The sequence below is a fragment of the Xenopus tropicalis genome, chromosome 4 (genome assembly GCF_000004195.4).
Source record: "Xenopus tropicalis strain Nigerian chromosome 4, UCB_Xtro_10.0, whole genome shotgun sequence".
Classification (NCBI taxonomy): domain Eukaryota; kingdom Metazoa; phylum Chordata; class Amphibia; order Anura; family Pipidae; genus Xenopus; species Xenopus tropicalis.
The window spans coordinates 38,300,987-38,373,075 of NC_030680.2; the positions used below are offsets into that span (position 1 = coordinate 38,300,987).

The window sequence follows — 72,089 nt, forward strand, 5'->3', positions numbered from 1 at the left end:
AGCTGCTACTGCTGCTGGATAGCTTTTTTTTGGTTATGAATGATAGGCCATTTATAGACTTGCTATAGGAAAGAATCAGCGTTAGGTTTCGCTTCAGAGCACAAGAAGAAGAGGATTGTACTTTAGTTAGGCATGAAAAAGAAAAATAGTTTAACTCACATCATCCTATACATCAGACAACACATCTTTCACTCCATCCATATAGACAAATCTGCACACATTACCCAAATACATCGGTATCCCCCCACCTCACCCCACAAAAACAAACAGCACTGCATTCTAATAAGATATTGTTACTTATAATGTAGCTACTCAGAACCTTTTTATATAGGCAGGGTCACTATTTAAGGGACATTCAGGTACGCTGTAGGTGGGATGGCCATATTGGCCAGCAACATTTTTTTATCTTATACAAACATATCAGTCAGACAGCAACACTAAAATGTGCAACAGAGAATTTAAGGGTGCTATTATGTGTTATTCTTTGACTTGATTGATAACCGTGCCATGGGGCCTGCCAGGGGATCATCAACGCAGCATTAATGCTGCCAGGAGATGCACCAGGCCGTATTTGACGCTACTTAAGATACTCAGGGTCATTATAATAAATGGGCAAAAGGAGTAATTGAACAGGGCCACCATGACTAAGTTTTGACTAAAGCATCCCCAAGAAATGGCGACCCCTCATATTAATCAGTTGAAAGAGGCCAACATAACCAATGTTTGTACTTTCTATTAAAACAAATGTTCCTAAAGGATATAATAAGAAGCTGTCAATTGTTATTACAGGCTGGCAAGCCTGGACTTTATGACTATTTTAGAAAGAACAGAAATTCATGCCTTATTGTATTCAAGTTCCTTTGCTTGAAGGTGTACATCCATTTTGTTTGTGGGCAATAATCTTTCAGTTTGACCTCATCCACCCCCCTCACATATGTAGACCCACTGCTGTTTCTAAGGAGACAACACAGGATAAAATAGACACCTAAGCATGCAGTCCTCCAGGTTGATTCATGCAGTTACAGGGTGTTCAAGGTTTAAGTGTAAAGCTAAATAATGACCTTTGTCCTGTAGATAAACTATGTGTTGCTGCAATCAGCTGAAAGGGAATAAGTCTGAAATATGCAAATGTAAGTGATGGGATATCAGTAAATAAGACAGAATTACATATAATGTAGCTTCCTAAAATTAGTTTCAGCATTAAATATAGGTTATTTCCTAGAACAGTCCTAGAACAGTGCAACCTAGCTGGAAAGCCCACATCCCAGACGCAGCTGTTTTAGGTATTTTTACAGTCCCCTTTCAGTGTTTACCAGTGGTTGTTGGATCAAATTAAAATTTTTTATGTGTTTTTTAAGGATGTGCACTTCTCTCCACCACAGAAAGCAAATAACAAAAAGACAGAAATACAAATTCTAAAAGGGACCATTTAGTCAAGTTATGGATTTTTCAATTGGCCCTATTATAAACACACAGGGACGCTGCTGCCATGAGGCGAGTTGAGAAACTCCCCAAAAAGTTGCTCCAGGTAACTTAAAGAGCCGAAATTACAATTTTGAAACAGAATTTAGCTCTTCTAGTGCAGACTACACTAGTGATGCAGCCCCCGACGCAAGAAAGCTAAGTGCGGGGGGGGCTCAGACAGCCGGGACCCCTGCGGCGACTCTGGAAATACATGCTCTTAAGTAGGGTTAGTGCCAGGCCTCACCTGGCAATATGTGGATTCTGGCAAATGCCAGAGGGCTGAAAAATGCCATAGACATTTACTATTATTATTGGGTTGTTTGGGCCTTAGTGTACTTGAAATGCCAGGGCCTATTTTGAATCCCAGTCCAGACCTGCTTAGGGCATTACTGCCACAAAATTGTAAGGTGGGTGCTGCCCACCAATGCCCTGGGCCCATAATGTGTAAGAGGTCCTAAGCAAGTTTCTGCTGATTTTAAGCATTAAATATACAATTTTGCTGCTGTTGCCATCACCCTGGGTAATGGCTCCATTCTCTCTGTGTCTCACTGCCAGTTCTGAGATAAAACTGCTGTTCATACAGTTCTGTATATTTACTATGGTCAAATACAAAAAGAAGGTAAGGAAAAAAGACTATTGTAACTTTCCACTGTCAGTGGCTTCTGTGCATTTGCTAACCCTGCACTAAGAGAGAATGTTACCAATAGCCTCCAATGGAAGGCTGGCTTATAGCAGATACAAACCCAGCATTATTTGTACCTATCCTGAAATATCAGCACTTTCTTAATCTGCTGCCAGTAGGGCTGCCACCCTAATGGTATTTAACTGTCCTAGTCTGTAAAAACACCTGCCAAGGCTGGTATTTTACTTTCAATGCCAATAAGTTTGTAATACTCTGTCCCATTCATTTAAGCCTTGGTATGACCAAATTGAAAAGGTGACAACCTTAGTTGCTATCAAAGTCCAGCCTCACAGTTACTAGTCAGAAACCTGACCACAGCTAAAATTATAATACGGCCCTACCTCAGGTCAGGTATCTGCTAAATGTGTGCAAAGCAGGTTTTGGTGAAAAATCATTGAATCCCTGGCCTGACTGTTTATGTTGTTCCAGCAACATTTAATTGGGTAACTGGGTAAAAGTAAGGCTTTAAACTGGAATTTGTCTCCCCACTAGGGGGCAGGTGGTTAAATCTGGGGGGGGGGGGGGGGTAAACCAGGGAGCTGAGTCCAGGTTGGGAATAATGGGAGTTGGTGTTTTGGAACAACTGCTGGCTGATTACAATCCGCAATGGTTAAAAAAAATATGACATGGTGCTGACAGACCACCCCAGGCATTTTACATTAAAGCTTATGAGGGACTGTTTCAGGGGCTTTGACACCATGTTTTGAGGCTTCTAAAGAAAGCAGTACTTTAAGTGCCTAAAAAAGCCCCATGTGTTAGTAATGCGCTGGCCAGCCTGAAACCTACAGCAGTATAAAAGTTTTGGGCCTGCACACATCCTTTGCAAGTTACTCGCAAGTTTGGAACCCAACCATCTGTCCAAGCCATTGGCAACCTTACTATGCCCCACTTCCTCATCTGGCAGTCTGTATTTATAGCCTAGTGCCTGCCTGTCCCACCCCCCTTGGAAAATCAGAGTTGGGTGGGTGGGGGTCTATAAATACTGTTGGCTTACGTGGTCGGGTTCGAAGCAGACGGGTAAAAGCTAAGAACTCCAGCTAAAAATCTGGCAGCTATTGATCTGGCAGGTTGATTTCCCTAATGGATTAAAGACCACATCTGCTTGTTGATGCGGTTCCTATCCTGACAGACTGAATTAGCAGTAATTATGATGCAATCATTGGCCAACGCCCTAAAGAATTGATCAGTCCAATTATTACCCAACCCAAGGTAGGCATAATGGTGAAAGAGCCAGTCATTTGGCAACCTTGCCAAACCATGGGAACTTGTATGTTCACCTTTAAGGTTGGGTATAGTTTGACTTTTTGTTGACTCACACATAACAAATCCTATACAAATGAACACTACAAATCCTATACAAATACATACAAATGGAGGGGCCTACTTCAGCTCAAGAAGTCATGCACATGCATGTAACTGAACAGCAAGGTTAAGTGTCTCCTGTTAGTAACTGATCAACAACAAATCAGGCTGCTCTGAGATATAGGGGCATATTTATAATAGTGTGTAAAAGTGACCTTACACAGTAAGATCCACTAGTTTGGTGAGGTCTCTAGGCGAGTGATTCTTCTCCTGATATTCCCACCTACTGGTGGGCGATATCGAGCTAATTCGATTGTTTGGCCCTATAAGGTGTATTGCCACCTTAAACCAACATCACTGGTAATGTTGCCCATAGCAACCACTCAGACCTTTGCTTTTGTTTTCTAACCAATTGCTTTTTGGTTGCTATGGGCAACATCACCAGTGGTCTTGGCTTACACACTATAATAAATATGCCCAATATTGTAGTTCAGCAACAGCTATGGTATAAGGGCTCTGGTACACGGGGAGATTAGTTGCCCGCGGCAAAACTCCCTGCTCGCGGGCGACTAATCTCCCCGAGTTGCCTTCCCCCTGCCATCCCACCGGCGAACATGTAAGTCGCCGGCGGGATGGCAGACGCGGCGGCGCGATTTTGCGCAAATCGCCGAAAAACACTCGCAAGTCTTTTTCTGCGATTTCCCGAAATCGCCCCGCCGCGTCTGCCATCCCGCCGGCGACTTACATGTTCGCCGGTGGGATGGCAGGGGGAAGGCAACTCGGGGAGATTAGTCGCCCGCGAGCAGGGAGTTTTGCCGCGGGCGACTAATCTCCCCGTGTACCAGAGCCCTAAAGATGCCTGGTCAATTACATTTTGGTCTTTGGATTTCTTTATTTCTCACTAAAGTGCAGTGCAGTAACTCTTATTCCCCCCCCCCCCCATTTCTCCTTCCATGCACAGTCATTGTTTACAAAAAACAGAGAATCAAAAGGCTCTCCACAGGAGTGGTAGGGCTAGCAACTATGCAGAACCCAGTGCGGTGCCTCAGAGCAGGGGAAGAGAACTCTATATAGCTGAACCAGTAGACTGTTGCAATTACAAGCTGTTCCCACATACCTCTATCTGTACAGGAAGGTGTTGTAACTAGTTTAGCAACAAGTACCTTAAAGTAAAACTATACCCACAGAATGAATACTTAACCAACAGATAGTATATATTATGTTAAGTGACCTATTAAAGAATCTATAATTCTTAAAATGGCAATTTTCTATTTAGGAATACCCTAAATAAGTATATTTTTATGAAAATGGTTTATTTAGATGAAGCAGGGTTTTACATATGAGCTTGTTTATTCAATATATTTTTATGGAGACCTACACTGTTTGGGGGTATAGTTTTCCTGTAAAGGACAAGCCAACCCAAAATATAATATTTTGCCTAATAAAAGAAAACATTATTCTAAGCAACTTTGCAATATACATTTGTTACACATTTGCAATGGTTTTTTACTTTGTATATATAATTGCTATTAGAAGTAGTGTTTGCCAGTCTATTCTCTGCCCTGGTGGCTCTGGAATTTAAAACAATGTAAAACAAGGCAGCAGACTGACAGACCCGCCTTGCTAGGGGAGACAAACTAGGACAAATTGCCCCATCTGCCATTTCCCTAAGAAGACATTATGCCTTATGTCTGTTGGCAGCTGTATGCACTGGTGCCTTTGGTGCCATGGTTGACTTTTTATTCATTAAGGCCATTAAGGCCACCATACAGAAGGGCATGCCTCCTTTGCTTTAGAACTGAATTTCAACCTTTTTTACATTTATGATTACACAGTCTTTGTGTGCTGTTTATAATTTTTTTCTTAAAAGTATTTGCCCAATACTATTACATTACTTATCTGATCCCCCATGTTCCTCTATGAGGGGGCTGCCATATGTGCAGCAGGAGGCCGTTAGCATTAGAAGCTATAACCGACAGGCTGAGAAGGGACAGTCAGGTTGGCAAAACAGTCAGGTTTAGGAAATTTAAGTAATAATTACTTACAAAAGCAGCCCTATCAGTTGGGTTGACCTGACTGATAAAAATGATCAACATGACCTATAGATAATGTTTTATGCACATTTATATTTTAAAGAGTAGTTATTTAGTGTCAGTATCACTTTAAAAAAGTGAATATTTTTGTGAGACTACAATAGAGGTCATTTACTTGGAATGTTGGATGCCATTGCCATGTTTTTTATTCACAATGCAGCATATTTTTCCATAACTTCATTTTCATAGTGTCTATGAAGGGGAGATGCATCAAAATTGTGGCTGATGTGACAAAATTTGCAATTTGTTGCAAATCAGATGCAATTGTGCTGAAAATTTTGTAGCCCGATGTGGAAATCCTGGAGCTCCTGCCACCTTTGGAGGTAGCTATAGGAAAGGAGATAGCTTCAGGATTTCCCTGCATCATCTGGTGCGTTTGGCGCACACCTATAAGGTAGTGGCTTTAGACTAAAAGACATGGTTGTGCGACTGTAACTGTATTTGCAGTAAGTAAATGACCTCTGTCAGATTTACATTTACTTCCTAACGCAAGTTATTGAAATACAGGAAACTTGGTTGTTACTACAGAGCCCTTGTTGGAGTATGGGGCCACAACAGGGGGGAGCTGACATCTGTGCAGTATTCAATTACCTCATGATTTCTAACACTGGGTATATATTGCACTGATATTCCAGACCTTCCTAAATGAATTAAAGGCAATTACACCTCCCAATGCATACAGCTATTTGTATAGAATAAATAACAATCATTTAGATCACTAATAATTTCTCCTCTAGCTGATGCCCTTTGGCTGCTCGGCTCTGCGCCACCTCACTGCTTCCCTGACCCCTAGCACAGTAAGCGAGGCCCCTGTAATCAGCATGAACCAGCCAACCCCTCGTCCAACTGGCTCCCCTCCGTCTTCTTAGCAGTTATTAGCCAATCAGCAGGTGCGTGGGTGTGGCCACATATCGCCAGTCTCTGGGGGTGTTTTAGTGGTAGGACGTCACTACACGTTGGCTGGAATCTAGAGAGGCGGTGCACATTTTACTTTATAAATACCTTAAAGTTGGGTTTTCTTGCTGCTCTACGTGTAGCTTCGCTAATGAGGCCGCGGGGCAAGAGCTATAATAGATACAGCAGGAGTTTCAGTCGCACCAGAGTGGCTATCCACACTGTCATATACTAGTATTTCCTAGAGGGAGGGGGGTATTTGTAGTGTTGCGTTTTATAATTTGTTATATTTTTACATATATAGATATACCAGCTATATACAAAATCTAGACTTTGGATATAGAAATAATTTGCTGCTGCATCCTTAGAAATATTTAACTAGTTGCCTCCAGACGCTGAAGACTGCAACAGAAAACATGGCAGATGGTAAGTGAGCAGATTCTGCTGTGTCATTTGGGGGCATTTATTGGGTTGCATGGATTTCATACCCTGGGGCATAGCCTTGCCACTCAGGATGCCATCATGCACGGATTTTTATACCCTGGGGCATAGCCTTGCCACTCAGGATGCCATCATGCATGGATTTCGTACCCTGGGGCATAGCCTTGCCACTCAAGGTGCCATCATACATGGATCTCATACCCTGGGGCATAGCCTTGCCACTCAGGATGCCATCATACATGGATCTCATACCCTGGGGGGCATAGCCTTGCCACTCAAGGTGCCATCATACATGGATCTCATACCCTGGGGGGCATAGCCTTGCCACTCAAGATGCCATCATACATGGATCTCATACCCTGGGGGGCATAGACTTGCCACTCAGGATGCCATCATACATGGATCTCATACCCTGGGGGGCATAGCCTTGCCACTCAAGGTGCCATCAGTGAAAGCCTAATCTTGAATTCTGACAGCCCAAGCCACGTGGGCAAGACACATACATGATGGGAGCAGTGCCAGAGTTGCATCATCTCCAGTGTCAGTTCTGTTCTATGGTATGAGGCTCTGGTGGGGGTCAGGCTGAGCTTTCTGTAGTGCTCCTGAGAGCTGAGATTATGCACTGTGTGACATAAAGAGCTGCGAAGTGATGGGGGTGGTCTGTACTGTATCTCTATTCACTGCCCTTTTAAATAGGAAATCTGTAATTATCTACCAATCCTACAAGAAACAAGAGACCTTTGAACTTAAATTACCTGTTACTCCACTTATCAACATTTCCCTGTAGCTGTACAGATAGAGGTTTATGGGAGTTGTAGTTCACAGAACAGCCAAAATTGCAGAGGTTTAGTGTTTAATGATCCCAAATTATATCTCCTTGCCTGAGGCACCACATTGCATTCTGCAGAGCTGCTAGCCCCCCCCCCCCCATGGAAAACGTTCTGCTTTGCCTTTTTTTGAAGCCAGTCACTTTACAGGGTACAGAGGGAGCAAAGTCACACACAGCTGGTGCACTGCTTTCCTGCTTGCATTACACGTATACATTAGCTAGTGGCAAATGCGTTTTTTTGCATGAACTACAGAAAATGTAGAATTCCAAACTGATGACAAAGATTTAATTGACTTAATGGATCTATATAGCTGTTGCTGAACTACAATCCTATTTATCAGTTATTGATAAAGAGATACTGGACTGTGCAGTCCAGATACAACTGGAGAGCAATGAGCTCTAGCTGTTGATATTCAGTTTATAATCATTAATTTCCAGTCTGTGCAGAGAAAGGATAGGTGCTCAAATGGAACTGTCAAATGGAAGGTTTTAAAATTGAAATATAGTTCTTTGGATTCTGCAAGTTTTACGCTCTGGTCAGGCAGGTTTGGGCAAACACTAAATGGCGGGCCTAGGGGTCCAGGACAAACCTATTAAGGCCTCCTACTTTTCAATTTTTATGGCCCTGTGTTCTGACCCTTACTGTCTTACAGTGATGTCACTGTAGAGGACAGAGCTCGAACTGGCAAAGACATAATTTTACTCATGTTTTCCATGGGCAAAGTGAAATTCTTTCAAATATCAGTTGACAATATGGCCTGTAAAGCAACACCATTTTCTTGTGTTCAATTCACTAGATACCCGTCAAGTTATGACACAGTTTTGGGAGGAACATTCTCGAGATGCCACAGTGGAGGAGATGATGTTGGATAGCAGTGCCAAGCTCTTATCCCTTGAAGAGAAGCCAGAAATCATCTTATTATTGCCCTGCTTGGATGGGCACTCTGTGTTGGAGTTGGGTGCTGGGATAGGGTAAGGCATTCATTTAAATAAGAATGTGTTCTTGTATTGAATTTATGTTCAGCTGTGGGTCCAGGTGTACTAGTGTGTGCTAAGACAGCATTTCCCAGTGACTCTAGTGTAGGGATCCCTTATTGCCTGTAGCTGTAAGCCTTCCTGCAGTGTCAACAATGACTCCTCCCCTGCCTCCCCCCATTGGGTGAATGTGATGCTAATATAGCCCGCTTTTAACCATTGCTTGGTGCATTAGTTAAGGCCACATTGGGTAAAACTATATGTATATATACAACGACTACTTGCATCTTATGTCTTGAATTTTCTATTTAGAAGTACCCTATAGCAAGTACATTTTTTTTAATGAAAATGGTTTATTTAGATGAAACAGGGTTTTACATGAGCTTGTTTATGCAATATATTTTTATAGAGTTCTACATTGTTTGGGGGTATAGTTTTCCTTTAACTTTGTCTCAGGCACTTCTTTAGAACCTCCACTGTCCTTAATTTGCAGATGATATGGTGACTGAGACATATCTGACTTCTTTTTGTTTTCATTTGGCTGTGGGAAATGAGCACTTATGCCACAATATGGGCCATGCAATTTGCCCATTGATTACTTGAATACATAAATGACTGACTGCATCTAAACATTTTCAAAGCTGGGCAAGATGTATGAGAAATTTGTTATAGAAACTTGCCTTCAGTAGGACAGTAGACCAAAACACAAAGCTCTGCCCTCCTAATGTATTTCATGCCATTGGACATTGGGGGGAGTAGTCAAAGGGTCATTGAGTACTGAGACACCTGTTGTATTTATATGTACCAGATAAATGTATTATAATTGAAACTCTTAAATTCTTGTATTAGCATATAAAATTAAATTAAAAAAATATTACACAAATTGTGAAAACCAACTGAAAAGTTGCTTAGAAAAGGCTCAAAGTAAAAATTAATAAAAGTTAATGTAGGCGTATGTATGTTAAGATAACTTCTTTAATGGGATGCTCTCATTACATATATACACCCTTTTTATCATTCTTTTGTCTGCCATGGCCTTTCCATGGATTGCATATATTTATGTTTTTACTCTATTTTCCCATTCAGCCGCTACACAGGGCATCTAGCTAAGCTTGCCAGCCATGTGACTGCTGTGGACTTTATGCAAAATTTTATAGAAAAGAACCAAAAGGATAATGGTTTCCGTGGCAACATCACCTTCTTGCAAGCTGATGTCACTAACCTTGACCTGCCCAATGAAAGGTAAGATTTTCTTAAATCATAACTGGGGTCCAGGAGGTTGTTACTATCTCTGTGCATAAAGATTAAGATTTAGAGGTTAAGTGAGTCTCTTTATTTTAAAATCTCTAAAAGACCAGGCTCCTCTTTGACCACGAAGACATAGGGGTGCCTGGGATGCATGCCTGATTGGGTTCCATTGGAGCAGGAGACAGCAAGTATGCGCAGCAGACATCTCTTCTACACCTTTCCAACAGCCCCCAGAATAAAATACATTTCTCCCTGCATTTAGCGCAAGGGCACACAGGGCAGATTTTCAGCCTGCAGATAAGACCAGATCTAGTGTGAAGCTCCTTTTCTTTTCTGAGCTGTCCTTCTGTGTCTGACTGTGCAGATGGTCGAAAAGGAGTCTGCTGCACGTACCCGCTGCCTTCTGCTCCAATGGAACTCAATCAGGCATGCAACACAGGCCCCTTTTTGACTGTCTTCATGGTCAAAGTGAGAGGTAGATCTCAGAAAAGGAGCTGGAGCGTCACACTTGACCAGGAAGTTGCTAAAATGTGCTACAGTTTTTAGCTTGTGATTTAGAAATAACATGGGACAGAATGCAAGTAGAAATATATGTTATTTTGGATACTATTTAGAGTAATTTTAGATATTAAACATTAACTTATTCTTTATTGTTGGGGCACACTAGGAGATTTGTTGCCTGCATTAAATCTTTGCTACCATGGGAGGCTAATCTCCTGAAAATGCTTTCCCACCGGCAATTATGTAACATACCTGGGTTTCTCAAGAAGGCCAAGGTTTCCTCACCAGGCAACTTCGGGCTACTTGGGAAAGCTGAATCGACTTGTTCCCATCAACAATTTACATTTTTACCGGTGAGAACTAGGGATATTTCGTTGCCCAGGGAGGCACAGATTTATCACAGGTGACCAGACATTCTGTGTCATTGTTCTATTAGTGCAGAATATCTTATCAAAAAACAGTGTAATGGAAAAAGGGTAGGTGTCATGTTGGGCAGTTCTGAATGCACAGATAAACCGTGATCTATTGGAACCAATATTTGCTGTAGTAGAGGGATAAAAAAAATTCCTTACCTATACAAACATGTACTAGGTCCTGCTTGTGTAGAATGTTTAGTGTATGATAGCCATGTAGAAGTCTCAGGAGGCTAAAGTTATGCATGATTGTTATGATGTTTATGGTTTATTGTTTTTTTCAGTTTTGACTTCATTTTTTCTAACTGGCTCTTCATGTACCTGACCGACGCCGAGTTGCTAGCCCTGATACAAAAAATGTTAGGATGGCTCAAACCAGGCGGCTATCTCTTCTTCAGAGAGTCCTGCTTCTTCCAATCTGGTCAGTTTAAATACCAAGTACCAAATGCATTGGGGCATGCTTGTAACCTTTTATGTGTGCATATGCTTAATGCCTGCATCTAGATATGAAGATAACAAGGACGCACACCTGAGTATTATGGAATGGCTACAGATGTGATGCAATTTGCCTCAGTTACACACACACATAAACAGAAAATTAATCCCTATCCCTGGTTCTGTGTTTTATTGGTCATTGGGCTACATTCATATAAAAAAGGAACATTATTTTAAGGTTTATCATGTGAAAACCTTTGGGTGAGATTCAGTTTGAGAAGAGTACGTTTCTCCTAATTTAGTTCCAGTTTTTTTTCCCTTAGACTTCAATTGTGTTTTCATGTGATAACCGTGAAATAAGTGTTTTTTGCTGATACAATTTCCAAAGGTAAACATCAACTTTAAATCAAGAGTAAGGATAAATAACAGTTTGATCAATAGCATTTTATTTTACACCAAACACTATTTTGTTGTAAAATAATTTATAGAGCTTTATAAACGCAGCTTCAGCTAATGTCTATAGTAAAAGGTATTTATGGGGATCATTTTCATTTCAGGGGACAAACAGAGAAAATTTAACCCCACAGTGTACCGCACCCCAGCTCAATATAACCTCCTCCTGACATCAGCCGCCTCAGTTTCAGGAGACTCCGGTTTTGAGATTGTGATGTCAAGATCTGTGCAGACATATATAAAGGTAGGAGAATCTGTGCTACTAATAGAAACGCTGCCTCCTCACTTTTTGCCAGTTCTCTGGCAATTCTTTATCACATTTTTTTTTTGTATTAATATTTCCCTTTCCTTCACTTTTTCCTATAACCTAACCTTACACCTCCATTTTTTATTGTGTGTATTTCATTATTCCATTACGACTGTCTCTATTGCTCAGCTAAAGAAAAACCAGAACCAGGTGTGCTGGTTGCTCCAGAGGGTCCCGCGAGTTCCAAATGGCCATCAGGGCTACAGTACGTTTCAGCAGTTTCTGGATAATCAGCAGTACTCCCGAAGAGGAATCCTCAGATATGAAAAGATATTTGGGGAGGGATTTGTGAGCACGGGAGGACTGGAAACCACTAAGGTAAGAGATTAGGCAACATAGGACACAGCCACATTTGGTTTTTTCATAACTGGTATTTTTAACTTATAGTGAAACATAATTTAACATTGTGGGAAATAGGATTTTTCAGTATAGAACATTTAGTTAGAGTAAAACAAATTTCCTTAGTAAACTACTTGCATGTCGGAATAAAACATTATTCTGAGCACTGATGAAATTTGCACACTTAAGGAAATATATGCCTTATTTAATGTAAAAGACCAGCAAAATTCCACTTTAAATTGTGTGTGTGCAGCAGTTGTACTCTAGCAGGTGTTCACTTTTTCTGTAAGTGAAGTATTATCACTTATCCACCTTTGAAGTAATGCTGCCCCTCCTGTGGGAGTCTAGGACATTCATATGTATGCTATGGCATCTGCTTGGTGAGGGAGTCCATGAACAGGGGAGAACTGCTAAAGTTGGTTCTGTATGTATGTATAATGTATGTGAATACTAGGATACTCATTGCTGTACAGTATTACAATATAGAAAAGTACACATAGGGAAGACAACATAATAAAAATGAATAGTTAACAAACAAGAATAAGTATACAGCTATTAAGTGCTGTGTGCCAAGACACAGTGGAGAGGAAGTCGCTGTGCCCAAGAGCTTACACTCTAAGTGGGTGGATAACATACAGGCACAAATTGAAGGGCAAAGTGCACAAAGGCTTGGGTATTGGCCCTTAAGTTCTGCATGTGTGATGTTACAGTAAAAAAAGGAGTAGTAGTTGGCATTAACATTATAGGTTAAACACCCACAAGAAAAAACAAACCTCACCCTGCCTTTATTCCTTCTGTTTGCTCGATATACTTGAAGGAGTTCATCTCTATGTTGAACTTACGTCCTGGACAACGTGTCGTTGATGTGGGTTGTGGAATTGGTGGAGGAGACTTCTACATGGCCAAGGTAGAATTATTTGTTATAGTTGTTAGGGGAATTGTGTGATTTGTTAGTCAGATATATCTTACAATACTCTTTAAATATTATGCCATGCAGAATATAAAGTTTTTATTTTTCATTTAAGAAAATGCTTTACATTCTAACACTCAGAAACCATAACAATTTCTTAGGATGTGCTATTAAAACATTTTGGCTTTATTTTTGTGTTTACCAGCAATGACGAGACATGTCCCAAGCTTATACATAAGCCTGCTTTCTGTTGGGAATGCTGTATATTTATTCAGTTAAAATTGAAGTTATAAAATGCTTGCTATTCCAACACGTTACAATTGTGTTAATCTAAAAATGAAGCTTCTATTATGAATGCTTATTTCTATAGAACAAACATGCTCAGTATATATAACCCTGTCTTTCTTGTTCTTCCAGACTTATGGGGTGGAAGTCCTTGGGATGGACCTGTCGTCTAACATGGTGGAGATCGCCATGGAAAGAGCCATCATAGAGAAGATTCCTCTGGTGGGTGAAACACTATAGGTTCTTTACAGTTTGGGCTGGCTTCCTGTTTAGTGTCAGTAAGTCTGCTGGGGAAATAGATAAGTGGATTTCTCTATAATTCAGTATCGACAGGACAGCACATGATAGATCCTCTAAAACTTTTCTTTAAAGCTTAAGGTCCCCATACACGAGCAGATCCATCTTCACCCGATATCCCCACCTACGGGTGGGCGATATCGGGGAGCGTTTAGGTAAAAAAAAATAATTTGATCGCTTGGCCCTGGGGCCAAACGATCGGATTATGTGGGCGGCAATGGGGCAGTTGGTTCGGGGACCGCCGATCAATATATGGCCAATTTTAGGCCAGATATCGTTCGGCCAGGCCCCTTGGTTCTGCCCCTACACGGGCCGATAAGCTGCCAAATCGGCAGCTACTATCGGCCCGTGTATGGGGACCTTTAGCCTATTTAGGCACTATCTAATAGCTGGTTTTATTTAGAATAAACATAGGGGTATATTTATCATGCTGTGTAAAGAGTAGAATGAAGCATTGCTGGGGATGTTGCCTAGAGCAACCAATCAGCAATTCAATTTCATCAGTTAGAAAACCAAAGCAAAGCATCTGATTGGCTGCTACGAGCAATATCACCAGTAATGTTTTAATCCACTTTTTACACAGCACGATAAATATACCCTTTAGTGTATTTGCTTTCTGTGTACAGTTTTTTCTTTCTCAAGATATTTCCCCAGTAAGATCATGTGTTTGCAGTAGTATTTCCCCATTAAGATCATTACAATAGTTTGCAATATTTTTAATTAAAATGTTAGTAAATGTATGTCAGCTGGTATAAGGGCTGTTTGATTGGTTTGCTGATATATGTACTTCTTCTCCTGTAGGTACAGTTTGAAATTGGGGATGCAACGAAAAGGTCTTTTTCAGAGGCCTCGTTCGATGTGGTGTACAGCAGAGACACTATTCTCCACATCAATGATAAGGAGGCCCTTTTCAGAAGATTCTATGTGAGTGGGAGGGGGGAAGAATAGGGACGTTATTGTGATGGGGACAGGTATGAACACATCCATCTTACACATTTTTCTGTTACAGACCTGGTTAAAACCTGGTGGAAAACTATTGATAACAGACTACTGCTGTGGAGAAAGACCCTGGTCTCCAGTTTTCCAGGAATATGTGAAGCAGAGAGGTTATATTCTGTATACACCTCAGGAATATGGGCAGGTACTACTTATACTGCCCACTGATAGATTTCCTCTAGTGCTGTATGTTTTACCCATGTGTTATGTAATTGCATGTTTCTTATCTTTATCTCAAAACAGTTCCTTGAGAAGGCTGGCTTTGTGAATGTTCAAGCTCAGGACAGAACAGAACAGTTTGTGAACGTTCTAAATAAAGAACTTGGTCGAACTCAGGATATCAAGAAGGAATTCATTGAGGTAACTCTCTAAACCTTGTGTGGCATTGCTCTTAAAAGAAAAATATACCCCCAGAGTGAAGTAACCTATTAAAGAATTTTGCCAAACTGGAAAATAGATATCAGCAAATATTGCCCTTTTACATATTTTCCCTTGAGCTACCATTTAGTGATGGGCTGTGTGCTCCCTCAGATCACATGACCAGAAATAATGCAGCTCTAACTGTAACTGAGCAAAAGGCAGATCTCTTGTCCATTAATTGACTGATGTGGCCTAGCATGTATGTATGTATGTATATTGTTTGTGTGCACCGTGAATTTTATGATCACAGGAGGTGGCCCTAAATTCTTAAAATGGCAATTTTTTATTAAGGATTAGCCAATGGCACATACTACTAAAACAATATAGTTTTATGAAAATGGTTTATTTAGATGAAGCAGGGTTTTACATATAATCTGATTTATGCAATATATTTTTATAGAGACCTGCCTACAATATTCTGGGTATAGTTTTCCTTTAAAGGACAAATGTGACTGCGGGGCAAGAAGGTGGAATATTATTGAGCTTAGAATCATAAAAGGGTATCTGGGTCAATGCTGTAATAAGATTTATATCTGTTTTCTATCCCTTTCTTCCTTTATTCACCCCTCTGCAGAGTTTCTCAGAAGAAGATTATAATTACATTATTGATGGCTGGAAAGAAAAGCAACATCGTTGTAGTTTAGGAGACCAGCGCTGGGGCCTGTTCTATGCAGAAAAGCCTATGGAAATAATTTCATAACTTTACTACCTCCTGTTTTGTTATTTGTGGTCAAACCACTACCCACTACAGTTCATGATTTAGTTTTTTTTGTCTGTAATACTGTGCAGTTCCAACTGAATGTACAAAAGTATTTTCATTCATTTATTATACTGCAGAAATAACCTCACAATATATCTTTCTCTAACTACATCAAAAAAATGTTTTTAGCAACAAAAAACGAAAACCACCATTTTCATTTTCTACTATACAATATAAAGATATTTTGTTAACATGGACACTATGGTTCTAAAAATGTTTAAATCCAGTGCAATATCTATTAAAAAATGGAATTTCTATGCTTTTTGTGCATTTATTAGTTGTTTTTCTGCTTGTTTATCCATTTAGGCAACCCATATGGTGATTCTAAAATTTCTGTAACATACCCTAAAGACTAATGCTCACCCACTAGGTTTTGAAGTACAGCCATGGTATGTACAGGTTACCTATATTAGGGGATTGTAACTGAAGGTGCAGTGTTTTTAGCATATGTGGAAGATGGAAGTGGTGAACAAAACATGAGTTTTAAATGCACTTCCCTGGTTTTGCATATACTGATCAATAAACACAACACAAAAGTAAAGGCTAAATCAGTATTATTCTGAGATCTTTCAGCAGTTGCTCTGGTTGGCCTCTATAACCCAATAGGTGAGCATCAGCCTGCAGTTGCAATTGGTCTTCATTTGTTTTATTTTTTTATTAGTACTTAAAAGTTCCTAAATGAATCATCATTAGATCAGAATCACTTGCTTGCTTGTATTTTTACACATTTTGTTGCTGTTCTTAGTGGACTCAGCATGGACCTTTGATTGGCTACTTGCTTAAAGGGATGTTCACCTTCAGACAATAGTCTGATCGGATTGACTGAATCTTGTCAGCCGATGGTATCAGTGATATGAAAATAAAGCAGAAGTCTGTCAGAATTTTAGCACCACTGGTCCAAAACTTATATGGTCTGTAGCTTAAAAAAACCAGTATTTAAAATAATACAGACAATTTACAAAAATATTTTTTTCACATAGGGGGCTGTTCAAATTCTGACTATTGTCTGAGGGTGAACATCCCCTTTAAACCCCATAAATATTCTAATGTGCTGAAACAACTATATCTAATTACCGTCCATTAGTGAAGTTCTTGCTATACCTACTTTATTGCAGTGCAATAGTGTTAGAGACAGTCAAGTAGCTGTTTGAAGTACTTATAGTAGCCAGAGTATACTAACTCATGTGCAAGCATTCATCCTTGCAGGCAGACTTACACTTTAGTTCTCCATCCTATAAAACAAGTGGGCTTGTGGTTGGGCCAGAGGTGCATCAGCAGGGAGTGCGTCTCTGGGCACTGATTGGCCATCTGCACCCTCTTCTTCCCTTTGTGCATGCATGAGTGGAAGAAGTAAGTAACCCCCCCTTCCCCCTTAGCTTTGCAGACAGATTTAGTGGCAAGTGGCCAGGCTGGGTTGTTTTATTTTCATATAGAGATCCGAAGTCCCTAGGAATGGGCCCACGGGTGCCTCTATGGTATATGGCCCTGGGTTGGGCAAGGACTGAAAGTGTAAAACTGAGAAATCCCACACTACACAACAAAAAACACATTATTGTCGTCCAAACACAAGTGCTGAAATCCTTTCAACCCCTGTACACAGAAATCAATCTAATAAAGAATAAATAGTTGACTTTGGCTTAAATGTGAATTCTCTGTAGCTAGCAAAATAAACCACTAACAGGATTTGAAATCCCTTACCTCTGACTCAATTTCACATTAAACAACCTATTGGCTCTTTTACTTAGGCACTTTTCTGCTGGCAAAGGGTGTCAAGGACATGACTCGGGGTGAGAACCTTGTACACTGTGGCTTATACCAAATAATCTTTATTTGTTAAACCTTGTACAAATGATTGGTCCTTATTAAGACCGTTCTCAAAAGTGTTACAACAACTTTTAAAATTACATCATAGTGCTAATGTGATGTGAATAATCCAAAAATTTCCATTTACATTCAATAAAATAGTGCACTTTGCTAAAAATAATACAAAATACAATCTTACCTGTAGGTGTCACCATCATACCCATTATTAGAATACTCATAGTAAGTGTCCCTTTAAAATTAATTTAGCTTCATTTTAATGTAATAGTGAAAACCATAAAAGTATAGTAAAACATCATGATAAATTGTGATATACAAAGTCACCAATAGGTGTCTGTGTTTCCATTTAACATTCTGGTGTGATTAGATATTTGATAGCAATGAGCACTATTGTATTAAATTCCAATTTTTATTTGCTTTTTTTGTATATATAAGGAAATTAAAAGTTTGTTGAAAATGTTGCATTATCCTTAAGAAAGGTTCTATTGAAGACCAAAACTGGACACTGGACTTCTGTAAAATACAGAGTAAAGAGTCATATTATATAGGTAGTGCTGTCCCAAAGTATTTATTTGGTGAATTTTAATTTTCACACTACGCTTTACTTTTCCTATGTAAGCACTTAGACTGTTTTTGTTTGAAGTGCCAGTGGCACTGCACAGTCTGCTCAAGGCAGCTGTTGAAAAGCTAAGCTTACTAATCAGCCTTATATATATATATATATATATATAGAGAGAGAGAGAGAGAGTTGGCCCCTAAGATCAGTAAGTGACAGCAGCTCAGAGCATGGGCAGGGAATCAGCTGAAGAGAAGATGGGGAGCTACCGGGGCATCTTTGGGGGCACAGATCTTCCCTGCTGTGGTTGCCTTGGGCTGGTACAGAATCCAAAAACTGTGTACACCATTTTTGACTTACTTCTTTAGGTAGGCTTTCGTTCCCATATAATCTATCAACAGTAAGATCTTAATCCACTGTAGTCATGCTTTTTTACCATGGCAATGCTTCTTGCCTGTACCACCAGCTGATGCTTCATACAACTCCTCCATCTGAGCATTCTTCTTGGGTTGTGGACTCCCCTAGCCTGCCTCACACTGCTGTACCCAGATTCACTTCAAAGGGCACTCCTTCAGCTCGCACCTCTTAGCGAAGGGATCCCCAGCCTTTTATACCCGTGAGCCACATACAACCCAAGCATGGAAAAAGTTCCTGTGTGTGCAAATAAGAGCTATATGTGGACTGACAGCCTATAGAACGCTCAGTTTGGCTTAACACTGGGTTTTATGCAATCAATATTTGCCTCCAAGCCTTGAGGCCACTGGGAGCAACATCCAAGTGGTTGGGGAGCGACATGTTGCCCACGACCACTTTTTGTCTTAGAGCATCTAAGTTCTATTCTCTGGACTACCCTTTTTAGTCATCACCCTCCAGCCTTTATTCTGGTTTAAAATGGGAGTGATTAGACTGACCACTGTTGAGCAGCCAACTTTGTAGCGTGGTCATTACTTATGGACCCCCTTGCTTACCTAGGATATCATTTTAGTATTAAGCCTCATTCGTTAGGTACGAATCACATAGGATTAACTGTGAAGTTTAGTTACTACTACTTTCAAAAAATGGTGCATAGTAATGACCCACTCCCATCAACAGAACTGCAACACAAATATACCGAAAACAAAATCTTTTTAAAATGATGGCACACACATACCTATTGCAAAGAATATTGACAGAAAAAGGAGAATATTATCTTTATGAATTCTACATTGACAAGTATAATACTCCATTACTTAAATAACATTCCCTGGAAAGAGCAAGGGAATACTTATATTTAAAAAGGGAAAAAGAATGTATCAATTGTAATTCTGTCAGCAAAACATATTTCTCAGGAAGGGGGTGGTACCTGTCATTATCCCTAGGTATGAACATGCCTTTTAACTGGAAAATGTGACACGATCATTGCAAGGGTAGCTGGTGTTATTATGCACATACACGTGGGGAAAATAAAACAGGCCACAAGATGGCAGGGCAAACAAACCTATCTTCTCTCTTCCATGGGACTTTTTGCCTATTCAGGTATTTTGCATTAATGTTTAATCTTCCCTTAAGTAACAGCTGTCATATTACAATGTTTTATATTTTTTCTATTTAGATTAGGGGACAGAGGCACCAAGGATGAAGATCATGTGATTGATCTCACCCAATCCTCAGTGTCCTCAGAAGGAGAATGGATGTTTGTGGCTTGAAAGTAGTGAGTGAGCACCATGGTTTAAGACACATGGGTCTTAAACCATCAGCTTACCAAGCACTTTATTAACCCAAAGTTTTGGATCTTTTTTACCAGTGCCTCCAGTCATTCCGTTCAACAGAGGCCTGCAGGCTTCTACTCATCTAAGGCTAAAAGCTCCCACTCCCTGAAGGTCTGCAAGGTTAACCCCTCAGTGTGCCTAGTGCCAGATATGATGTTAGGGCGTCTCTAATGTGCATGCTGACAAAGACATCTTAATTTATAAAAAATAAATGCACAATTGATTTACTAAAATTCTCCCCCAACACTTACCAATGGCAGTCACTTCCAGTACTAGGATTTTATAGTAGTAATTCCTACTTATTTATTTTTTAGCAATGTAACATTTTGTAGGGTCGCGAATCTGCTTAATATCTCCAGCCCAAGGCCGTGGCCTTTCCCCAGTGTGTGCCAGGGAATTGCTCCAGAACACAGTCATATTGTGTACACTGCTTCTGCACAATATAATTCATACATTAAGTGAAATCATAGCCACACCCCAGAGTGTTCTGTGCATAAAATAAAAACTGCTGTTAAACTCACTAATCTGTATGAAATATTAAATAAACCTAAGCAAATAATTGTAGTATTGTAAAACCTTTATAAACATTTATGTATATACACATTTATACAGGTTTGCACTCACAGGTCTTATGTAAAAACACTAAGGTCATTTATTAGTGGAGCCTGACGTTATGGCTACAACAATAGCCCCTCTCAAAGTGAACAGACACAAAACAACACATGTCTAGTAACCAGGTTTTTCAAGGGAAAGGTGATCGTAATGATGTCATATGACATCACCAAAGTGAGGCACAGAACATTAGCATATAGCATTTGCAAAATGAACACAAAACACACTACAAAAACACTACAAAATGTGCTAGACGTGTCAACCTGTTTTGTCATCAGAGGGGCATATGAGGATTAGCTGATAAATAACCATTAAACAGTGTTAGTAACGGTCTAATCTTAAACACTACATTATGCAACAAAATAAGACTTCTATTAAAGAAACCGAAAAGTGCAGTGTGATAAAGGATATAGTCAGAGGAGATCAAGAAACAAAAGAACCCCATGTAACTCTTATGCTAGACACCATTTTGATAGTGTCAGGAACTGATATAAAAAAAAGTCTTAATTAAAGAATTCTGCATAACAGTTATAATTAAGCGGAACAGGACAGAGAGCGCTGGATGCTAGGGTCAGTCAATCACCCTTTGGCACTTAAATGGCACCTTATAGAGATATAGAAGTACGATTGTTAGTATTTTTATTATAGTGTCAGGGGAAAGTGACATGGCCCGTCAAAAAAACATTACTGCAGTATCTGTTCCAACATTCATAATGTTGCATAAACAGGACATATGGCACTGAATCTCCCTTTTGGCGCTTACATGGCACCTCATAGTATTGTTGGTAGTATTTTACTTCAGTGTCAGGGAATAATGACTTAGCCCCGTCCAATATAGTGCACTTTTATATCAAAATACTAACCAGACTTTGGTTTAGGATTATGGGTAACGTAGTCAATGCAGCAGCTGCCGACCAAGGAAAGAATTTAAAAACAAAACACTGTTATTTGGACAATGTCATGTAAACTGGGCATATTACCAAAAAAGAATGGTAGCTCCAGGGAAGGGTAAGGAGAGAAGACACAAAACAGCAGAAAAGGAGTAGAAGGGATAAAAAGGAAACAAGTTTACATACATACAATCTATGTCATTTGTGAGAAATAAAAAAAGCAGCAACCTTAGACCATCTGTGGTTTCGGCATATATACCCAGCCCTACTGATAAAGCAGCAGAGTCACTACAACGGTAAATTAATTAAAGAAAAGGGGTATAGGAAATAAGTTCATTGAGTCCAAAAGGACTTATAGTCTTAAGTCAGTGGATCCATTTTAGTTTTTGTTGGAGTAAAAGTCTCTCTTGGTCATCTCCTCTTGGCAGTCTTAGAATGTGATCTATGATCGTACATCTACATAAGTGTGTGTGAACCTTTCTTTCCCGGTGGATTTGTTACCTGCATACAGAACTGCACCCTGGCATCCTACTCTTCAGTATACATGATTGCCGGCTGAGTATATATGGATATACTATAAAGTTTGACAAAGAATTAGGGTAGAAATGTTAAACAAATGCACAGGGCTTATAAGGTTATGGCAACATAGCGATTTAGAGATAAAGTATATCAGTCTCTGCCTTAGTGGAGCTTACGATCTAAGGTCCCTTTTACATTCACACACTGCAGTCAGTCCTACTGAGAGCCAGTTAACTTGCCTGTATGATTTTGTAGCATAGGTAGAAACCTATATAGACACAGAGCAAACACATAGTTTGGAGATGGGGCCTATGATTTAAGTTTATCTGGTTCACCTTTGGCATTTTAGTCCAACACTGATCAAATGACTCATTTTTATATTTTTTATAGATATTTTTGATCCATGCACTTCCCTTTCTGAAAAGTCAAATGAAGATAAAAGTGATCATTTACAATGCCTCACACAGTGTGCAAAGCGCAAGAAAAGCCCTAAGTTAGCCATATTTTTTGCACTTTGCTCACTGTGTATGGGAATTGTGCAACTAGCTTCAGGCCTCTGCACTCCAGGCTGTGGCTGTCATTGTTTAGAAGTCCTTGTTAAAAGGAAATTCAACTGTGTGAAACTTCATGTTTTCTCAATTTTGTCATGACCATTTTTATTTCCCAAACTTCTGGAGGAGAGCCAAGTGTGTATTTGTTCCATGGTGTAATGGTTAGTGCCCTGGACTCCAACGCTCTGATTATTCGTAGTGGAATCTGCAAAAGTTTTTCATAGGTTGCTGACTTGCTTTCAACTCTCCCAAAATCCGTGCTCTCTGGAAGCAATCTTTCAAGGCCCAAGCAGCCACTACAATGCCTGTCTTGCTGAGCTGCAATTCCTACCCTGGTCAACCACCTTGCTTGCTTTAATAGCTGCCCCAGCTCCTATAGTGCTCACCCACCTACTTTACATTATTACCACAAGCTGGCCTGATTGTCTTTCCCTGCTAGGCAGCACATAATGTTTTGTGGAAACTCACACTCTACACAATAACTTCTTCAAGTGCCCTTTTTTCCCCTCCAGACTATGTCTAAATGGCAATCCTGATCCCTAGAACATATAGAGTTCCAAGGTCATGGGTTCTCCGTTGTATTGTAACCATCAGCATGGTTCTAACCCAGATACCCACCCACAATAGTGGGGTGAAAGACTACCCAATCGTCTTGACTAATCTATATCAATTTACTACTCTCTGGAAGCAGATAACTTTGTAGTAAGTTTGGAGTAACACTGCTCACCTTCATGAAGTCTGAGAGCAGATAACCTCATGGTTACTGGTGTCTCTACACTGAGTAACACTGCTCAGCTTCATGAAGTCTGGGAGCAGATAACTTCATGGTTACTGGTGTCTCTACACTGAGTAACACTGCTCAGCTCTATGAGGTCTGGAAGCAGATAACCTCATGGTTACTGGTGTTGCTACACTGAGTAACACTGCTCAGCTCTATGAGGTCTGGAAGCAGATAACCTCATGGTTACTGGTGTTGCTACACTGAGTAACACTGCTCAGCTCTATGAGGTCTGGAAGCAGATAACCTCATGGTTACTGGTGTCGCTACACTGAGTAACACTGCTCAGCTCTATGAGGTCTTGAAGCAGATAACCTCATGGTTACTGGTGTTGCTACACTGAGTAACACTGCTCAGCTCTATGAGGTCTTGAAGCAGATAACCTCATGGTTACTGGTGTCGCTACACTGAGTAACACTGCTCAGCCTAAAGAAATTGTTAGTACAGCATTGTGCAGGCACAGCATAAATAATAACCTGCTTGTCATTTGCGATCCCCTGCCCGCATTCCTTACTGTGCCGCTCTGGAACCCTTTCCAGCCTCTGAAGGGACAGCTGTGGTTTGTAAACTTGGAAGAAAGAGGATTTCAGAACTATTATTTCATTGTTTCCTTTAAGTAGAGTCATAGAAAAAAATGTGTATGGTAAAATGCAGGTTTTTACAAATGTACTTTTTATATAGACTTTCTGGAGGTGTAGTTTTTCTTTTAAAGAAAGAGCTGACAGCAGTATTCATTTGTGCATGTTTGGACTGAATAATAAAACCCTCTTGTTTAACGATACAGATACCTGCAGACATTGATGAAATGTTGATTAGTTTCAGATGTACGACATGTAATAGTGGCATGTAAGGTATTCAGATGTCTCATCTATAATCACATTCCTTTTATGAACCTCTGCATATCAGGAAACATCAGCTGCAAAACGGAAATGAAAGACAACATTCTTCACCAAAGTCTCAGTGTAAAAAAATATGAAAAATCAGAATAATAGTGCATACCACAACCATTTACATTGCTTCCACTGCAAAGCCATGAGTAGAAGTTAGACGATATTAAAGTAAATTAGGCAGTAAGTAAAACTTGCTTCAATGAGGTTTAAGGTCATAGTAACTAAGGCCTGGCACACTCAATACTTTCCATATGGGTGATGGAAATTAACATGCCTTTCATATCAAGTGAACAGAAAATCGCCATCAGGTGTCCCTAATTATAGGCCTTTTCAAAAATTTCATGGTGCCACAGAGACACGCACTAAGCTTTCAACTGCTAGATTCCAATGTGATATTGCTTGAGTTCAAAGACCGGGCCAATCACTGCTGTGTAACTCAAACATACAGAAAGTGAATGTTCATGTTAGAATTAACATTTATGATGATGCAGACATTGTGTTTCTGTAGCGGCTTACAATGAGTCTTCTTTTTCTATTTATTGTGATTTTCTCATAATTTGTTTCTCCATCCTCTAATGTAACGCAATGTATGTTTGCTAATGTTAACAATGTCTAACAATCAGAGGTTGGAGGTTTATTGTTATTATTATTTTTTACTATGACTCCATTTGTTCTCCAGGGCTGTCATTCAAACCACATCCAGGTTGTTAGGGTAAGTGGAACCTTAGTAACTAGATGACAAATCAAATTTCAGCCTGGAGAGGTACAGAATAAACACACCATGTAATGTTCTAGCTCTGTCAGTGCCTCTTTCATAATAATTTGATTAATTCTCTTTGTAGGGAACTTCTTGGTGCCTTATGCTAATGTCCCATGGGGAGATTTAGTCACTGCGATTTTTAAAAAGCGAGTTCCAGCGACAAGTCACTCGTCTTTTCCTAACAATTACTAGAGATTTCAACAGCAGAGCGATTCTATTTCCCACAAATCCAGGTGGCATATTCCCCGTCCACAATTAGAAATTACATTCAGTGCAATGGGAAAATCGCAGCGACTTCCCGCTAAGTGGGTTTTACTTGCAGCGATTCCAATAGTTTTGAATGACAATGCTTTTTTTGTAAAATCGCTTGAAAATGGGTCTTATAGTGATTTGAAAAGATAAGCGATTTGAAGTAGTATCGTCAGTTTAGGTACTGGCGATATTCTTCACTAGAGAAGAGACAAAATGAGTAACTTGTCGCTGGAACTCGCTTTTTAAAAATCGCAGCAAGAAAATCTCTCCGTGGGACATTAGCCTTACATTAGAGCCCTACAAGTTTCCAGTTTGTTCTGCAGAATCTAAAGTGATTAGTAAAATCCTGACCCAGACAAGTAGAGCACAAGAAACCCTATTGTTCTGCTACCTGCTACTGTCAGATGCAATATGTGCCCCCACCTTTCTTCTTGCTGTCCCCATGCATGAAATTACCAGCCGTTCCTGATTTTAATTTTTCTCATTCTGCCAATTCCATTGAAGTCCTGCATATGGAATTGTGCCTTTTTTCTACTGTGGTGTAAGATCCAATAATTTGTACTCATGGGACCCCTTTTGGTCCTAAAAACTGGGTGCTCTTTGACCCCTGCCCCTGTAGCTACACCCTTGCCTCTGCAATTTTTAAAATTAGTTCTGCTCCTAAACTGGAATACTTTCTAACATTAAAGCAAACAGAAAAAACATCTGTACAGCTGGTTTGGATTGTATATATGACTTGATGGAGTATAAATGCAGGTATAGGATCTATTTCTAGGAATGCTTGGGACCTGGAATTTTCAGGATAAGTTTTTTTTTGTAATATGAATTACCATAGAATTGTTTTGCCAGCTACATGAGTTGATGCAGCTAGTACAAGGCACTTTTTAGTATTACAGAGAAAGGGGAAATTATTTTTAAAAATGTAAATTGTTTACTTATAATAGATCCTTTGGAAGATAGCCTTCTCATACTATGGAGCTTTCTGGATATCGGATTTCCACACAAGCAAATTGTTGTTAGATGTCTTGCATATACCGGGGCTCATTTATACAGTATATAACTACACACAGTGCAGAATGATTTGCACAGTGAACATATTTGCCCCTGTGCATGTTTATATATACAGGTATAGGACCTGTTATCCAGAATGCTCGGGACCCAGGGCTTTCTGGATAAGAGATCTTTCTGTAATTTGGATTTCCATGCCTTATGTCTACTAAAACATCATTTAAACCCTATAGGATTGTTTTGCCTCCAAGAAGGATTAATTATATCTTAGTTGGGATCAAGTACAAGGTACTGTTTTAATATTACAGAGAAAAAGAAATTCATTTTTAAAAATTAGAATAATTTTCTTATAATGAAGTCTATGGGAGATGGCCTTTCCTTAATTTGGAACTTTCTGGATAACGGGTTTCTGGATAAGGGATCCTATACCTGTATAAAGCTGGACAAGATTAGTGTATTTAATATGCAAACATTTTTATTCTTGCTGTGATTGCCCTTATGAGCTCTTAAAATATGCCATAATGGCAAAGTGTGAATATTTTTGCACTCACTCTGCAGTCAAGTTACACCACACTTTGGTGGCAGAAGAAATATTCCCTAAACTGTTTTTGCAAATTTATATTTGCAATATTACCGTCAATGCTATATTCACACACGGTAGCCACACTCAAACACCCATCTTACTTGTAAGCCATTTGTGAATATTTGTCTGCAATGCACATCTCACCACAAAAATGGAAAGACAGGAACAGGATTTAAGCATTTAGGAGAAAACATGTGCAAAACAACCATATGCAAATAAATATGTTAAGAAACAGGCCAACCTGGCCGGCCACCTTGGTCCCCTCTCACCTCCCCCTCACCCACATGAGCATGCATGTGTGGCACAGGCACATTCATGTGCAGTAATGTCACAGACAGAGGGGCGAGTGTGGTGAAAAGCAATGCTGGGGGTAAGCGATCACATACTAGCGGTAGGCAGGAGAAGCACCTGCACAGTGCCAAACCCCCCCCACCGTTGCACCCTAGACAGGTGCCTCTTCTGCGTACCCTAGTTAAGGCCCTACCCCTACTGTTTATGATACAATGATATGATGTTACGCATTTTCGGCTTCCTGTGTGTGGTGTCATTTTTCTGGTGCCTGTGATGTTGTGTCTGTCTAAAATTGCCTTCTGTCCCCTAACCCACCACCCAGCAATTATACCGATTACATAGGCACCCAAGGGGTCTTCCCCCTAAGGCTGCCTCCCTAGGCACAGGCGCTCAGGTGCCTATATATCTAAATACGTCCTTAGCTGGAACACCCCCCTAGAGGCCCAAACAGCCCCCACCATGCCAATGAATAGTAACTATCTATAGTATCTCACAGAAGCCCCTCTGGCATTTGCCAGAATCCACAAATTGCCAGTATTGGTCTGGTCCTGACTACTTGCCTGCTGTTTTCTCTCTTCCCTTATGTAATATGAAGAAACTCAGGCAATGACAAACATATTTCTATTTTCATGCAAATCTTCATATGCTGCCATATGTGATGCTGTTTTTGCCAATGCCTGAGAGAGAAACTTAAATTACACATAATTTCCTTCTCTGTTTACAATTTGCTCAGGGTTGCTAAAAAACAGGTTCAGGGCTGCACGCGCAGTACAGTGCAGAGAATAAGAAAGAGACCCGCATAACAGATTAAAGAAATACTGTCATAGAAAAACATGTTTTTTTAAAGTATCACTTAAAATACCATTTCCAGCAAAATCCTGCATTGAAAATCATTTTTTTAAAAGCTCAAACAGAATATTTTATATTTAATTTTGAAATTTCCCCCTCTCTTCCCCCCCTCATCCCCCCCAGCAGCCGATTAGCAGAACAATGGGAAAGGAGCAAAATAGCAGCTCCCATTATAGATATCAGAATAGCACTCAATAGTAAAAAGTCTGGCTTGGGACTCCTCCAGTTACATAGGAATAGCAGTAACAATAGGTTTCCTGAAACAGTTCTAAGGGCTCTGGCACATGAGGAGATTAGTTGTCCACGACAAATATCCCTGTTCGTGGGCGACTAATCTCCCCGAGTTGCCATCCCACTGGCGAAAATGTAAGTCGCCGGTGGGATGGCACACGCTGCACAGTCGATTTTGGCAAATCGCCAAAGTTGCCGCGTGAGGCATTTTCGGCGATTTGCAGAAATCGCGCCACCGCGTGTGCCATCCGACCGGCGACTAACATTTTCGCTGGTGGGATGGCATGGGATGGCAACTCGGGGAGATTAGTCGCCTGTGAACAGGGAGATTTGTCACGGGCGACTAATCTCCCCATGTGCCAGAGCCCTAATGTGTAGCGTTGGCTCCTTCTGAAAGCTCAGACTCAGAGTGAATTATTTGTAATAAAAGAGTGTAATTTAGAAATAAAAAGTATTCCATAAAAATCATGACAGAATCCCTTTAACTAAATAACAAAACATATATTATTATCCAGGCCCCACATTTGCCCTTGATGCTGTTATTCTTAGTAAATGAAGTGGTTTTCCCCATCCACAATAAAGATGCATAACTCTATACTGCATATTAATATACATCCTCATAAAACTGTGGGAAAGACTATAACACTAGAAAAAAACTGCTGGGGTTTGTTCTCACATGTTATACTATATGTAAGTAATTAATTCCATAAGAATGTTATAGGAAACTCATAATCCTATTTTTGGGAACTTATAGAGAGTGGAAGCCAAATACTAAGACCCTGCTTTAGGGGCTGATGTAGAAAGATAGCTGTGTCTGAGATTTTTCATCCATTTGTACTTTCTTGTGTACTTTTTTCCAAGTAAGTTGAAAGAAAAATTAAGACCTGTGGCCAACTTCATCCTAGGCTGAGGGATATTGTTATATTATCCTTGTTTTATTGAGCCAACTTCATGTGCTAATTGTTTATTGACAGAGCCTAAATATACACTACAGGCATTGGATCTCATATGTGTAAATCCATTATCCAGAAAGCTCCAAAATACATAAGTCATCCCTAAAGGTGGCCACACACGTGGCGATCTGACAATGTTTCGTGCGACCATCGGTTGCACGAAACATCGTCAGATCCGCCACACACCGTCAGGGCTGAAACGGCAGATAAGGAGGTAGAAACAATAGGATTTCTACCTCCTTCTGCCGATTCAGCCCCGACGGCAGATTTTGCTCAGGTGCCTTCTATGGCGCCCGATCAAAATTTTCTGACCTGGCCGATCGGCGAGTCGACCGATATCAGCAGCCTCCTGCGATACCGTCAACTCACCGACTTGCCATACATGCACCGAATATCGTACGATACGAGGTTTTGTACGATATTATCGGTGCGTGTATGGCCAGCTTAAGACTCCCACAGATTCCATTTTAATTCAAATATATTGAAATTTGCAAACACATTTAATTTTTCTCTGTAATGACAAAAAAGTACTTAAAGAAAGGTGATCCAAATCACGAAACAACATCTTATCTGGAAAACCCAAGGTCCTGAGCATTCTGGAAAACAGGTCCCATACTTGTACTGTATATTATACTTGGTCAGGGCCCACATGAGTTCATAAATTAATTCTAGATGTGAAAAAATTGCTCTGTCATTAATTTAACCATCACCCTAAAAGACCCTAAGTATATCTAAGAAAGCAAAATACATTTTCATAAATCGTAACCTTAATGGCATTCAGCTTATACACTCCAGCCACTGCTCTGGGCCCCTCCCAGCAGGATCAGGTCTACAGCTGTAATTTGCCAAATATTGTATATATATATCTAGTGGTTGTATGCCAGTGAAGTTTAGGACAACAGTTGTTGTTGGCATTGTGGGCATGATTTAATTTGAAGGTCTACTAATTCTGCAGTATTTCAGTCTTCCATTGCATTTACATTGCTTACGCAGCTTCCAGTGATCCACAAAGTAGACTGAATCCGCCAATGATCACAGATGTGTCCTTTGCTGTTACTTTTTTCATCTCAGATGTACTGTATCCTATACTTCTGTCTGAGTGCAATGTTATTCCAGCATTGTTTATTCCCCATATAGGTTACCTTTCATAAATCTTTTAAAAATCCTTATCAGTATGTGCTCTCTAATTTATCCCAGCACTGACTTCCCATTCTTTCACTGAATAACTTTTATCATTCGCCCACACATCTGCCTCCTCATAACCTCTCTGCTAAGCCTGTAAAGAATTATACACCTCTTATATACTGCCATACACACACTCTCTCTCGCTGTCTCTTTCTGCAGTTCACATCTGCAGTCCCTCCTCCTACATCTGTCCCAGGTTCCCAGCACTGGGGGGTAGTGGGAACATCTGGATGCAATTTAGGGAGGGGGTAGAGAACATTTTATGCTGACGTAGCATGGGTAGGGGTGAGAGAATGCAAAGTCTCCTTGATGAATGATTGGTGAGCTGCACAGTTAAATGAACTGATTGTTTCTATGACTATTTGCATGTCAGACTGATTGTTTTGTCTGAGTGTGTGTGTATATCTGTATAGCCGGATCTATTACTAGAAAATTAAAACTGCAGTGCCCAGTCAGGGTAAATGGCACCATATTTCACACAGAGCCAATTTAGCAGAGAATGTGATTTTTAAATGTGGATTTATAGCCTGACCTGGCTACATATATCTCAATATGTACTTATTTAAAACTGTAGGTGGGTAGTGAATGTGTTACTATAAGTGGGGAGACATTAGATATGCAGGTTAAATATATTATATTTTTGATAGAATCAGTGCCTTTGTGCTTATGTTAAGGTGGCCATATACAAGCCAATAAAAGCTGATGGGCCTGTGTATGGGGCCCTCAGACAGGCCTCCCTGACCAATATCTGCCAGATGCAGGTTTAAAAATCCCGTTGGGGCAAGGAGCACATCGGCTTGTTGGGTGGTTCTCGTCCCAATGGCCTGCATCCCGTCAAAGTGATATCGGACCTCGGGCCAAACTAACAGATCAATCCTCAAGGTGGGCATGTCAGGGAAAGATCTGCTCCTTTGGCGGCCTCCTCAATGAGTGGATCTTTCAGTGTCTGGCCAGCTTAAACCTGTTTATCACTTTAAGTTTCATTACTAAATCAGCAACAGGCGTTCCAAGCAGCAGTATATTTAATAGCAAACAGAGTGATTTAGAGTGTTCTGTAGCTCCATTAGCAGGGGACAAATTGCTTAAAATCACTTCCAGTTTACTTCATTTTGAGGCAATAAGCGCATGGTAATTGACTGCACTGGGTGCCTGCAAATCAAAGTCAATGGGGGGTTGCATTTGGTCCCCAACTATGCAACTGCAAAATTTCTCTAGCCTTAAAATGCCACTTAGATAAAGTATATCTATGCTATTTAAACAGAGAACTGACAGTTTTATGCAGTGATTTAGAGCAGGGCAGGGTGCATAAAACAAATGTAGGCGCACAGACCTTTATATAATACATTAAGAAGTTGCTGTTAGAGCATATTAATTAGGGTTATGTTAAATTCAATTCATTCATTCAGCTTGTGAATTCAGCTCTCTAATGTAGAGAATGTAGAGAATCCAGCTGAATGGACTGGTTGCAATATAATTTAATGCAATCAGTGCAGCCTTGCAACATTAATTTTAATTAAATTTAATTTGGTAACCCTACTCTAATTTATCCCAGCACTGACTTCCCATACTTTCACTGAATAACTTTTATTATTCGCCCACACATCTGCCTCCTCATAACCTCTCTGCTAAGCCTGTATTTATAAGAATTATACCCCGCTTATATACTGCCATAAACACACTCTCTCTTGCTGTCTTTCTCTACAGTTCACATATGCAGTACCTCATTCTACATCTGTAGGTGCTCAGATCTTTGTGCAACCCATGATAAGTTGCTAAGCTGTTAGAGCATATTAATTAGGACTATGTTAAATTTAATTCATACATTTAGCTTGTCTTGTTAAATAATCTTTCATAGGTATACATGTGCAGAAAGCATTCCCAGTACTGTAGTTATATATATACACATACATATATATACTATGTGTGTTACTAGAATAGCCAAATAATACAAATTTCCAGACTATACAATCACTGGGGCAGTTATTAAGATGGAATGATGACAATCTGTTTAATAGCTGGGAGAAAAAAGACTTGATCAATGAGGTTCTCTGCCTATAATTCAGACGGTTCCCACAACTTCTTATTGAGCTTATCTGACTAAATACATTGGTGTCAGAAGACTTAGCCTGGTCCCCCCAGTGAAAAAAAATTCTGACTCCCCCCCACCCTACATTTAATATTATTGTGATAACATTGCTGCCTGTACTTGCTCAAGTCGTTGGTATTTGGGACACACAGGGGAGGGCTGGGGTGCAAATGCAGACTGTATGCTGCAGGCAGGAGGGAGTGAGTGGGAATGCAGGTTCTTATCAGGACTAGACCCATTGCATTACACCACTGGCTATATGGCTTTACTCTTTTTAACCTTTGTGTTAGCATGTCCCATTGCATTGCCATCTCTCAAACCGAATACCTAGGGACATCACCTGGATTGCAAGAGGGAAGGTATTTTGACAAGTTAACCTATGAGTGTAAATGTGGATATGAGTTTTTGGTATTCTGGTATTTCTTGGTAGAACTCATTTGGTCATCCATATGTGGAGACAAATATCTGTAATCCTCTCATTTTGAATTGTGGCCAAACAACAGGATCCAAAGGTAACTGACCCCTATGCCAGACCAACTTTAACAGGCAAGGGGGCCATACACATTAAGATTTTTCTCTCCATGACAACCAATTTCAGTGCAATCTAACAAATCCATCAGATTATCGTAAGGTTAGTGGGCACCAAACGAACTGGGGATTTTTCATCCGACCTCAGTCAGAAAATCGATCAGGCAGGTTCGAAAATTTTCATTGTTAACAATGAAATTTGCCCATTGTCCAATTGTTTGCAGGACCAAGCAGGAAGTTTCAACTAGTTAAGCTTGGTCCTACAATAACATATAGTAACCTAGTAAGTTAGGTTGAAAAAAGACATATGTCCATCAAGTTCAACCATAATGCCTATATATAACCTGCCTAACTGCTAGTTGATCCAGAGGAGGGCAAAAAACCCATCTGAAGCCTCTCTAATTTGCTGCAGAGGGGAAAAAAATTCCTTGACTCCAAGATGACCAGTCCCTGGATCAACTTGTACTAAGAGCTATCTCCCATAACCCTATATTACCTCACGTGCTAGAAAGCCATCCAACCCCTTCTTGAAGCTATATAATGTATCAGCCGGTATGACTGGTTCAGGGAGGGAATTCCAGAACTTCACAGCTCACACAGTAAAAAATCCTTTCCAAATATTTAAATGGAACCTCCTTTCTTCTTGTTAGCAGAGTATCTGGGTAATCTGGAGTAGCAGTAACAGTCAGGAGTCTTACCAATCAGGATAATGCTGCAAGCATGGCTGATACTTTATTCACCTTACAACAAGAAGGAAACAGGAACATAACATCACATCCTGGAGACTCTTCCCAGAATGCATAGGTTTATAAAAGCTTTATAAACACAAAACAATATGTATACTGACACCTACTGGCAGAACATAACAGTATAACACAGTATATTAGAGAGAAGGCTTTTGTTGCTAACTGACAGTGTACAAACACTAGTCTAACACCCCCACTCAACAAATACTTCTCACATTAGTCCCATTCTTGTTCTGAGCTTCTCAAATTTAGATCGTGGTAGTCAGGGCCGGATTTATCTTCAGGGCGCCCCGAGGCCGCCCCCGTTGGTCGCCCCGCCCCGCCCCCTGTGCGCATGCGCGAACACGCGACACACCCCCATGCGCAGGTGCGAGTGCGCATGCGCAAACCTTTAAACTCCCATACGGAGCAGTGGGGAGAGGTCCCGACTGCTCCGTATGGGAGCCAAATTTAAAAATTTTGTTGCGGCGGGGCGGCATGCCGCCCCTAAACTTCTGCCGCCCTAGGCCCGGGCCTTTGTGGCCTTTCCACAAATCCGGGCCTGGTGGTAGTGGCTTTGTCATAGCATCTGCTATCATATTGTCAGTCTCACAGTATACAAGCTCAATTACATTTTGTTCCAGTAGATCACGCAGGTAGTGATGTTTAACATCAATGTGCTTGGTTCTGGCGTTGATCTTTTCACTATTTGCAAGCTTTATACATCCTTGGTTGTCCTCATATAAAACTGTTGGCTGGGATATCGGCTCACCAATATCTTCTAATAGTTGACGCAACCAAATTACTTCTTGACTAGCATGAGCTGCTGAAATGTATTCTGCTTCTGTAGAAGACAATGCCACAGAGATTTGCTTTTTGCTAGACCAGGATATTGGGCTGTTACCCAACTTGAACAAGTAGCCACTTGTAGATTTGCGAGTCCACATATCCTGTGAGATCTAGGACACCACTTGCTGATATCTTTAAACTCAAGTCTTTAGTTTGTTTGAGGTATTGCATTACTCTCTTAATTGCATTCCAATCTCTCTGACGAGGTTTAGTTACACGTCTGCAAAGAAATGACATAGCAGCACCTACTGTATATCTGGACGTGTTGTGGTGGCAATGTATAAGAGTGCCCCCACTGCTTGTCTGTATTTTTCATTATTTGGCAGAAGATCTTCTTCTCCTTCCAATTTTAAGTAGGCTGTGTCCATTGGGGTGCTCACACCTTTGCATTCTGCCATGCCAAACTGATTAAGGATAACACCAATTTTGGCACTTTGATTAAGTAGAAAGCTTCCATCATCCTCTCTTTGTATCTGTATTCCTAGGTAGTAGGTCACATCTCCTAGGTCTTTGGTTTCAAAGTGCTTGTTGAGAGTTGAATTTAGCTTTGCAATTTCCGTATACTCTTTGTGAACAATTATCAAATCATCAACATAGAGTAGTAAATACATCCACTCCTCACCTGTGTGTTTGCAGTATAGGCATGGATCAGCTTTACTTCTTGTGAAGCCTTCATCTAACAGAACTTTATTCATTTTTGCATTCCATGCCCTCGCTGATTGCTTCAGCCCATAGAGTGATTTACTCAATTTACAAACAAGATGTTCTTCTCCATCTTTCACATAACCTTCTGGTTGTGTCATGTACAGTTCCTCTACTATGTCACCATTAAGAAAGGCTGTTTTAATGTCATGATGTCTCACAATCATATTTCTCAGAACTGCAATAGCCATTAAAGTTCTAAAAGTACTTTGCTTGGCAACAGGAGCAAAAGTAGCATCATAATCTTCTCCATATTTCTGTGAGAATCCCTTTGCAACCAATCTTGCCTTGTATCTATGGATGTTACCTTCGGAATCACATTTAGCCTTAAAAACCCATTTACATCCAATTGCACGTTTACCTTGAGGTAACTCAGTAAGTTTCCAAGTTTGGAGCTGGTTGAGAGATGCCATTTCTTCATTGGCTGCTTTAATCCACATTTGCTTTTCAGGGATAGGCAACTTTTGCATTTCCTCCCATGATGCTGGTTCAGGCTGTGGTGCTGTGCGAACCATATAGGACAAACGTTTAGCTGGGATGCTCTTATTGCTTCTTGAGGACTTTCTGACTGAAGTTGTAGAGGTTTCATCTTCTGCCTGTTTAGTTTCTGTATCATTTACACTGACTTCAGTTTCTGTGCTCTGTGTTGGTTGAGGATCTTCTGTAGATTGGGCAGTTGTTATCGCATCATGAAACTTTAGACATACAGAGTTTTCATCAATAATCACACTTCTGCTGATTGTTACTTTGTTGGTGTTTGGGTGCAGGATTCTGTACCCTTTTTGAGATTCACTATAGCCAACAAGTATCCCTTCCTCAGCACAAGCATCCCACTTTGTACGCTTTTCTTTGGGAACATGTACATAGGCTTTGCTTCCAAAGATTTTAATGTGCCTCAAGTCTGGTTTCTTTTCATTCCATAGCTCAAATGGAGTCTTTTCTATTGCTTTTCCGGGTAAGCGGTTTTGAAGATAGCAGGCTGTCACAATTGCTTCTCCCCAATACATGGTTGACATATCTGCATCAAAGAGCATGCTTCTTCCACTTTCACACAATGTGCGGTTCATTCTCTCTGCAACACCATTTTGCTCTGGGTTGTATGGTACAGTAGTCTGAAACATAATTCCATGTTTTCTCAGAATGGCTTGTGTTTTGCCACTTGTGTACTCAGTCCCATTGTCTGCACGCAGTATTTTTGGCATTTTGCTAAATTTATTGCTTACTTGAGCAAGATACTCTTCAAGCTTCTCTGGAACTTCATCCTTGCTGTGCAGAAGGTAGACTACTGTGTACCTTGAGAAATCATCAATAAATGTAAGAAAATATCTCTTCTTTCCTGGAGTCTGAGTTTTCATTGGACCACATAGATCTGTGTGAATTAAGTCCAGGGGTTGTTGAGCTCGGCTGTTGCTTGCTTTTGGAAAAGGTTTCTTTGTCATTTTCCCCTTTATGCAGCTAGAACATTTCATTTGCTTACTACATGCATCAATTTTTATACCACTGGCATGCTGATCCTGAACTAGTCTTTTTATGGCTTCAGGATTTCTGTGCCCAAGGCGATGGTGCCATGTATGAATACAGTTTACATGTCTTTCCTCTTTAGCAGCCTTAACCATTTCCTTACAGTCCAGCTGATAAAGTTCATCTCTGATTTTTCCTTTGGCGAGTATGCAACTCCCCTTTGTAATAATGCAGTCATTACCTTTAAATGTAACTGTATTCCCTTGCTTAGTTAGCTTTTTCACAGACAACAAATTACTTTCAAGAGCTGGGACATATAGGACATTCTTGACAGGTATCTTTCTGGTGACTGTTTTGGAGACAGGGCAGTGAAGAAAACCTTCCCCCACTCCCTCTGAGACCATATATTGCCCATTAGCTGTAGCAATTCTTTCTGCTTTACTTTGATCAAGCTGTGTGAAGAATTTCTTATCATTGGTCATATGACTTGTAGCTCTTGAGTCAATACACCAGTTGTGAATTGATGTGCCATCCTCTTTGGAGTGAAAGGCACACTCTCTTGTGTCTTCCATTTCTCCTTTAACACTTTTGGCCTTTTGTTGGTTAGCTTGCCTCTTTAACTGATTCATTCTAGCTTTCCAGACTCTGCAGTTTGCCTTTAAATGACCTGGCTTTTTGCAAACATAACATTCACGTGTTTCACACAGTGCATTAGGGTTTTTAGTTTGATCTATAATTTTTAGTGCAGTCTCTGTTTCTGTAGCAGATATATCATTTGTACTTTCTGCTTTACGCTTGTACTCATCCACAAGCTTGCCTTTAACATACTCTAGTGTAAGCTCATCATCTGGCCGTGCATCTAGTGCTGTGACAAGTGTATCATAACTCTCTGGAAGACCGCTGAGCAGCAGTGCTGCAACATGAAAGTCTTTTATTTCTTCTCCTACACCTCGCAGGCGTTCCACCATTTCTAAGGTGCTTCTTATATAGTCCTGCATATGCTGGCCTTTCATCAGCTTAGTCTGGTACAGCTTTCTAATTAGGTACAGTTTATTGCTGAGATTTGCCCTTTCATGTACTTTCTGTAGCTCTTCCCACATTTGTTTTGCAGTTTCACATTTACAAATATGCACAATTTGATCATCATCAATGCTGAGAGAAATAGTGCTCTGTGCCTTTTGATCTTTCTCTAGCCATTCATCTTTGGGTGGATTTGGCCTGGCCTCCTGTATGCACTTCCATGTACCTTCTCTGATTAGCAGCATCTTTATTTTAAACTTCCAAGACTGGTAGTTCTGGTTAGTCAGATTAGCTACTGAGAACTTTGTGCTGTTAGTAGCCATTACTCCTGCTTTCTGACTTTACTCTTGCTGTCCCTGCTGGGTGCCTGAGCTGTGCTTATAACTGCACCACTATACAGGTATATAGCTGGAGTGGTATCTGCTAGCTCTATCTGCAGGCTGTATGTGGCAGCTTATCTGTGAGCTTTATCTGCCAGCTGTATCTGGGAGCTGTATCTGGGCCCATAACCTGTTAGCAGAGTATCTGGGTAATCTGGAGTAGCAGTAACAGCCAGGAGTCTTACCAATCAGGATGATGCTGCAAGCATGGCTGATACTTTATTCACCTTACAACAAGAAGGAAACAGGAACATAACATCACATCCTGGAGACTCTTCCCAGAATGCATAGGTTTATAAAAGCTTTATAAACACAAAACAATATGTATACTGACACCTACTGGCAGAACATAACAGTATAACACAGTATATTAGAGAGAAGGCTTTTGTTGCTAACTGACAGTGTACAAACACTAGTCTAACACTTCTAAACGGAGTGGGTGCCCTTGTGTCAGTTGGAAGGACCTACTGGTAAATAAAACATTAGAGAGGTTATTATATGAGAAGCGCTTAAGAGGTTACATAGCTATATAGCATTGAAAAAAGACCATCAAATTCAACCCTTCCAATTGAACTCCGCATACACACAAACCTATACTGACCTATCTATACATTCACATACATAACTATATATACCATATACAGTATGTCAAACACAAGGCCTGGAGGCCAAATCCGGCCCACCTGGCTGTTTTATGTGGCCATGGGTGTGTGTGTCTGACCATCCAGCTTGATCAATTTCCATTTTCCTCACATAGTAACTAAGACTAAGGGGTATATTTATCATGCTGTGTAAAAAGTGTAGTGAAGCATTACCAGTTATGTTGCCCAAGGCATCCAATCAGTAATCAGATTTCAACAGTAGCAAAGCATCTATTGGCTGCTATGAGCAACATCACTGGTAATGTCTTACTCCACTTTTTACCCATTGTGATAAATATACCCTTTAGTATCTTACTAAGTATATTAATAACAAATTTGGTCCGCAACTTAGCCTGTGTTTTAGATTTCGGCCCCCTTATGTGATTGAGTTTGACACCCCTGATATATACCAACATTAATACTAATTGTAGATAACGAAAAGATCTTTTAAAAATCTTAATGTGTAGGGCCAGCTTCAGCTAGCGGTATTTTCATCTCTTCAACATTACTTATGCCATTGACCTCTGAGGAATGTGTCAGGTTATAAATATCCAGAACCTCAAACAAAGTGCTGCTTGATAAATATGCCCCATGCTGAACCTCATTTTGTTATTGCTAACCATTTGCTCCCTGCCCAGCCACCTCTCATTGTAGCACTGCGAAAAACATGAAATCCTCAGTGTCACATTTTTCCATCACTGAGGTATTTGTCAATGTGACCCTCTTCTGCTCTTGGATTTTTTAAATGCATCGTGGGAATTTCCTGCCTCACAGCTACTATTTGTGCTGTGTGTGATTCCTTAGTATGTTGTGATGACACCATCTAAGCTGTATGTATACGTCACATCACAAATCTAGAATGCACCATGGGTCGATAGAAGGCAAATGGTGCACTTTCTCCTCTCGATGGCTTGACATATTTAATGGAAGGCCAGGCTTTCTCCGCTTTGCTGTCTGTTGCAGGAGATAGAGAAGTCTGTCCCGAGATGGAAAGGAAGAATGTTTTTCCTTTAGTTCTCTGGTTAAAAGACCTTTGCTAATGATGTCAATAATTTAGCTCAAATGCAGATGTTTCTGTGACCCTAGTGTGAACTCAGATGCGTATTAGTGTCCCATGGGTGGCCCATTCTAATGGGGTTTCATAGCCAGTCTCTAGATTTGTGACTAGGGGTGCCAGAAATGTTTTCCTGTGCCAGCTCTTCATTTGCCAGTCCTTTCCATCAGCAGAGATGTTAACTTACAAATAAGCCTTCTCGGGGGGACCAGAGGCATGCATAGAGTGCTGTCACCAAAACGTAACGGAACACTCGCTGCGCATGTGCACAGGCCCTTCTGACGTCACGGAACACTCGCCGCGCATGTGCACAGGCCCTTTCTGACGTCACGGAACACTCGCCGCGCATGTGCACAGGCCCTTTCTGACGTCATGGAACACTCGCCGCGCATGTGCACAGGCCCTTCTGAAGTCACGGAACACTCGCCGCGCATGTGCACAGGCCCTTCTGACGTCACGGAACACTCACCGCACATGTGCACAGGCCCTTCTGACGTCACAGAACACTCGCCGCGCATGTGCACATCTATTTCCAGCCATTCTTCTATTACTTAACCATTCAGTAGTCTCAGAATATAATCCTGTGCTGTGTTTTTTGTCTCTTTCTCTTATTAAATGTATACAATCCACTCCATCATCTGCTGCTCCAGTACTTTTATTTATTAGTTATTCTTAGTTAGTATCCTCACATCACACATTTTCCTTTTTTGACCCTGACAGACTTGGTGCAGTCCTACCAATCCTTTCCTTGCTGGTTTTTATGATTTTTAACTCTTTAGCCACTTAACTGGAACCCACCCAAAGCTCTCTCTTTCTTCTGCTTGCTCCACTGCTTATTGTAAATATTGCTGCAATCACTGAACATATTTTAGGTATGAATTCTACCTTAACTACAGCCCTTCTACTAAGGGGTTAAATAAATTGTCATGGTTTCGCAGTACACCACCCAGACATCTGGGGTCACCTCCTCCCTCCCTTTAGGCAGGGTGGGACTCAATCTGGTTTAGATTTGGGTGTGGACAGTTCTGTCTGGGTGTTTTTAGAGTGGAGATGATGCTTTGTTTAGACACAGTATTTTTTATACAAAAACACAAATACCCAAGTATATGTAAGCTTACATTTACCTGACAATGCTTCCCTTTAAAATACCTGTGAAGATACCTTGAATTCACAGCCATAGCAAACAAAATGAAAACAGGAAGATTAAAAAAATGACTGTTGGTTGGTCAGTCAGTGTGCATTGCTAATTAATAATGATGCTTGTAAAATGCTATAATGCAATCCCTGTGGTGCCATATTGGCATTTCCTCTTGGGAGAAGCCAGTATAAAGGTTGAAAGCAAGGTTATGTGCAAACTGGCTAAAAGTGGCCAAACACCGTATTTAATCTGCCAGTTTGGCCCCTTTAGACCTATTCAGCAGGCTATCTGTCTGTGTATGGGCCCTCCTACAGGCCTACCTGGCTAATTGGCTTATTGATGCTGGCCTGGTCACAACGGACTATATCCCATTGTTGTGATCCAACCTTAGGTGGGCATATGGGCGAAAGAGCCGCATGTTTGGCAACCTTACCAAATGAACAGGAAGTATGGCTTAACAGTTGGGGCCTTCCTGTGAGATAGCCCAGTCTATCTAACCCCTGTATCACTTTTAAAATCACAAAATAAAATTTTCATGTGATATTGCCTGAGTAGTCTAGTGGTCTTTTCTTCATAATATTAGGAATAGAACAGACATCTTTTATTTTTGGGTCAAAATAAACATGAGAAAAACAGGAAACTACTGTCCTCACAAAAATCTATTTTGATGCCTGACTACACATATTCTCTGCACATTTCCTGACTTTAACATGGTGATTAAATGCAAAATTAGAGTCATCTGTCTTGTCTAAGATGGCCATACACGGACCGAATTCAGCTGCCGATATAGGTCCTTTAGACCGATTTGGCAGCTTATCTGCCTGTGTATGGGCAGCATCAACGGGACTCTCTGATTGGGCAGGTTTGATTTCTCTGTCAGATCCGTGACCGCATCTGCTTGTTGATGTAGTCCCTGAACTGACTGCACCTATGGCCATGCTTTAATTTGATTGTTTGACCCTGGGGCCAAATGATCATATTAGCCCAATATTGCCCATTCGAGTGGATCTTACAGTGTATGACCACCTTTACTCCATTGGCTTTGTGTTTTCTGTGCATAAGCATATTACTACTGTCTCCACCTGCATCTCTGTTCCTTTGGGGCCCATTAAGACCTGGGACCTGAGGGGTCCCGATAAGCACAAATATTATTATTACTATTATTACTATTTGTACTATTATTACTACCACTTCATAGATCCCTTAGGCAGGAATAAAAGTAAATATAGGCAGTGAGATAAAATAACTAATAATCATGGGTGCCCTTGACCACAACTGGACGACAGCCCTTTGCCCTTTAGTTACCCCACTGGTTTGGTGTATTTAATGGCAAACGGCAAAAGGACACACGTGCCATGAGCCAAATTATGACCTTATTTTATGGGCTTCTATTGATATGTTTGCTTGTTAACCAGACAGCTGGCTTTTTAGTTGCTCAAAAGGTCTGAAATATACATCTGCACCATTAACAGTTCATAACCCTGTAATGTATATTGCTGAGCACCAGCATGCCTTGGTGGTGACTGAAAGCTACCCCCCTGTTATGATATCACACGACTTGATCTCATAATACTCCCTACCAGCACCTATATGTTCTTTATGATGTAAAGCAACTATCAGTGGTTGTAGGTGTTTCAATGGCTGAGAAGATTGGAGTGATCAAAGGTCCTGGTTTGCCATTACCCTTCATTCTTTTTCTGTAATTTTCATGATTTTGCTTCACAAGGTACTTTGCAAGGTACTTAGCATTTTATTCATACAGTAGTAAGCAGGCATGTGGATTAGGCTTACATTTCTCAGGTTGGAGAAATGTCACTCAGTTTTTCAAGCAATCCCTTTGTCACACATGGCATTTTCACAGCTGGCATAAATACGTTTGTGCACAAAATGTTTCTAAAGCATTTGCCAGTCAGTGCTCACACAGTCAGACTTTGGCCCCAAAACCTGCATCTCTTTCAGCCCAATGTTGTACACAGCTGATCCTGTACAGCAGTACTGTCCAACTTCTGTTGTACCAAGGGCCGGAGTTTTTCCGACCTACGTGGTGGAGGGCCGATAATGGAAGCCAGTTTTGACCACTCCCCTTTTTGAAACTGCACCCACTTGAAACCACACCCATGTTATCACATGACCATACCCATATTAATGGTTGTAGTACAGCAAAAACCTGCCATACTCTGCCTGCCCTACCCTGCCTGTGTGCCATACTCTGCCTACCCTACCCTGCCTTTGTGTGTGCCATACTCTGCCTGTCCTACCCTGCCTTTGTGTGTGCCATACTCTGCCTTCCCTACCCTGCCTGTGTGTGCCATACTCTGCCTGCCCTACCCTGCCTGTGTGTGCCATACTCTGCCTGCCCTACCCTGCCTGTGTGCCATACTTTCACTGTGTGTGCCATTCTTGGCTGGTTTGTGCCATACTTGGCCTGTGTGTGCCATACTCTGCCATCCATACCCTGCCTGTGTGTGCCATACTCTGCCTTCCCTACCCTGCCTGCGTGTGCCATACTTTCACTGTGTGTGCCATTCTTGGCTGGTTTGTGCCAAACTTGGCCTGTGTGTGCCATAATCTGCCTTCCCTACCCTGCCTGCGTGTGCCATACTTTCACTGTGTGTGCCATTCTTGGCTGGTTTGTGCCAAACTTGGTCTGCGTGTGCCATACTCTGCCTTCCCTACTCTGCCTGTGTGTGCCATACTCTGCCTGTGTGTGCCATACTCTGCCTTCCCTACCCTGCCTGCGTGTGCCATACTTTCACTGTGTGTGCCATTCTTGGCTGGTTTGTGCCAAACTTGGTCTGTGTGTGCCATACTCTGCCTGCGTGTGCCATACTCTGCCTTCCCTACCCTGCCTGTGTGTGCCATACTCTGCTTGCCCTATGCTGCCTGTATGGAACACACAGGCAGCCTACAGTGACACAATGCTGGCACTGCTCCTACAGTCTGCACAATAACTATATATTAAAAAACTTTTTAATTGCAGTACCACCTCAGTATATGTTCTTTTTGTGGTATGCAGGGATTATTTGTGGGTTTCTACTGCTCCTGAGGTGTGAACAGGGGAACAATGGGGGTGATTACAGCCTGAGGTGTGAACACTGCAGGGGGTGAACAATGCAGAGATTAAAAGGTGTGAACAGTACAGGGGATTACATATTTAAACAATACAGCCTGATTACAGCCTGAATCTGAGGTGAGAACCATGCAGGGGGGGCAGTTAATCACAGTACTGATACCATTTAAAGCTTACAAAGCAGCCAGACAGGTGGAGGCGGCCCGCGGGCCGCCAGTTGGACAGCACTGCTGTACAGTATTCAACAGATCGGCCTATTGCCAAATGAACAAATACCACACCAAAATACACTGTATTGCCATCTTTCTATTGTTTTGTTATTTGGACCAACAGATCAAATGAACATAGGAGCTACGGAATGATTTATCTCAGTATGTGCATGTCCAGTTTAAGTCTTGCTTATAATAACCTTTAACATTAAACTGCAGTTGAGAGGAAGCACTGAAGCTGAACCTTAAATTCAGCGCCCATTTATGTTTAGGAGGGTAAAGGTCTTACTCACCTTTATCTTTAAGCAGTTAATCCAGCAAAGGGCTGGGCCTGCTCAGAGTTGGGAACTGTTTTTATAGAGATTTTGTCATGGTAAAACATGTTTTGTTTTTTGATACTTAATTATGAAATTTGGCATTTGGCTAGACATATTCTTAGTTTCCCAGGGGCCCTCAGCCATGTGACTTGTGCTCTGACAAACTTCAGTAACACTTTACTGTTGCACTGCAAGTTGGAGGCAAATGACCCCCTATTCTAGTGATGAGTGCATCTGTCCTAAAAAATTTGTGAAATGCAGCTACCAAGGGATTTTTTTGATGTGTCCGTGACTTCTTTGATGTGTCCATGACTTTTTTTTGCCATGACTGCAACTTTTTTTGACGGCAACCACAACTTTCTCATGCTTACTCCAAAACATACGAGTCAATAGACATTTCTTTGGTGAATTTTTTGTCGCTGCAAATTTTCACAGCAGTTTCACAAGAAAAATCACCAGTGGAAAAATGCTGAATTTTGCAGAAAATCCATACCTGGTGAAAAAATTAGCTTATCGTTACCCCCTTCCTTTCCCCCCCAGCAGCCAATCAGCAGAACAAGGGGCAAGTAACAAGCTAGCAGCTGACATCTGTATTGCTAATTTGTTATCTGAAAGCAGTTGTAATGTGTAGCGCTGGCTCCCAATTGTCCCAGTTGAGGCAGTATCCCACCCCTCAATTTGTGCCACCCTAGGCCCCTGTCTTTGTGGTCTTGCCACAAATCCAGCCCTGCATGTAATGCATGCTATACTGGGAGTTGCAGCAATTGTAATTTGCCAAGTGTGAGTTGGGTCAGAACCAGCAAAGTTTTAGTTACCAAGGAGTGGGTCATCTTCAAATTAGCATTCCATATGAATGTAGTAAAATGTGAAAATACATTGGACACTCTACAGCAGTTCTGTGCAACGCGTACAGGACCAGTGATTTATCATTCTTTATATTTGTGGGCCAGATTAGTTTAGAAAGATGATGTCTTACAAAGAAGTCTATTGTGCCCTTGAAAAATCTGAGTGCCATATAAGGCCTGCTGTCTGACAGCCTTCTCTACATGTTTAGGTCTCCTGTTGGTACCTACTCCCCATTTGTAGAAGACCAGAGTTACTTCATACTGCAGTGAACATCAATCAAGGGTGCCCTTATGTAAAATGATATTCCTACAGTACTTTAGTACTTTGATTTAGCAAAGCACAGCACCATCCTTACTGAATTATATGTTGCATGGACCGTTTTATCACTGTGTGCTGTGTGAGTAGAAAAGGAAATGTGTATAGATATAAATAGTTCATTCAGCAGTTGCATTTCTCCTTTATGCGTTTCTCTACCCCTTTCATTCTAACTTTTCAGACTAGAATATTTAATCCTTTCTACCCTCTGTAGTTATAGTCTTCCCTCCCCTTCCTGAATTCATCTGTTTTCCCAGTCTGTCACCCTTTCTCTTTCATCTCTGCATCCTTTAAAGTTCTCCTTAAATCCTTTTTTCTCTCCCATGCCTGATTCACCTCAGTTTTTCTAAATCCACAAAGCTTCTCTATACCCTTCTGTTTTCAACTATCCTTGCATCATTTAGATGTATAAGCTAGAGCAATAAGTGTAAGTGGAAGCATATGTGTGTGTTAGTTAAACCAGGGTGCTTAGATAAAGTATACTATATGGCATGTAAACCAAATATGTTCTTATGGCTACCTAATGTGACATATTTTGACCTCAGAAAGGCTTTCCCTCTCTGCAGCCATATTGCATAAGTTTGAATGGAAAATGCAATACCTGTCAGGCACGAATAGCTCAGGAAAGCATAAGAAGTGCCTTATGCACTGCATTATAAAAAGACTACTATACTATGCTTATCTATGACAAACGTAGATGTTCAATTTATTTGAAAAAAAACTTCCTTTAATTTTGTTAAAGGAGAAGGAAAGGCTAGTAAAGAGTTAATCTCAAGCTGCAGGCATACCTTCAGTTCTCTCAATAGTGCCCTTAAGTCTTCCCATATTTCACCTGTTCAGATGATCAGAAGCCAAATAGGAAAAAAAAAATGCTGAGCTGTGTAAAGATAGTTCCCATAATGCCTCACTCCTGCACCAAGACCGGTGTACATACTCAGTTTGTAAGACTATGAGGAAGCTTGCTGCTGATTGGCTCAGATCACACATTCCTAAGGGGGGGGGAGGGAGTTCTTAGCATTCTTGAGGGAGGGGGGAGCAGGAGAGGGGAGAGAGCTGCGTGTCTCTGGCACAGGAAAACAAAGAGACAACAAATCCTGTTTTATTTGATAGAGAAGTCAGTGCAGCGTTTCTGTGAGTGCTTATGGCTGTATTTACATAGAACTTTCTGATAAAGCTTACTTAGTTTTTACCTTTACCATACATGCATCGATATTATTGTACGATATTCAGTGCGTGTGTGGCGGCTCAAAGAGGCGACCGATATTGCAAAAGGCTGCGGATTTGGACGTCTCATTGAATAGCTGGGCAATATCTACAAAATCTACGCTCAGGGCTGAATCGGCAGGTGGAGGTAGAATTCTATTGTTTCTACATCCATATCTGATGATTTAGCCCTGAACGTCAGTGTGGGAACCACCAATGGTCGCATGAAAGTTTGTTATTGCTATGTGTATGGCCACCTTTAGTCTCTACTTTAGAGTACTGGTATGGTATGAGATCTATTATATAAAATCTTAAGGGCAGATTAGGCAGCTTGTCTGCCCATGTAAAGGGCCTTGACCTGGTAGGTTTGATTTTCTCGTAGGATTGGGGACAGCATAGGTTCATTGATGTGGTCCTCAGTCCAACAGCTCCAATGCCTGTCATTGTAATTGGCCCTAGCGAAACAATCAAATTAGTCTGATATTGTACCACATTAGGTGGGCATATCGGGATAAGATCTGCTGGTTTGGTGTCCTCGCTGAACAAGCAGATCTTAACGTGTATGGCCAGTGGATCTTAACATGCCTAGCCACCTTTAGGCTAGTGGCACGCAAGGCATTTTCTCCACATGCATAGAAACGCAGGCAGAGAAAAGGCTTGATTCACTGACTTAACAAATGTCAAAGTATGCATTTTTTTGCCCAAAAATGCACCCCATGACAGGCCAATGCTATACAGAACATGGGTGCGGAAGTCAAAATTTTTGCCACCAATGTTTATACCAACACTTTGAAAAGCCTAGTGTGCCATTAGCCTGAAACCCTTGGGTTTTCCAGATAAGGGATCATTCCCAATGTGGATGTGGATATGTCTGACAACAGTTATACAGTAAACAAGTAGGATATTTTTAGTGCACAAGAGGACTTACTTAGAATATCAACTCAGACCAAAACATCCTGTTATAATAAAGTCAGATATAGCAGTTCATTAGAATATACATTTCAGGCAGTGGGTGAGTTGGCAGTCAGATCAACCTATGAAAACCTCTCAGTATGAGAATATTACACATGAACTGACAAAATAAATACATGTAATTGCACATCCCTGAGCGTTCAATTAGTACAGCACAGTGACCTTATAATATTACAGCTATGAAATGAACTGAAACAGAAAATGACAATGAACAAAGCCCAGAGGGTAGTAGGATAACTGTTTAGTGCCAAGAACACATGTTGAGTGTTAAGCATATGCTTGTAAACAATTACATAACTCTGGCTAGATGGATGACATTTCACTATTCATAATTGTCGCTGCCTTATACTACAGACATAGAACTGTCTTATAACAAGACATAAGAACCCTTAACCCCTTACTTGAGAGAGATATAAACCCAAAAAAATGGGTAACCTACCTATGTTGCTTCTCTGAGCATATTCAGGCTTTTGGCTCAGTGGAGAGTCAGCAACCCTAGGGTTAAGTGAATACAGGACCTGCTAGACAGGGTCACTCTTAAATTTGATATTTGTAAAAAATAATCGGAAGGGATATGTAAATTAAGCCTTTATGTCCCTTTGACCATTTACAACTGCTAGTTTATTAGCACATATAAAGCCTTTTAATTCAGAGCCATACATCCAAACTTGCAGATGGTCTGTTTAGTCTTTATACTTCCACACTGCGCAGACATCAGTGAATTGTGATGCAGCACGCAACATAATGCAATGTGCCATACACTGGATGCAGCATGTGTTCTAATGTAGCATATGTCCTGGTGCTGCACAACTGGGGATTGGCCTATTTAAGATTTCTAGGCCTCACACAACAACAAGGTTTAATCCTATTTTAGATAAAACTCACTACTTGGAACGATGGGCCGGAGTGCCCAAGCCCCAGGTTTTTAGGCCTCACACACCTTGCTTGGTAATCAAGTTTGGTTCCCTGCTTGTTTCCTGGCTATTGTTTGGCAATTCCTGTGTTTTTTTACTCCTGCCTATTCCAAGGAGGAATTTTAGTTGTATAGTGTTGGAATTATTGGCCAGCATGTCAGCCTGAGTTATATTAATCTTTTCTTAAAGTTTTCAATAAAAAACATAAACACCCTAAAACCTCCAGATCCTCTACACAGCTAAGAAAGGAGGTGAGGCGGCTAAACTGTGGGGCACAACAGGCATCAGAATGGCCCTGATCATACTTCCTTTATGAATTATGCAATTACTGAGCTAAAGTTCCCTTTAAATATGCTAGCCTTAAATTCATTAATGAAAATAATCCTGTTGCACATCAGTCCTTATAAGCAGCCACAGCAAGAATTCATGAGGACCACACATACCTGTAGCAAGGTGACCTATAATCATGGCCACTCTTTAAACCACAGCACCATTTTTTACACTGCGAAGAGAGAGGGGCAGGTCATAAAACTAATAATCTTTCATCCAGCCCTGGGGTTTCTGATTTGGGCCCTATACTCTTTTTCTTGTGTTTTTTTCATTCGCTTCCTCTGCTATTTTTTGTCCATGTATCATTTGTTTACCTGCAACGTTTATCTCGCCGTACAAAGGTGGAGCGAAGTAAAATTGAGTTTGTGTTAAAAGCTTTTATGAAACTGCTCAACTTGCTGTTCATTTAATGGCACTATGTAGTGCATTTTGCTAATGTTAATAACATTGGATTTAGAGTTGGTGATTTATGATTGTTTTAGATGATTAATGAATATTTTGTGCCACCCTATTCTTATGAATTAACTCCCAGGAGCTAATAGTATGTGCATATTTTCTGCCTTCCATTATTCCACTATTCCAGTTAATAGGCCAGTTCCTTCTGGATATATACTTTCTTATATCCTTTTCAGTTTTATTAAATCTATTTTGCTATTTCCATTTTGCTTTCATGTACTTTCCTTCTGTACATTCTTCATGTTCTCATTGTTTGTCTGGTTATATATCATCCATCTTCTCTTTCTTTTTCTGCTAAAGCCATCACAGCCAGACTGCTTGCCTCCCACCTACCCATCTCTCCTCAAGGATGCAGAAATACAAAGCCAGTCTTGCTCTCTGCAGGGTTAAATCATTAAGAACGGAAGTTTAACATTCCTTCCATATCAACCTCAGATCTTCTCTTGGGTCAGAACAGTTCCCAGGACTCCAGTCTAGGCCCTTTAACCCTTACACCATATGGATATATGTCAACATAGGAGGAGAATATTGAAGGCTTAGCTTCCCAAAAAGGAGATTATCTGACATGTATCAGTATATAATAAAGGCTACTGGTTGGGGCAGTCTATTATTAGCTTCTCTAAACAAAAAACGTCAGCCTTCTCTATTGCATCACCAGGCATTTTAGCTGGGGGCATGTACTGCAAGCAAACACAAAATAACAATGTATTTTATTGTGAGATTTCATGTTGTATGTATGTATGTAAGTATGTATAACTTTATTTATAAAGCGCCACAAGGGTACGCAGCACTGTACAATCTGGTGTAAGCTCAAATAATCATTAGGATACAGCATAGCTAGTACTTTCCTATAGATAGAGAATACTCTCTGGGCCAGGGGACAAGAATAGTCTTTTAGGTTCTCTTGCACAGGGGCCAGTTGGGCTCTGCCCCACAGGGGGCTCTGCACTATGGTTGCAACCTCCTGCTTTGAAAAACACAATTGGGAGTAGGGGATGGGGCAGAGAGCAAAGCAAGTATAATTATGTAGCCAAAAACATAACTTAGGTGGTCTACCAGCTCCAGCTGTCAGTAATAATGAAGCTTAACATCATTTACTGGTCAAGACTTTGACAATATCAGAGAATAGGAAATTAGTTTCTGTAGAGGGTCAATGGCCCATTATGTGTCTGTAGAAATAGTTGTTATGTAGCGCATATTTATTAAGAGCAGATTCTCAGTATATAAATGCTGTGCTATAAAGTATGAATAAATCATTATGTGTTGTTATTATTAGTGAATAGTTTCCTGATACTGTGTGAAAACGTTGGATGGTTATTAACAGACCATTATTTTATTAATATATGACTCTAGATATCCATATATTTATATATTTTCCATCATCATTATCATATAGAACAATAGAACATAGACATTTATCTCCTTGCTTCTGCTGTACTGAATCTCCCAACATTAGGCAGACAGTAACTGGTTGAGAAGCTGCGCACTGTTTATCAGTAGCTAAATAGGTACAGTTTGGGCATGCCACTGCCTCACTGTCTGAGAAGCTGCCTGGTCCTGCAGAAATTGGAACTCACAGTCACATGCAAACGTAACTAGATGTAAATATTTAGCCTAATTATCACTATCTAGACATCCACCGTTATTGTACAGAACTCAGTATTCATTGCTGGGTATTTTTATGCTGCGCTGATTTCCTTATATGTCGAACAGAAGCTGCCTCATAAGTTTTAGTGGGCCTCACAAAATGACATAACATGAGAGGCGAGACACAACCCAGACAGCATCTGTGCCAGCCACCCCCTCTTACATAGTGACATGAACACAACACACATACAGTACAGATGGCTATAGCTCCAATGCCCCCTTTTTATATGCACCGTTGCACCAAGACCTGTATAGTCTACACAGAGCAAGGTTTACCAGTCTGACCCATCTCTTAATACTTAAAGTAAGGGGGGTCTACATTGCTGACATTGGTTACATCTAGTCTCTGGTGTGTGATGTTATCATGTAATCTCAAAAACTTTGCTATCACTTTTAAAAATCATAAATCTCCTTTAAAAAAAGACAAAACTTGCATATGTGTACTGAAAATATTAGTACGCATTCCTGTTGCAGGGCTTTCCCTTTTCCATGCATGACATTAGCAATGCAGAGGCAGCATTTAAGCAGCTGGTGGAATAATTTGCCCTTCTTGTCCTGGTTGACTCCAAATCCATGTCTCAAACTGCCACCTGTTCTGAGGGTCACAATGTCACAATCTCAGCACCCCATGTAGTTTTCTTCCAACATGTGTGCTTGGCATACAGTACCTTAAGGTGATTGCTGACTACACTGGAAAGTTAACCTTCTTTGTCCCATAATGGTAAAATTAAGTTCAGTACAGAGGCATCTGGGATTTACCAATGCAACTGAATGTACCATAATGGTAAATCATGCACAATGTGTAGCACAGTTTTATTTCAGTCTTAAGTTTAATTTAAGTTTTACTTAGGTGTGAATGGCATTATTTCTGGTTCACCAACAAGGGTGGTGACAGAAATGGTATTAGCATTTAATTTACGTTGCAAACAATTTGTGTGTGTACATACAAATGTTTAAGATCAATTGTTTTTTTTCCAGGCCAGCCCTGTGCTTTGCATCGTTTGCACAATTCACAAAAAAAGGATTTAGCAACAAGAATTGCTTACAGGCACAAGTACAAGTGAGAATTGCTTTTAAATGTGTGCGGTTTTGTGTGTGGTTCTGTTCTTTGGACTTGTGCTTGCACTCAGAATGAGACCTACAGCCCCCATTTGTAATAAAGGGCACAAGGTTTGCCCATGTGAAATAACCCATGGCAACCAATATGTTGCTTGCTTCAAAATAGGTGACCAGGAAATGCTACCATCTGATAAGGTGATAAGAACTATAGTAAACTTTGCAATATATATTACATGATCCTAGTATCTAGCTCCTGCATTGCCCTGTACAATACCCGTGTCTGCCACCTTACTAATACAAACATGTCACAAATTTTTTGGGATTCAAACTGGTTTACACTCCCTTTCATCTGCATTAACAACCCAGTCACCTGCTGTCGGAATTTGTACCCTAATGGTTGAGAGCTTTGCCACATACTCCTATTTAATTAATTTTAATAATTACAAATGTGTATGTGTTAATAAGGATGAAACTGCAGTGGATCTTTGACCTGGACACACCAGTACCTTAATTTTTCTAGTGCTTTTTGTCTCAGGAAAGGAGGTGATGGCAGCATGGCTGTTCCTTACTGCATAATAATGATGGTAAGGAAGTAGGGCAAGGAGCACAGACCATGCACCACAATGAGTGGTAAGTACCTCTCTTCTTTTTGGGGTGGGTTGGACTTCTGGATCAATTAGGCACTGCTTCCAACCACTGCTCCATACCCTGTCACTTGAAAGAGGGAGAGAGTTCTGTAAAGGGGTTGTTCACCGTTGAGTTAACCTTTAGGACGATATAGAGAATAATATTCTGAGACAATCTGCAATTGGTCTTTGTTTTTTCTTATTTGTGTTTTTTAAAATTATTTCACTTTTTGTTCCACAACTCTCCAGTTTGGAATTTCAGCAGCTATCTGGTTGCTAGGTTCAAATGGCTTTAGCAACCAGGGTGTGCTTTGAATAAGAGACTGGTATATTTATAGGAGAGGCCCTAAATAGAGAAATAAGTAATAAAAAATAGAAAGAAATAAGTAAAAAAATAACAATAAAATTGTAGCCTCATAGATCAATAGTTTATGGCTGCCTGGGTCGGTGACCCCCGTTTGAAAGTTGAAAACAGTCAGAAGAAGAAAAAGCCATATAAAAAGTAAATAATGAAGACCAACTGGTCATTCTATAACATACTAAAAGTTAATTTAAAGCTGATGTCCCATGGAGAGATTTAGTCACCCATTATAGATCTCTGCTACCGTGGGCGACTAATCTCTTCAAAATGCCTTTCCACTGGCAACAATATGAATCACTGGTGGAAAGGCCTATGAATCGCTTCAGTTTTCAGTCGAGCGAAGTTGCCTGAAGGAGGAAACTTTGTGTGACTGAAGCAATGCGTAGGCCTTTCCACCAGTGATTCATATTGTTGCCAGTGGAAAGGCATTTTGAAGAGATTAGTCGCCCACGGTAGCATAGAGTCCTGCTTGGATTGAGCCCTTTAAGTTCTGCCTGTGTAAGCTTGCATTGCATGAACATTACAGTGTACACATGCTGTTTGCAGATTGCAGTAAATTTCACTGAAGATGTGTGAGAGGGAAAATGGCTGCCAGGTGAAAGCTGCTATTTGCTTTAGGAAAATGTGATGGTGCTGGCAAATGGAGGGGATATATGCAAAACAAATGGTGTGGTTTGGGCAGGGAGATGTGCCTAACTTATCTACATGGAAGGAAAATATAGGGTTTACATGTCCATTAAAAGTGAAGCATCCTTTTTTTTAAAAAAAGAGGTTTTACAGTATATGTTGCAAGGCATTAGGGGAAGTTTTAGTTCAGCAAACGCAGCAGGTAAGACAGCACTTCTCACATTGGCTCCAGAGAGACCCAACAATCCATGAGGAATGCAGGACATTACGGTTTAAAAAAAACAACAACAAAATTATTGAACATCAATGTTTCAGAACAGGCGGGTGTTCCTTACTCAAAGCATGACCAATTATAATATTGCAAAGCCCAAGTCAAACCCCACATTGACATCCCAATCTTTGCTATGCTTTTCCCCAAAAAAAACCTATAGGGAAAAGGAGGCGTTTAACCCTTTAGTTACTATTGCGCTTATTCAAAAACTTTCAGGTTGTAAATGGTGTCGAACTCTCTTTGCATGATCTATGACTATTGTCAGTGACAAATACTACGGCCTCTCTTACCCTTTCTAAGGGATTTTTCTCACCCTGTAATTTACTTAGTACCTAGTAGATCTCACTGTAGTGGTGCTAATATGCGATTTATGCTCAGTGAACATACAGTTTAAAGAACACTTTATAATATACATGCAAATGCAGTATGGCAATCAAAATAACCACAAATCATACATCTGTGTTCACAATATGGGTGTGTAAAGTATTCTCCTGCAATCATTGCACTGTAACATACACAGCTGTAACATTTCTAAACTCCAATTTTCCCTAATAATCTTTTTGGCACAGTATACACTGTATTTGGGCACTGGATCTGTACGTAGCAATACATCATGAATAGATTTAGATCTTTTATACACGTAAATGGAAGTCTGTTTAACCTCATTACACAAAGATGTATTACTGTATAATCCTCCAGGCTTTCTTAACACTTTAATTCATTAAATGTGAATTCCATTAAAATCTCGAATGAGAATACTGTATATTCTTTTGCTTTTTTTCCTCTTTCTTATGTTGACCAACATATTCTAAGACAGTAACAGTACATGGAAGCCCACGCTTCCATTCATTGCTTGAAATTTAAACTCTCTTTCTTTCAAATTGGTGCAAATTAACAAAACCTTCATTATTTGAGACACTGGTAAATTAACCTATAAATGTCTTAATTGTAAGCTGTCCAAACAATATATTTTTATCTGTTTTTCAATATAATCTGGTGACCCAAGCTCCATTATTTCTTATAATCTGTATATCCAAAAATGAAATTGTATGGCTATCACTTTCAATATTAAAAATACATTTGGGGGCCAAAGCATCGAGAAGCCCCCCCCCCCCCCCACCTCCTTGAAAAATATTGTTGGTGCTGCCAACAAGCAACACCACCTCAAAATGATTGAGAAAGAAAGATGTATTTCTCCTCCATATATCCAACAAATTGGTTGGCGTAAGATGTTGCAACATTGCTCCCCATAGACATACCTTCAATATGGGGAAAACAATTAGTCCCACCCAACTCAGCAATAGATACCACAGCAGGCATCCACATTGGAGTTTTCCCCAAGAGTAACATTTTCAGGTTCCCATAATAGTGTTTAATCTAACACTAATGTCTCACTTGGTGTTTTCTTCATCAACAAAGTGCATTTTAACACCAAAATCCACCTGTGTGTGCGCTGACAGGAAGATGTATTTTGTTGATTACTTTTTCCTCTTCTTCACGTCTAAAAAAGGTTTGAAAATGCAGCCCAGAGAGAACTGCTCCAGAATGCATGTATGCACATGATCATGAAGAAGTCAATGGCAGATATCCCTTTTACAACTGAAAGATCTTTCTTTGTTTCATGGTTTTAGAAGAGGTTTTCAGGTTATTTGAAGCTGGCTTTTGGACGACCATAAGAAAAAGTTGCGGTTTTAATGCTTTTTTGTTTGTGCTTTTAATAAATGGCTGACATTTGTGGAGATGAGTTTAGTCATGGTTTCAAAAAACTATAAAACCTTGAAAATCAGAATTTTAATGAATGCCCTTCTATATTCAAGTGGATGATGTAAACACTTTTTTGTGTCAGTATCTTGTTAAAAGAAATATGAATTATATATTTGCCACCACTCTCCCCACCACAATACAAATTGAGGCAGTATTATTGTTTTAAAACATAGAACACCAACCCCACTGGCAAATGGTAGGGTCTAATGGAATGCTGCTTTTTAGTTTATGTGGTTAAGGGGAAGAGGGGATCAATGTCCTTCAGAGGATAGTAATGCATATTTGACTTTTCTTCTCATGCAAAACACTGGGAGAAAGAAAAAGATTGTTAGAAAACTCCACGGGTCTACAAAAAAGAAGTATCGACTGAGGTTGAGCAAATTTCCTATCCTGGTGTGTGCCGTGTTTATTGTACAGTTATGCACATTTACTCATCACCCACTGATTTACTCCAATCTCTTTTATTTAAACTGCAGCACATTAAATCTGGAGCTTGGGGAACACTAATTGTGCAGTACAAATGGTCACTGTGACTGAAAAAGTTAAGAATAGACCATAAATTCTAAAATGATGCTGCACATAAGAGTTCACCACCCACTCTCATGACTGTGAAACAATAATGTGTGCATCCGCAGCTGTTGTTTAAATGCAGCATTCAGCATCCCATGGCAATGGACACAAACATGGCTATGCACCCTGTCAGTGTTGGTTAGGCAAGCAGCCACGGAGCTAGCAGTCTAAGCTGAAATCATAGTAGCAGAGTGTTGTACAATGTTAGCCATAGAATAAAATCTTAAAGGAGAAGGAAAGGCTAATAAAGAGTTAATCTCAAGCTGCAGGCATACCTTCAGTTCTCTCAATAGTGCCCTTAAGTCTCCCCATATTTCTCCCGTTCAGATGATCAGAAGCCAAAAAGGAAGAAAAAACACTTAGCTGAGTAAAGAAAGTTCCCATAATGCCTCACTTCCTGCACCAAGAGCAAGACCAGTGTACATGCTCAGTGTGTAAAACTATGAGTCAGCTTGCTGCCGATTGGCTCAGATCCACATTCCTAAGGGGGGAGTGAGTTCTTAGCATTCTTGAGGGAGGGGGGAGCAGGAGAGGGGAGAGAGCAGAGAGCTGCGTGTCTCTGACAGAGGAGAACAGACACAACAAATCTTTTGACAGAGAAGACAGTGCAGCATTTCTGTGAGTGCTTATGGCTGTATTTACATAGACCTTTCTGATAAAGATTAGTTAGTTTTTACCTTTCTTTCTCCTTTAAAGTATAGAGTAGGTTATATCTTTTTATTGGTTAACTAAATAAAAGTAGATGACTTAGGTTCCAAAGCTTGCATTTTTAATCTACTTGGTAAGCCAATAAAAGGTATCGCCTACTCTATACTTTAAGATGAATCTGAACTTAGTTATGCAAGACTGGGGGACCCGAGGATAGAAGCACACTGGCTTGCAGAAGAAGACCATACTCGCTTTATTATTATCTATTATGTATCTTTATTGTAGTGCTGATTCGTATGATCTCTTAAGGTCAATGTAGAAAAAATTCCCAGCACACCACCTGCCAATAGGCATAGCTGATGTGATAGCAATACTTGCCCCATTTGGTTCATTATGGGCTCTGTGTGGGCGCAGCATAGACCTTCTTTTAGGTACAGTCAAACTGGCACAGTGGACACAAACAGTAGTAAGTGTATAAGTATAGGGTTTTCTAGCAGTGCACTAGAAACTCATGAGGTAGTAAAAAAGCAAAACTGTTTTTATAAATATTGGCTAAAGATAAAAGTGATTAATTATCTTTAATGCAATTTTTAAATGCAATATTTATTGGGCCTGTGTCAAGCTGTTTGGGCCACCGGTGTACCTGAAATTCCAGGGCCTATTTTAAATCTTAGTCCTGACCCACATCCTGTTGGCACATTTGCACAGTATTCATCAGAGTAGGATGGATGGGTGCATTGGTGGTCATTGGAAGTACAGAAAAAGTGAGGAACTGGGGTAAGGATTTATGTGAATGATGAATAATCTCTGTTAAAGGGATGGTCAGCTTTTTCAATTGGTACAGTGTCACTGTGAAATTCACATACAGTCTGTTTTGCAGAAATAAGAAAACCCACAGCCTGTCATTATTGGTTGGTGATGCATCTGATGTCCCTGCATCAAGACTGACCTGTCTGACATCCCTGCATCAAGATCATTGTATCCAAAATCCCTGTGTCGATATTGATGCATCCAATATCCCTGCACCAAGATTGATGCATGGGGCCAATTTTGCTTATTACCAGTTGGGGCTATATAAATAACAGATACTGAATAATAACAACATATAGCATGCTAATGGGTGCAATTATGTGCCTTTAAGTTTAGAATCCTTGTGTCTGGCTTAGTTATGTTATAAATGGTGCTCAGTGATGTAATTTCTGTCACATCACTCACTGAAAAGTGTGCATCATAATAGATAATCTAAATCCTCTTGTAAATTATAAGAAAATTAGAATTCATCTTGGAGATCCATGGCCTGTATAAAAGCACTTTATATGCTCATGGAACTGCTCCGTGACTTATAATACCCTTATATTTCACAGTAGTTAGTATATTATTCACTATATATACCCCCATATCCCCATGATCATAAACGTATGGTGTGATTAATGTCTCCATGTTTCTAAATACACTAATAAATTTGATGTTTTAAAATGGAAAAGCTGCATCTCTGGTGCTCTGTGACTGAGGATTTTCCCCATGATCATTTAAATAAAGGTCATGGAACTCTGAGGTGATGTCTAATGTTTTATATTCTCATATTTTATAACATGGGGGTATACTATTTATTATAATGAACAAGTTTCAGTTATTCATATGAAAGGAATTATATCACTGAGCACCGACTATAACTGATGACATCACTAAGCAAAGTATTATATATACCGTATATACTCGAGTATAAGCCGATCCGAATATAAGCCGAGGTACCTAATTTTACCTAAGAAAACTGGAAAAACGTATTGACTCTAATATAAGCCTAGGGTGGGAAATGCAGCAGCTACTGCTAAGTTTTAATAATCAAAATAAATACCAATAAAATTACATTAATTGAGGCATCAGTGGGGTATATGTTTTTCAATATGTATTTCAAAGAAAAACAGTAAACTAGCTCTGTAAGCGGAGAAGAGGGTCAACAAAAACAATATGAGTACTATCCCACGCTCATTGCACATTGGCAAACTGACAGCAGACCCGGTCCCGGAGGAGATGTAAGGGGAAATAAGTATTTCTAGTGGGAGCCTAGGCCAGGGCACTGGAGGGTCTGGTTGCAGGTGGCCTAATTTCCACACAAAGGAGAGAGGGTGCTAGTCTAGAGGGACCCATGGCACCCAACTCGAGTATAAGCCGAGGGTGACTTTTTCAGCACATTCTGGGTGCTGAAAAACTAGGCTTATACTCGAGTATATACAGTATACACACACATATATATATATATATACACAAGACACATATATATATATATGTATATATAAATATCCTTATATCATGTGACGTTTAATCACTGGATAACTGAAGGTGACAATTATTTTGTGTTTGGCCAATTTTTCTATTTTTCTCCCTTTCGTTTACAAATTAGGATTCAGGTCTGAAATTCAGCCAAAAACAGAATGCTACAAAAAAATCTTACATTATGGATATGTTGCATCCTTAATAATCAAGCATGTAACCATAGAAGGGATAGCAAGTGTTGACATGTTCAAAATTTACACTTGCTAAATGTCACAACTGCTTTTTGGTTGGATTACCCACTGCATTTTGCTCTCTGCTGGAAAAAGTGCAAAATATAGATAGAAAGGCATTAAAGCAATTTAATGGATGGATGAAGTATGCACACATCTGTTTCTGCATGTAAAAATTGTAGATTAGACAGTCCTACTTTATATAATATGGACAGCACTATGTTTGTTTTGCTGAAGCCCTGAATGTGTCTGCTTTTAGCCAATGAACACGTTACCCCCATTCATTAACATAAGTCTGACTATGGCCAGAATGGCCTGTCATTTATCTCTTGCACAGCTACAAAACATTGGGGTGATAAAGAACACTTACATTTGCCCCGTGTGCCCTAGCTCTCATTCACTCTGATAACTGCCCTAGATACTGCCATCTGCAAACAATTAAAAACGTGTATATTCTCTGCGGGCTTCCACAACTGGGAGAATTGTGTAGGATCAAGTTTAACTCTTCTCTGCCTCGGAGGTGAAATTCCACAGCCATTTCCCCTTTATTAGCTTATTCTTCAACGTTGTTTCTGTTTGGCAAACAATATCCGTCTTGATTCAGGTCATGGAGAACTGTAATAACATTAGAATAAGGGGTGCAATAGTTAAAAGGGAACATTTGCCTTTTGTATGCAATTCAAAGCATCCATATGCAACCCTCCTGTGCATTTTAAGGCCCCCAGCATGCCATACCCTCCATTGTTTAATACAATGATCTTAATATGGGCCACAAATATGAGTTGTGGTGAGCAACTGGCTCTACATAGAAAATGTTTTACAGCACAAAAACAAAAGAATTCTAAGATCATTTCTAATTGGCATTCATCTATAATTTATGTTTTGATGCCATGTCCTTTTGTTTTACATTTTACTCTATTGTCTGATTGCTATGAACACTTACCCTAACAAACTGGCATATTTAAAATAAAGGATGAACAAAAACTAGCCTGGGTAGCAAAAAATAATAATAAGATGACAGCAACTAAATATGTAACCTAGCAATCATTTTGGTTTCTGGTTGCCAAGTTCACTAGCCCTTAACTAATTGGTGCTTATGATTAACTCCTTAAAAGAGACAAAAAATATGAACCAGGATGCTATGATTCCTTTTATATACAGCATAACTGAAATATTAATGATGAACAGGTAGGGTTGCCACCCTGCCAGTATATGACCACCCCAGCCAGTAAATCACCAGCAAGGGCTGAGCTGCATTTACAAATGTAATTGCTGGTAAATTTGTAATACCCTATAAATCCCTCACTTCCCTGACCCGCTCCACTGCTGGATTCCCCCTTATAATGATTGTCCTACTTATGCCCCTGCCCACTCAGTCCATTTCCCCACCCCATTTGACATCACCTTCTATCCCCCCACCTTCTATTACTTTATTTACTTACAAAATGGTGGCAACCCCAGGAACAGAATGGATATGAAACTTTGTACAGGACATAATGCTCCAAGTATTATAAACCCATAGCAAGTATTATAACCCAACAGCAAGAGTGCCTTGAGAATGTTAGCCCCAAGCAACAGCAAACAAGTGCTCCAATGCCTGCAAAAAAACAGACATTTTAGGGCTTCATAGTTTTACTGAACACCCCTCTGGGTGGGTGGCATTCTCATAAAAAAGAATGGCAGGTTTAGCAAGGTGAAAATATAAACAGCATTATGTATGATATGAACATTGCATTTATTAACTCCATAAAGCATGTAATAAAACCAATACCCTATAGAACATGCAGAACTACCTTATTTATATGTACAATGTAATAAAATTGCTATAAGGATTCGGAACATAATAAAATAACTTTTGACTTTAACCCTAGTATTCCTCATTCTTAACCTTCCCCTTGTTTATTTGTTGCTTTTTAGATCACTTTCCTCCGACTATACAGGCGTGAGGGAAGCCCTCCATGACATTTCACATTAGGCACAGATCTGATCATGTCTATAGGTGCAATGTATTCACAATTTCATGTTCTCCTAAATTTATACTGTATTAGTACCTCTGCTTCCTTCTTTGTAACTTTTGCATCTCTGTTCACAATACCCTCCTCTATATATTTCATCTAATTCATTCTTTCACATCTCTATAATTTTTTCTTATGATTCTCCTTCCACTTATTCCCCTCCTCTCACTCTCTCGTCCCCCCTCCCCTTGTTCCCTCTTGCTGCCAGAATAGAAATATTTGTTAAATCTCTAGGGGTCTGAAAGCAGGAGTAAAAGAGAGGAGAGGAAAAGAGAAAAAAAAAAGATAGAAACAAACTTTGTCCATACAAGGATGAAAAGGGGGAGGCAGGGGTAAGCAGAACATGTGGGAGAGAAAGACCTCCCTCCCAAATCCAGAGGCATACAGATACACAGAGCAATTCACTTCAGTCTAACTGTCTGTAAAAAGGATCAAGAACCAAAGAGAGCAGAGGATAATAGAAAAAGCAACTGACAGAGACCAGAGACTACAAGCTCAAAGATTGGGAGACCGCAAGAAAAAGAAGCTGTTTATAAACCACTACAGCTGCCGGAGGGAGGCAAGCAGAGAAGATAATAAAAGACAAAACCTTTTTACCGAGAAAGGAAGAAGAAGAAAAGGGATAAAATTACAATCACTCACTGAGATACTTCAGAAGTGTCTGCACGAAGAGGCAAATTCATCCAGCAAAAGTATCAAATGGAACTCCATAAGCCAAAAATAAACTAAAGACTCTGCAAAGAACTAAACTTATTGCAAAGCATTCTAGAAACCAGACTGAGAAACAGGCAAAGCTAGAGGCACCACTGCTACTATTGCTTTTAGCAGACTAAACTACTACACTGACATATTGTGTGCAATATCCTAGGAGAAAGAAAATGATCACTTTTATGTTCATCCTTACATTTTCTGCTGTCATTCCATTGCCATCCTCTGGTGAGATTGGGGAGCACGATGCTCTTTGTGGTCCAGGTGACTCTTGCTATGCACTGTTTTACCAAAGGCGTGGTTTTCTGGAGTCCTGGAGAGCCTGCAGAGAGCGCGGAGGCAATTTAGCCACTGTGAAAAGTGACCAAGAAGCAGCTTTAGTTGAGCAACTTCTCACCTCTTCATCAAAATCACGTGGTGATGTGGATCAGCTGCAGCTAAGGTTCTGGATTGGGCTACAGCGCCAACCTAGGCAGTGTGCACCACAAAAGCCCTTACGTGGCTTCACCTGGACAACAGGAGACCAAGACACAGCTTTTACCAATTGGGCCCTTCAGCCTGTATCTTTGGGGCCCCCTGGCTCCTGTTCAGCCCCCCGCTGTGTGGCTATAGGTCTGGGATATGGAAAGCCAGAGGATGATTTCAAGTGGCTGGAAGGTACCTGTACTTTGCCTGTTGATGGGTTTGTGTGCAAATTTCGCTACCAAGGAATGTGTCCAGCACTATCTGAAGGTTCTGTCCGCTACTCTGTGCCCTTTGGCTATCATGGTACTTGGCTTGACCGCCTTCCTTTTGGCTCAGTGGCAGCTGTGTCATGTGAGAGGCAAAAACAAGATGTTTCTGTACTCTGTATGTTAAAGGAAGATGGCACTGTGGGATGGAACGTAAATGAGCCACTTTGTCACACGGCTCCTTCCCAATGTAGTAAATGCCAGCAGCTTTGTGGGGAGGGAGGAGTTTGTGCTTGCCATGAAGGATACACTCTACAGCTGGATGGACATTCCTGTGAACCAGATGATGACATGAGCTTTGAGGATCATGACAGAGTAAATGGATGCCCATGCCAATATCGTTGTTTAGACCTTGAAAAGGGCAAAGGATACCAGTGCATATGCCCAGAGGGCTACCAGCTGGCTGCTGATGGGCACCACTGTGAAGATATAGATGAGTGTGAAGAAGGTGATGAAGGACCTTGCGAGCATTCTTGTCAGAATACCCCTGGTTCATATGTCTGCTCATGTGACCTTGGATTTTCTGTCTTAGAAGATGATCCTAGTCGCTGTGTGGATGTAGATGAATGTCAGATTGCCAGGGTATGCCAACAGATGTGTGTTAACTATGTGGGTGGCTTTGAATGTTTCTGTAGTGAGGGCTATGAGCTGGATGCAGATGGAGTGACTTGTAAGCTTATTGGGCATACAGAAAATAGATATGCACCTGAGGCTCCTTTTAGCACATCTGAGGAGAGGATTGAGGAAGAGGACGAAGTATGGTATGAAGGAGGGATGGAAGAAGAAAGTTTTTTGACACAGTGGGGTATGTCAGAGACAGCAACAGAGGGAAGCAAGGAGAGATGGGATTCCAGGGATAATGCAAAGAGGGAGTATGGGTTGACAGGAGAGGTGGAGAGTTGGGGTGCCACAGTTCAGCCTGAGGTTGAGGTTATTATAGACACAACCATGTCTCCACTGGATAAATGGGAAGAAGTGACATATCCTGTAGTACCAGTGACACACAAGCAGCATGGAATAATTAATCATCCCTTTCCCTGGGACGAGGAGGAGAAGAAGAAGGAAGAGGAGGAGGGAGATTCTGTTGTCTTTACTACAATTTGGCCAGCCCAGAACACATTAGCTGCAGATACATATGACAGTGAAAAGACAACTGATTTCCCCACCACATCAATGAGTTCATCTACAGCTTCTTCAGATCTGGCAGACATAACCTCAGAATTTCCAACAGAAAAAGTCAGTGTTACTGAAGTCACTGAAGAAGAAATCACCTTTGCTAACCCTTTAACAGAAAACACAGAATGTTCCACATGTTCCTTAAAAAGTACCAAGGACCCAACATCATTAGACCAAAAGAAAAACATCAATCATCCACCAACCACATTGGGCCTGAATGTAGAAATAGATAATAGTTTAACAACCATTCCTCTGCCAGGACACCAGCTCAATAACTCTGAGGTGGAAACTCCGCTACTTTCCACATTTTCACCTCTACCACCTCAGGAAACAAAGAGTAGAAGGGATAACCGGTGGCTGATTGTAGCACTGCTGGTTCCTCTGTGTGTTTTCCTGGTTATTATGTTAGCACTTGGCATTGTTTACTGCACCCGATGTGGAGGAGAAACAAAACCACGCAGTGTCAGTGACTGCTATCACTGGGTGACTGGAGGAGGACCTGAGAAAGGCCTTGCCCCCACAGGTGGAGAAACACAATGTACACAAGCAGCTGTTTGAAAGGAGATAAATATTACATTATAAATATGAATAGTTAGAGGAATGTGTAATTCTTTTTCTATCATCCTGAGATCTGCTGTCTAAAACAGAGTTTTGGGTACATCTGGGAGCACTGTATTTAGATTGTATGTAGCGTGTCAATTCCATTTTATACCTCTCTTCATTTTGCCTCATGTTCTTTCCCCTATGTAGCTCCATCATGTTGGACATCACCCCTTATTCCAGTCTTAGGTATATCAAGTACCCATCTCTGTCTTATCTACATTGGCTTCAAGGCACTTAATGAAATTAAAGCTGTTGTAATGGGTCCTATAATCAGTGGGTCTCTGAAATAAACCAAAGGTGTTCAATGCACAATGTTTCTATAACCTTAGTGTGTCCAAAACTTTGGGCATTAAAAAACACCTTTGGTTTATATCTTTTGCACTAATTATTGCTGTCTATATTTTACCCATTTTTAATGCAATGACTTCATGGATTCAGAGATACACACTGTCCTAAAATGAATGAATAAAAATGCTGTATAAGTCACGAGACAGCAAGCATACATGCTACATTCAGTCTTGATTATTATCTGACATATCATGTTACAAATACTATATTTCACATGTTTTCATAAGTTGCTTGTTGTCCTTGTTTAACCCACAGCAAGCTAACGGTACTTAGTGTGAAAGTCCAACTTACCCAAGTTATCATTTTTCTTATACCAGTTTCAGAAGAAGTTGAACAGATTGGCAGGTGGTATTAAAGGGAAACTATACCCCCCAAACAATGTAGGTCTCTATAAAAATATATTGCATAAAACAGCTCATATGTAAAACCCTGCTTCATCTAAATAAGCCATTTTCATAAAAATATCCTTTTTTAGTAGTATGTGCCATATTAAGGGCTGCCCCCCTGGGATCATACGATGGACGTTGCATGCAAACAAACCAAGGGCAAGTATACATGTTACGTCAAATCAGCCAAATCTGTTGGTTAATTATTTTGGGGGTATAGTTTTCCTTTAACTGAGTGTCCCATAATGTTATGGATTTCATTGGTAATACCTGTGATTAGCCAATGTGGCAGCAGTGAGCATTGTTATAGAAACCTGTGTCCTTCTGGGATCTGACTGTTAGGGTATTGGGCATGTTAGACAATAATTTATATTTAAATTTACTTAACATTTAATTTGCCTGAACTTCTTGTTTTGTCCCTAAATGGTGTTCCTTACCCCACCGCACTTATATATAATCCTATTAACAATGTTCAAGACTTATTACTAAATGTATTTTTTGTTTTATTTCTTCCTTCTGTTGCCCATGTTGTTATGGCAAAAGTGGTGCAGTGGGGCAATAGAGAATATCAGGCATATAAATGGCTAATTCCGTGTCTGTAATGCTTCCAAGCACTGAGATACAGTGCAATGTGATATAATAATGGTTCTCTTGTTCTCAGTGTGTTTACTTTTATAATGATATGTTATTTTACTAAGTAATGTATTGTGCTAAATGTAGGAAGGGTGGCAAAGTCATCAAGCCAAAATCCCCCCATTGTTCTGTTGTGAATTGAATGAAGCTGTCTGAAAGTTTGGCTGGTTCTTTTTCTCAAGTGTAAGTTATACTCAGGTAAATTCACAAAATTAGTATATTTTATTCTAGTAACCCATTGCGACCAGTCAGAATGTTGCTTTCATTAGTGTTTTTGCAGTTGACCATAATTACTGATTAGTTGCTGTTGCTAAAGGTTTTGTGAATTGTCTTTGTGTTTTGAGGCAAGATTATTTCCCATACCTTGAAGTAGTTGAATAATCCTTGAGAGAAAAAGACTCAGGTATATTTTCACAGCAGGTATGTAAATTAATAAACAAATAATATTTCAATCGTCCCTCAAGCTTTTATTGTTTAGATCATGGGTGGGGGTTTTGCTAGCCTACTACGGGCATATTTATTTTTTGATTAAACAATTTGCCAAAAGAGGTCTCCTTCAATATTTTCATACATTGGAGCTCTCTTCTGGGAAGTTTCTGCTGTTCTGTTCATCCTTACATAAATATGCCCCTTTATTAGAGAGAAAATATGATAAATCTTGCAAGTTTGTTTGTCTGTTCTGTTTTATCTGTTTATCCCTGCATGCACCATATATCTAGAGTCAGACTGGGCCTCCTAGGGCCCACCAGACACCCTGGGCCACTGTCAGAATTAGATTCAAACAGCATCACCATAAGGGTGAAGGCACACACGCTATTTGTCACAGCTACTAAGACAATACTGATCATTTACTAACAGTCTTTACGTGTGTTTTAGCAGAGGCAATTCTCAGTATTGTCTATGACAAGGTATTTTCTGGAGTTTAGTAGCCATGAAAAAATAGCTGCTACTAGAAATATCAGTGTGTCTTCACCCTCAGTGTTAAGGCCCATTGAATTCACTAATATAAGATTAATTTTGTACTGAACATGATATCAGCATAGACAAATTTGGAAAAATCAAGTTACTCCGCACCCACCCCCTGTCTTCAATCTCTCTTTACTTGTAGCTCTGTGCCAGTTATTTTAAAAGACAAATGTCAAATTATGGCTCATTATTAAGTGGAAAGTGCAAAAAAGGGTGCAATATGTCATTTAATTTTAATTTGCACACTTCTTTCTACACTGTAGTATTTAGCAAGAGAGCCGCAACACAAAGACCTGCATCGGACCATATGAGTACAGCACTGTATTTGGAGCAAGCAGGGATGCAGGTTATTTGGCACCCTTCGTTCCCTTGCCTTCCCTTAACTTGTGCATCATTTAGGGAGCAACTGTGGGCTTGCAATGGGGCCACTGCACTTACCCTGTGCTGAATTATCTGGCACAAAGTGCAGAGCACAGCCTGCTTCTGGGCAGAAGAACTTTCTGCCCTTTTGCACTTCTGTCCAGTAAATTACCCCTATTGTCTAGGGAAATGCATTTGACTAAACTGTCAATAAGAATCTGATCCCAACTCCTGCATGCAAAGAGACAGATTGATGAGAGGGATTATTGAAGAATAATTTGATTACTACATTTTTATTTCAGTTTCCATGTGATGAAGCTTATATTAAACTAAAGCTTAACTAAAGGAATAGCCTAAACATGTTGTACATTATGTTTTGGGTTTCTGTACCAACCCAAGACCAGCACAGCCCTTTATCAGGAAAGATGCCTCCAGTAGCACCCCATCTTCTTTTCTGCTGCACATGTTCTGTGCTACTGTCACTTACCTGATCTTAGGGACCAGCTCTCAATATACTGTATATATACAATATAAATGTAATAGTATAAGGCTGTTTAGTAATTCATTCAGATTCACATTGCATGGCAGCTTTGAAAGCAGTGCAATTAGCATAAAAATGTCCTAATTAGCCCTTTAGCATAATTTTAAATGGGTCAGCCTCATTTTCTGCTTAATAATTTGCAAGGACTCCTAAGCTTAGCTTCTCAGCAGCAGCTCAGAGCACACTGAGCATGTCCACTGTCCCAGGCAGAACAGAACAGCACATCATACTACTAAACAGATGATGAAATTTAGGCTAGTGCAGTCAGTTTAGTATATAAAATATGAAATTTTTAGCCATATTACTTTTTAGGGTTTAGTTCACCTTTAAATTTTCATTGTCAGACAGTTCTACTTTAACCTTGCTAAATGGTGTATGTGTTACATGGCTACATATTGGAAAGTAGAGAGTTGATGGGAATTTCCTACAGTGGGCCTACTGGGAGATTCCTGGTACCTTGACCCCATTCATAAATGAACTTCAATTTGTTTAAAAGGAAATCTGTCTTTTATAATACACACCTCTAAAAGTTTTCTGTGCAATCTGTGCAACACCTGTTGCAGTATTCCTACAACTGTGTGCCAAGCAGAAGATAAACATTGTGGGTAACTGGTATTAATTGTAAAATACCCATAAGGATGGATCCACATAATTGTAAATTGTGTATTTGCCAGCTGCCAAAGCAACTCTAGGGCTGAATATCCTCTATCAAATGCCATGTGAAAAATCCCCTGTGGGGTCCATGGCCAGAAACTATTCCTTTGCCTTTTTTTTTTTTTTTTTAAAAAAGCAAATCTAATATTATCATGAAATAATAAATCCTAAAATTATATTGCACTGGTAAAAACATATATTTTACCCTGTCTATTAACAATAGGCAATGTGCTAAGTGGAAAAACCTCAGAATTTAAAATTTCTTTATCCACAATACTTGCTTTTTCAGCACCACTATGATCAGTAGCAAATCAAAATGTAACTCCCACATCTATGTGGGCATTGCATGGCTGTGGCCACTCCCTTACATGCTTTTCATTTGTCCAAGCGCACATCCCCTTTTATATCAATGCAAACAAAATTGCCCTGTTCTTGCACCTTGTACCGCAAGCTTGTTTAGAAACAAGCATATGCATAGCATATACATTGCATCTGAATGAGTTAGGTGGTGCATGTTCTAAATATCTGTTTTCAGTTTTCAAACCACTATACATTACTTCCACATGAGATTACCCTGTATACTAAGCATGTGACTTGCAAATTATCAAACTGTATACAGAGACTAAGGTTTTGCACAGAGAATGCATTGTACACAGACCAGTGGAATGTTGAGTACAAATGTATTTTACTACACAAACTGATGGCTTTTAAAGAACCATACCCCTAGTAATGTTTAATGCATATAAAATGAACATACTGTACAATATGTTTTAACTGATGAGGTGTCTTACATGGCTAAAAGCAGATCAGGGATTTCTATTTATTTCTTCTTGTAAATGCTGTATTTGTATTTTGTTTTGTTTAAATGTCTGACAAATAAAATGTTTCTAACAATTCCCAACAGTCCGCCTGGTATGTGGAATCAGAAACAGGAAAGGCAAACGTATATGGAATCCCTTAATCAATTCCTGCACTAATGTTTCAGCTCACAGTCTTTTTCCCTGTTCATCTAAACCTCTCTGCTCTCTATCCACCAAGTAATGAGAAGTAGAGCTACAGATATTACAGTAGGTTTAGTAGGTTCCCCTGCCTTCACCATCTATTTCTTCTTTGTTGTTCCTTTCCTTCTGTGTCCCTAGGTATATAAATACAGCCCTGCGCACTCATTCATCTCTGTTCCTTTCCATTCAAGGTTTTCTTATGAATGAAATAAAATTGCTAAAGTAAAACTACTTTTCTGCTTGATTTGGAGACCTAAAGACAGTGGTGTAACTTGGTCACGCAGGGCCCCCCTGCAGAAAAACCTTTTGAAAGGGTTTGGTGCAACCAGTCCCTTCTCCAGGCCCCCCTGCCAGCTCCGAACCCACCTGTGTATTTAAGATGGAGAGGGCTTGGGAAGGGGAAACTAAGGTACTGCAGACCTCGCAGTCCAGGCCCCATTGCACCCACCGCAGGTAGTTAAGCCACTGTCTACACTTAACCCTACAGACAGAATGGGAGAACAGTTAAGGTGTGTCAGAAACAAAAGCCCATGCCCAATGTGGCTTAATATTAAGCCAAAGTCCACAATGTAGAGCAGAGGCCTGCATTCCCCTAGTGAATCCAATGCTGCCTGTGTTTAGCTTCATCCATCAGGTGCTGCATGCAGGCATTTCCCACTCCTAACTTGTGCGTCATTCAGATGTGTATCGCTGGTGGGTGAAGGCAACAATTGGGCCCAGTACTTACCAGCTGTACTGTGGCAGGCAGTAAAACTGCTACCTTGCAGCCACCTTGTGCTTTTCTCTGCCCCTTGTGCTGGATTTCTTATCTGGCACAAGCTCCAGAGCACCCCTTAGGGCTCATGCACATGCATCCAGTTTTTTTGTAAATGACCCCGTGTTTCTTTTTGGTTGCCTATTCAATACTTTTGTAAGTATGTAAGTAAGTAACAAGGCTACTTCTTTCTTTATTACTATGTATATTTACAGTAACTATCCTAACTAAGGCGCCGTAAGTCTGGCTGTGTGCTGCTTTTATCAGATTTCCCCACCCTTTCCCTGCAGGAGTGATCAAGAGCTAGCACAGGGCATGGGAACTCATCCCAGCACAGCTCATATCCCCCAGGCAGATAATCTAAACACACTTCTCTGTCTCCTTAATCAACGCCCCCTTTATTGTGCTTGCTCTCTTTCTTGAGGTTTTCTTGATACAGCTCTCCTTTAATCATCCCCTTTCCTCTTCCTTTTTCATACTTTAATTGTTTACTTTAAAAAAATCTTTGGGTTTACTGGTTCACACACATTGCTTGTTCTTTTCTTGTGTCTAATTTCATGTTGGGTCAAATTCCATGGACTAGAAAAAGAAGACACTTAATGCACAAAACAATTGCCCAGTATGCCTCACTATTTTATTCTGTTGAATTCTGCCAGTGAAGAGCTCTTCTGGAATACATACTGTAAGGTTTTGGAGTGTTCACCATTTTGCATATATATATTTGTTACATGGTGTAAAGCTATAAAGATTGTGGCTGTACCCACGGGCACAAATAATCTGATCATGTAATTGGATCTATATATACTGTATATATATATAGACACACAGATACGCACACACTTATAATGCAGTAGCACAGAATAGAGCACTGGAACAAGAGGGCACAGACTCTACTTTCAATATATTTTATTTAATTTTTAATCTTTGCTCAAGAACTGCTAGACTAGCATGTAAACTCTACAAATTCATAGTACCCAACTTATAATGGTTTTGGGGGTCAACACTAACCATTAGATTAAGCATTTATTTTCACCTAACCATGCAGGTAAAGTTTTGGCTGTCAAGGTGAGTCTCACTGAACTACTGGGTTTCATTTATTGTTTATTAATTGGTTCCTTAGGGCTACAGTACAATACAATCTTCCTGCCCATCCAGCAATTGGTAAAATGAAAGGGAATCCATCACAAATATTTCAAAGTCAAAGTTATAGGCCGACTATTATGGTTTCCTTTGAATCTCTTAAAATCAGGTATGTCTGTGTAATATTAATACATTTATATATATTTCTGTAATTTCATTTCCTGTTTATGCACATTTTCTATATATGCCCAACTGAATGAACTCATGTCAGAAAGAGGTGTATATTTTCCTTTTCAGCTGTGCACTTCGGCGTGCAACT

The 72,089-nt window shown here is 40.2% G+C and overlaps 2 protein-coding genes across 2 annotated transcripts; both read left to right on the forward strand.

Moving 5' to 3' along the window:
- The first annotated feature begins 6,504 nt into the window (after positions 1–6,504).
- On the forward strand, positions 6,505–16,301 carry pmt100124841 (phosphoethanolamine methyltransferase 100124841 [provisional]). The gene is given in 12 exon segments (NM_001102806.2): positions 6,505–6,861; positions 8,503–8,677; positions 9,767–9,922; positions 11,127–11,263; positions 11,835–11,974; positions 12,167–12,355; positions 13,194–13,283; positions 13,704–13,793; positions 14,670–14,792; positions 14,878–15,009; positions 15,108–15,224; positions 15,859–16,301. Coding segments are annotated over 12 exon segments (1,485 nt in total). The 5' UTR covers positions 6,505–6,851; the 3' UTR covers positions 15,985–16,301.
- A 45,822-nt stretch (positions 16,302–62,123) lies between these two features.
- On the forward strand, positions 62,124–65,033 carry cd248 (CD248 molecule). Its single transcript, XM_004913689.4, has one exon. It carries the CDS (start codon positions 62,708–62,710, stop codon positions 65,000–65,002), a length of 2,295 nt encoding a protein of 764 aa, XP_004913746.1. The 5' UTR covers positions 62,124–62,707; the 3' UTR covers positions 65,003–65,033.
- The last annotated feature ends 7,056 nt before the right edge of the window (positions 65,034–72,089 follow it).

Excerpts from the sequence above, each read along its gene's own strand:
- cd248 (XM_004913689.4), top strand. The coding sequence starts at position 62,708 with ATGATCACTTTTATGTTCATCCTTACATTTTCTGCTGTCATTCCATTG.